Below are 60,948 nucleotides of genomic sequence, written 5' to 3' on the forward strand. Positions count from 1 at the left end.
GGATTGTATTAAAGCTCTCGAGGAACCTTCACCGAAATCGATTTAAATACTTGTAAAAATTTAAAATACCAAAATAAATTCTGACACTATGTATACAATTTAAAGTATAAATTGTATAATAATTTATCTATAATTTTTTTTTTATTTTTTTTTTTTTTTTGTCAACAAATATAGTACCAATCTTAACTATTAAATATAATACCTTTATAAATTGTTCAAAATTAAATTATTTTATATTGTTTGTCAACGATTTATATTACATAGGTACCTACAACTAATGTAGTATATAAATAACAATACGGTAAAGTAGTTAAGTAGTATTATTATTATTTATCGTATTAGATGTCTATTTAATTTATTCAAAATAACATGGCAGTATGGCACAGTTCCAATTCGAAATGAAATGGCTAATCGGTTAGTGTCTCGAGGAAATTAAACAGCTCCAAAGAAGTGCGGCTAAATATCAGTGCAATGAGTATAAATGTATAATGCGCACTATATTATAAACGTTTAAATCATTTAATATTCATGTACAAAGTTATGTATTACTTTAATATACATAAATTTAATTCATTATTATACCTAAATCAGTACACACAATTAATTATATCGAAATACCAGCGATGAAATTGTAAAAGACCACTATTAAACAATAAATTTATAAATTATACTGCTTAAGCGTTTTATAGCCACGAATAACATTATAAATATAATAAGTCTCCGTGGTTGGTTGTGAAATTAAACTATAAAGCATTGCTAATAATAAATAAATCTATAATATTATGTATAAAAATGTAGATATTCAAAAACATCGATTCAACGTCAGTTTCTATTTTTGAGCCTGTGTGAATTGTGAACAATCGAATTAAAATATTAAAGTAGTAACATTATACAATTATTCTACAAACGCTATTAGTCATTATATGCTGTAGTTATTTAAAACATTAATATATTTTCTATTCAGAATGTAATTTTCAAAATATTTTGATCATAATAATTTTCAGCTATTTATATCACAAGCCTAGATTAACACCGCACGGACGGTACTGATTTATATAAATATGTTTATTAACTAAAAATGTAATCAAAAAATATTTGGGTAATTGTGTTTTTAAAAATTATTTGAATAGGTGCCTAATTTTACTTTATTCGAAACAATTAAAAAAAAATTGAATAATTTTATGGTTTTGACAAATTTTGTAAAAATTTCACTTATAAATAGGTACTTATGAAAAAAAATGTTATGAATTAACGAAATTTTATAAAACAACTTTTGTGTGATCTTGTACTACATTTTTAATCTTTTTAATCGAGCATTAAAATCAAAAATAAGTTTACTTAAAGGCAAATAATCGATACAATGTAATAAATATATATGAGTAATATAAAAATAAATAATAAAATTGTATAAACATCCAAAATATTCATTGTTTCTTTACAGAACGATCGCAGCGTGTGTATATTTGATTTACAATATGAGTAATAATGAATTATGAAACCTACGATGAATGGACACGTTCGACATTAGTTTATGATTATGTTCAATATATATATGCAACGTATAATATATTTAATAATAATATGATAGTATAGTATACATTTTATACATATAAAAAGTGATTGTGTTATTTCCAAAGGTTAGTAACCGGCAAAAACATAATCAGCTGGCAGCTCCCCGACCATTGTTTGAACGATTCTCGTGTACCTAATTATTATCTTCAACAACCATTTGAAACATAATATTATACAGTATTATAGTAAATATATATATAGATATAGATGTATTGTAATATGAATAATATCTGAAAAGAAAAGTATATCATAATGGTATTAATAGTACCTATTACTATTATTGTAATTGCATTTGTTATTATTATCTTTATCGACGACAAATCACATACTAGGGGATACACATTAATACATTATCATTGTATTATACACTTACGACCACGGTAAGTTATTATTGTCTGATATACGATCGGGTCCGAGTGTTTTGAAAATCGTTTTGTTTCTACAACAGCGGCGACGGGGTGCACAGCATGAGTGGATCGCGGAAACTTACAAACCGATACCGACACATAGGTACGTCAATATGTACGTCATAATGCAAACAGATTACACACACGCGCGTACCAAAAAAAAAAGGAATGAAGAAATATTATAAGCTACAATAGTGTTTATACATATACAATACGTATATATATATATATGTGTGTGTGTGTGTAAATGTGTAAATGTGTAATGTATAGGTACATAATATTATCATTCTGGAAACTAGTACATCGAGTATTAGAGTGTAAAATAAATAATTATGTACATAGACGTAATTACACGAAGTAAGTATGTATTATAGCATGTTTGGAAAAATGTCAATTACTTACCTTAACATAATATATGTCATTATGTTTATTATTAATATGTAGGTATTTATGTCTAAGCCTTTATAATCCAACAGATATACAATTTTATTTTAAACTGGAACGCATTCAACTTAAATGTTCATTCCCCGTATTATGTTGAATTTTTATTTTCTAAATTAATTATATTTGAAGGTAGGCTTTGGGACTTTTAGCATATGTTCATGTTGTTTTTTAATTAAATAAATAGCCGAGTTAAATATAAATCATGCATAAAATATGTAAGGAATTTTAATTCACAATTTTATTTTACTTAGTTTAAGGTTTTTACTTATTAAGACATACTTAGGTATTATTTAGCTTCTTTTTAACTATTCTGCAAAAAAAAAAAAATGTTGTTTATAAAAGTTTAATTAAAAATTAAAAATGTTTTTATTATATCAACATTGTATAAATATTTTGTGTTTTTTGTACTCGATATTTGATAAGCTTTATGCTCCTCACCGCTGACGACAATCTCCTAACCTTTATCTATATATTGATTTGAGATTTTGTTTTTTGGATCGAATAACCTTGATATGGAAGCAGTATATAAAGAAAGAAAAATTAATATTAGAAATAAATATAAAAATATACTTCAATTTAACATTTTTTGTTTTAGTAGATAGTTTGTATTTTTTTAAAGCGTACTTGATCATTTTTTGATGAATACTTGCATTCTGCATGCTTATATATTGTTCTTTATATGTTTTTGAAAGCAATAAGTTCCTAAGGCTACAGTTATATTTATTTAGTAATTAAAATTACACCCATAGGTTATCTATTCATAAAATCTTCAGAAATGGCACGTAGTATTTTTATATAGGTTTGATCTTTGATTTCAGGTGATATTGATGTCATTATTCGTTTATTTATTCAAACATAAATCACGTAAATAATAATTAAGATTTGAAATATAACTACTCATATATTTCAAAGGTTAATATTTTGTTTACTTCAAATAAGTACCTAATAAGAAACTGATTAGTAAAGGTTAAGATGATACGTCAACAATATGTGCTTAACGATAAAGATATTCTGAAATATTTATTATTTGAATTAGATTTTGATTCATTTCTTTAGACAGAACAAATGAATTAATGGTATTTAAAATTGTCTAATTAAACAATTACTCAATTTTTTCAATCAAGTTAATTTTTCATAATTTTTTTATTTTTCAAAATTGATGCAATGAAAACTTTAAAATATGTAAAACATATATTTGTATTTCAAAATTCATTATAAGGCACTACAGTTTTGAAGTTAAGAAGAAATTGTTTATGTAAAATTTGCCAATAAAATTGTCTTATTAAAATTTTAACTAATCTAGCGTGTGCTAACTGCTAAGGAAACATATTAAGTTTTTTTTATAAATGTTTGTTTTCTTAATTTTTAATGCACTTTATAAAGAAAACTATACTATTGAATCAAATCCAAAGTCATTAATTTGAATTACTTTGTTTTACTTTTATGGCTTTATCGTTGAACACTGTTGATAAATGAATAACATTAATTATTATTTTAAAGATTAATATTTAGTTTACACTTTCATTGCTTGTACAATTGTACATAAACCATTGTTTTAAATGGTAATAATAATTGTTCTGACCTATTTCAAATAATTATCAAAACTTATAAATGTGATTTAATGTTTTTTTTTTTTTTTTATAAGGCCTACTGGTGTTAATTTAATAAAGGGAAAAATTCAGGCAAGTAATTTAATTACATCGACAACATCAGGATTTTTGTATTAGTCGTAAATGGTCATTAGAGTGAGTGCGATTGGATATGTATTGCGTTGCTACGCACGCCTTAAAAGTCTGCATATTATGCCAACGACACCATTAAACAAAAAAAATAAAATGTTTATGATTTTTCACTCAAAACACACTTAACAAAAAAAACTCACATTTCTCAAAGACTGGTCTGATTTAAATGGCTGTTGTATTGTTAGAAATAGAATAAATACAAGGACTAAAATTCTTGGTTAAGTTGCTAAAAACAAAAATGAATAATCTGGTCACATTCAAATACTTATAGGGTTTAGAAATATAATTTTTTAAATCGAAGTCATTTTTAAACTCATTTTACATTAATTATAATTTATAAACATGTTGTCTTGCATAAAAAATTCTTTATGACTGTCGGTTATTTTCCAAGAACTCATAAAACTCATTATCCGTATTTGATCTGGTGCACGTTTACAGACCTCCTTAATAACAATTATTTTAGAGTTAATTACTCTGTAAACCCAACCGTACTTATCCATCTGTTCTCCACCTCCTTATATAGTATATAGATAAATATAATATTAAATATATATACTAAGAATATATCTATCTGTGTAAAATATCAATTTCATAATATTTCATTTGTATTCACTGTATAGTAACATGCTCTTTTTTAGTTAACCAAAACTAAATTCTTTACTTTGATCATTACTGACCACCATAATAGTCTTAATTATTCTATTCGTTCTACATGATACATCCAATTAGTTTTCATAACTTTTGTTGTGTTGTTACAATAAAATATTGTGGCTATTCTTTTTTATTTCCAAACCCAACATTATATTTGTAATCTTTATTTTAACCTTTAGCTGACGTTCAATATTAGACTAACGAACTAAAACACTCTGGATTATCAGAATTCTTCTATCGACGGCTTCATTCCGGCATTTCGTATGATGAAGAGGAATTGTGTATTTATAATAGATTTAATAGAACAACGTTTGACACATTATTATCTCCTACTACCCTCAACATTTCAACGACTTTTTTTTTATAATCAATCACCACGCGTATATTTACCAAATTTTAAGAGTTTTGACTGGACGATTACAGAAAACCTAGCAGTTGAACGCTTGGAAAAATCAATTATACAACATACTACTAACTAATAACATATCTGTATAATAATATAATATGTTGGCGTAAATGGAGATTCGGCAGAGAATTAATTCGCCTAACTGTTATGTGACTCATTATGCTATGATTATGAATAGACGAATTCGTATTGTAATACGTAATGATTAACAATGTACCTAATATTATTGAGCTGTGATCGCCGGCGAGTGTGTTCAGTGTGTGGCGGCGGTGGTGTAATCGATGTGAGAGACGATCGATTAGGCGGTGCAGTGCGCGAGGCTGCGAGTGCATGGATGCGTGTAATGCGCTGCCCCCGTACACTTAACACCTGCTGACGCCGCCAATGAACTATTAATCGTCCGCGCAGACACTGTCGTACTTATTCCGTTTCTATTGCTTGAGTAATTTCATCGAGGGTTTATTTTTTTATCATTATTATTTTGATCATTTCGTTTGTGCTAGGGATTAAAAGGTATATATGTGTTACGTACGTATATTATAGTATACACAATGATGGTACTGTACAGTATACACATTTTATGCAGCGAGAAAATAAAATAAAATAAAAGAAATACACCGCTTACATACACACACACACACACACACACACACACACACACACACATACATAAAGAAACGATCCATTCTCCTACATAATAAGAGTATAAGAATTCTGAAGCCGACACGGTGTGTTGGCCGTTGACAATGCAAAACGGATTGGACTACTTGTGCGTGTCAAGTGTGAGAAAACCCACGACGGCGCCTAAATCATATATTTATTAAGCGACCAACACTGGTATACTGGTAGACGGCAATAAATAATACTTTATACGCATACACAATGTGAACAAGTATGAAAAATAATCACATACAGTTTACTTAAATTTGAATATCTATTTATTGACCTAATAATATTAATTTTATATTATATCATGCACAAAAGATAAAGAAAACATGTATTTTAATTTCAATTCGTTGGTCGTTATCATAAGCAATATCATTATTTTAACCGAATGAATGTAAAATTATCTAATATAATATGTAGGTATATAACACGCATAAAAACAATATATTTTATAGTAACGGGTAGAGTAAGTAATTAACTTTGTAAACAATTTTAGCATTATGATTTACGATATATTAAATAAATTTATATACAAACCTATAATCTTCTGTTAAAATCTTAGAAGATTTTTATTTAATGAGATCAAAAAATACAAAACCAGTTTAGAGCGTATTTTTGTCCCAGTACATATGTACAAATCTGGTACATCCTGAAAATTGATACTAAAAATCGATTATTTGAATACACTTTGTTAATTTACGATATACCTAAATACTTGTTCCGGACATCTAATTCGTGTTATCTAACACGGGACGTGAGTTACCAATTGAATTTATTACTTATACCTGTAAAATGTAATTTTTACAAAGCAAGAAGTCGCAAACTTTGTAAAATACTTGGTAAAATGCTGGTACAGTAATTATAGTATTGTTATTGACTTTATACATATACTTATCGGGAGTGAAACTCTAATATTATGCACGTAGGTATAATGTTTTTACATATAATTTTATATAATGTATGTAAATATTATTTATACACGAGTTAATTATTTTAAGGGCTTTGGATATTAAAATACACAATAAGAAACTAATGCATTTCGTTCAAAAATTTAGCACTAAAGGTCAATTAAATAAAATCAATTATATCACACATCAGATACCAAAATTAAATAATATATGTGTTATAATATTATGTAATATAATGACGCATTTATTATAACGGATATTCCTGTCTCTATTTGTTATCATAGATAATCTAAATTATTTAAATTACAGTATTTACACACATATAAGTTTAGACAGTATAGTCACAAACCTAATACTAGTTCTATAAAGCACTATAATAAACGAACAACAGGTGTACTGTAAGTTGTCGTATACTACTTAACTACTATTATATTTATATATTTATATGTTGTAGGTAATTATATTTGTAAAATATATTATTATTTCAAAGAGACACAAACAAACATATAGTGTGGCGTAATTAGAAAAATCGAATGTGATGAGGTTTTTATTACTTACTAGATATATATAACCGTCGTTCAACTGATAGATCTTTCCATATTAATTTCGGTTATAATATTATATTTTAGATTCTTTTAAAATACCCGCTAAAATAGAATTACAAAAATATTGAACTGAAATCTTGAATTTTTCGTGATTCAATAGATGTTAAATATTATAATTTATTGATAGGTACCTATATTAACAATTATTATAAAATGCAATACGTCCACATGACGAATAAGGATGGTGAACTTTATAAATACGTCCTTTATTCATCGGAAACACACCTGTAAACATTATCATATAATGAGACTATGGTCAATGAGAGAATTTTATAACAATATTGATAATATACACTATATCCACGTCATACTATATGTTACTCAATATTGCAATTACGTCAACACGAACTGTGTATAATAGTTTGATACATATTATATATAAATCGAACTCTCGATTTAGAAAACTTGGGCAACTTAAAAACGTTAATGTATAGGTAAAATGAATAATATAGATTTGAACACAATTGTTTCTTAAGACAATTAAACTTTACGCTGATTTCCAACCCTCGAGTGATATTTTACAGTTTGGTAGCAAAGTAGTTTATAATTTGTACTAATTTATAGCCCCTGCAGGTATCATTAAAGTGACATTAAACTGTAACTAATAGGATTTTGTATATATTACATTTTTTTTTATCTAATTTAGTTTCAACACTAACATATAATTTGAAATAATGAATTTAAATTTTAACTTTAAAATTGAAACTATACACATTTCCAGTTGATCACAATTCACTATTTGATTGAGCGTATAGAGTTGAAGGGTCACATTTTATATTAGTGAACACTAAATACCCATTACTATATTTTTTACATTACATATCATTAAGTAAAACTTTATTTCGGGCGTTAGTTGAAATTCACTTATCTCTAGACACGTAAAATGTACATATAGAAATAAAAAATAATTTTGAAATAATATTATATAAAGGAAACGCCGACAAGGTTAGAATACATTTTGGAAGTTGATAATATGTATTATATTATAGTCCTACTACTTTGTTGTCTACGTAAACAGTGCAATTGTATAATATTATTATATAAGTACATTTAAAACCAATCATTGCATACAACAAACGATTCTCATCAGTACATAAAACTCGTCACTCTATTTACCTTTAATATCTATTACGTCATGACGATACTTTTAAATGACGTCTTCAAATTTTAAACACTTATATAAAGAAAAATTTTGAATAATGACGTTTAAAATAAACAAATAGAATAGTTTCAATGTTTTAATAAAGCTAAATATTAAAATCTTGTGTTGAATTCAACATATTTAAGTATAGATTTTCAGCTGGAATAAGCTTGATGTTAAAAAACTATTATTATAAAGTTAAACTTAGTTTAATATATCCAACTTTTATAGAAGGTAAAACTATCATTTGAATTTAACTTATTATTTTATTAAACATTGCTTTTAAATACACTCAAGTTTTATATTGATTTAACGTCAGTTAAGCCAACACTGAAAATTTGAAATCTTAAAAAAATAAATATCGGAAATAAATGTCAAATCCGCAACATTTTATGCTCCATATTAAATATAATTTATTTATTTAAATAATATTATCATATTATTCTTGTAAAGAATATTTTAATGAATCATTATCAACAACAATTTCAACCCCGTAGAATTAAAGTCACCGCAGTTAAATGCTATAGGTACACATTCAAAGAAAGGCTATTGTAATACCTACACATATTAGATTATATATTATATTATAATGGTTTTTAGGTAAATACTTTAAGTATTGTTGACTACTGTAGTTGCGCACCGAACGTGTAGGACTCGGTATTTTGAAAACTATTTAAAGTGGTAAGGGGCCGGGGACAGAAGGGGAGCCCGATCTGCAGTGAGTTCGTTTCCCATGACCTACAGGTTTTTATAGGTTGTAGGTATATCTGTCTGTCTGTCTGTCTGTCTGTCTGTCCGTCCGTCCGTCTGTCTGTTATACACGTATTATTTCGTCGTCGAAATCGTCCTCGTCCACACATATCACACACAAATGAGACAGCCATTTTGTTTTTCTCATTTTTCCGTGTGCATATGTCCATAGCGACGGTAGCGTAGCACGCGCTCGGAACAAATCGAAATCGTCGGACGTGCCACCGCAGACCGTTTTTTTCATATACCTTGGTATGTATTTATATATAATAAATATATATGTGCCCAGTCACGTCGGAACCACCATAGGTACCTACAATACGTATATATATATATATATGTGTATACGTGCCCACGTCATCGTCTTGTTTTATATCTCGTCGCACGCCGGTCGATAAATTTGTTATTGCTTTTTTTTCCATCCCATTTTCTTCTTCGCCGCCGCCGCCGCCGCTCGCTCGCTCTCGTGATCTAATGATATGCACCATTTCACTGTTGGGTCCGTTGCGCTCAAGCGCGGCCCATCATTCCACCGCTGATGACGATGCTGCTGCCGCCGCGGTGTGTACGGCAGTCGGCGGCAGCGGTCGGATCCGACGGGGTTGAAATAACATAATGGTAATGTAATATTATTATATTGTAAGGAAGAAAAAAAATAAAACGATCACTGTTGGAAATTAAACGGTTAATCGCTATTGTTGTGCACGAAAACAGCTATACCTATTATGGTGTACACATTACGTTACATTATTATATGCGTACATGCGTAGAACGTGAGGTAGAGAGGGAAAGGCTGTGAAACGGGGGGAAAAAAAAAGTACCTCCGACACCGAGAGCCGTACAGTAAACCGCGGTGGCGGCGCTTGGTTGCGGGGCGTGCTCTGCCGCGGCTCGTTCGATTGAAACATACGCGCGCGCGCGCGCGTACCCAACCGGCAGAACTATATTATTATATATTATATATAGCCGAATTGACCGGATGATTTCGAACGATTTCCGTGGGGGATTGAACGTGCCCGGAAATGAATGTGTTTAGAATATAATATGTGTGTTAAACGTTTTACGTATATTCTGTGTTTCTATAACCATAAGTGCTGCATAAATCGTATATTATATATCACAATCGTATACTTGTGCAATACAGCAGAACACGGATAATCGATGCAACCGCGTTATTGAAACAAAACGTCTCGGGACGGATCGACCGTATATATTAGGACAAATAAATCGGATTATTGAAACATCGCATCGGTTATTTGAAACAATTAGCCGAAGGTCGGTTGACATTTACACCGATTATCCGGCGATAACCGCGATGTTCTTTAATTTTATCTTAGCCGTCGTTACGTTTATTTCTACTATACTTTATCGTAAGAACACAGCTCTTTCTGTACGTACCGGTCGTACCGTTTGTATAGTTTAACTTCGGCGTGCGTACGCAAAGGTGATTAGTGTTTTCTTTTTTCAAAAAATCTAAAAATGTCTAAACGCTAAGATTTACGCCGATTTTAGTGCGGCCAATCGTGGTTTGAAATTCATTGGACCGATTTGCTAGCCCAATACTCACCCTCTGATATTTTCAATGCGGATGAGACTGGGCTTTATTTTAGAGCTTTACCTGAACACACATACACACTAAAAATAAGCGACAAAGCCAAAGGGGCAATATTACTCGTATGAAAATATGGTCATGGAGAGTTACTCGACACAAAAAACCAACTTCGATTGATAAATATTTTAAATAATATCGTAAAATATAAACATTTGTACATACTTTTTTTAAGCTATACAATATAGATACCATACATACATGTTTTTTTCGCGTATTATTCATTTTTTTTTCAATCGCTGATTAGAAACAATCGGTTAATTGACATATTTCACCTTGATCTCAAAGTGTTTCTTATGAGCGGCTTTTACTATATTTTAAAATCAAATTTATCCAGTATTTGTGGCCAGTCAAGACGAGTTAAACTATTTAATTATTTAAACTAATTCAACATCATTTTTATGCGATTTAAGCAAATACAATATATTATGCATGTCGGTACTCTGCAGATAGTATAATTTTTTTTCAAGCTTTTTATTGTAGGTACCAACGCATAAAGACAATTTTTGTTTATAGCTTTTATAATCACTATACTTTTAATTTAATGTTCTATACAAGTGTTCCGTTGACGAAAATAAAGGAGAGGGGAACTTCGAAAGATTTTTCTGTCATATCCTCCACTCCTAATAAAGTTGTCATAAGTTATATAAATTATTGGCTCTTCATATTAATCATTAAATTTGTGTCAAATAAATCCCATAAAGTTACATTATATTATGCAAAACTCAAAAAAAAAAAAAAATAACAAAATTCTTAACAACTTTAATCAATTCTAGTTCAATTTATAATTCTTATAGTTTTAAAATTTTCCAATTCTATCAAATCAACTGGTACTTATGAACGGTTATGAATAATTTTATTTTATTAGAGATATTATAATTATTATAATATCTCTAAGCTGATGTAATATTAAAGTTGACACTACTAATGTATTTTTAATTTTAACAATATTTTTTAAGAGTTGATACAACTTTTTACTTTTATTAAAAGAATTTAAAAAATTTACACGATGTGCCCATACTGTAATTATCCGATTCAATCATTATTTTATACAATGTTTTAGTAAGTCATTATAATTCATATTCTTTATATAGATATAATTAACGATATAGGCATTGATATTATTTATTATATTATTTAAAAGAAATAAAATACACTACCGATATTTATTGTGCAGTTCACTCAGTTCACTGAGCGCAAACATTATTTCAATTTCACTCAAGTAAATCGATTTGTTTGATCGCAAAAAACGTCGTCGTCTCGTCGTGTACCTATAGGTACCTAAAGATATTTAAACGTGCGGTCGATCTATGAAAAAAATAAAATAAAAGAGCACCCTCCGTGGCAATAGCTGTCGTTATGGTTTTAATTGTTTTTTTATTATTATTCATTTAAATTACAAAAATCCGTTTTCACGGAAATATCCATTCATTCACCAAATTTTACCAGATCGAATAAATTATATACGCACAGCATATCGCACGTACCCCGGATCGCGGGCGCGTGATGACGATCTTCCGGGCCGGCCGCGCACGTCCGCGGGAGGTAATAGATTTGTCACCGTGTCAGCGGTAGGTACGCGTATAATTACTATGCATTACTGTAATATTGTAATATTAATAATGAATAGGGCCGCGTGAACAAAGACGATAACGACGGCTGCGTCGGCGAAACCGGCTAGTCTCTACGTGTGCGTGCATATATGATTTACCTCGTATATTATAATGTATGTGGTGTAATATTTATGATATTTACAGTGCTGGTGACACGCGTGTTTTTTGCGTGCATTCGGTATAATATTATATTATGATATTATAATATAATATAATAAGACGCGATGCAATAATAGTTTCGATATTATAGTAATAAGTATATAAGTACATATCTTAGCAAATAGGTATAAATAATACCGCGGAGGGTAGTGGTGGTGCCCCGTGGAGGATGTGACCGGTTCCCATGACGCGTAGATACCTATATATATATGTACACCAGAAGCCGAGCTGGCGATAGCTGTAACCTACGTCGTAGGATTTCCGGGCCATTGGATTCATAAGAATAAAATATATAAGGTGAATGAGACAACGCCGGTGACGACTGCAGTACCTATATACACTGATAATACATATATATATATATATATATATATTAGACATTAGTCGTAAAGTCAGTATATTATGTATAGTATTTATATATCTATAGTAAAGGTATTATGTACGTTTAATATATATGATGTTTATTGTTTATAGGTAGTAACGGTGTAGTATGTACACGAACGGTGTGCGGGTGCTATAATGCATGATATAAATGCTATGGGGAGAAGAGGTATGGAGATAGAAGAGTGAGAAAGAGCAAATTAGACCGTTCAACACGCCAATTAGCCTCCATGCTCCCGTGGTCTGTTTTGCTTTGACGGGACCCACCACGACAGCTGTCGATATCTTACGTTACTATATCTATATATATAAGTACGACCCGCGACCAAGTCGAAACCCAAGACCACTGTGTATTACATTATAGCATATTAGAGGGAGTGAGATAAAACAACTATACACAAAACGCCGTCCGACCTGATGAGCTCGTCGTTTCCGCCGCTCAAATGATCCGTTTCCTGTACTTATTGAATTATCAACACGTCACGTCAATTATTCCATCGTTCGTCTAAATAATATAATATTATATTGCTAGGTATATAAATAGGATATAACTGATATAAACCGACGATGCGACATATTTTTTGAACCGTTTCCCAGGCTGTCGTAAGCACAATAAATTTCGAATTGAATTCCCCAATCTCTGTCCGCAAAGACACAAAATCGCCCCCAGAGTTGCGGCAACGGCATTGAATTTGCGAACACCAACGTACACACATTGTACGACATATTCTGTTGTTAAAATAAGGTTAAGGGTAAATAATATTATTTTTCATGTTCATAAAATAATTCAGTTAAAAGTTATATATGACGTGACACACATAATGCAATACCTATATATAGTGAAAAAGATGTATGCAAAATATATTTTTTTTAATTATTCAGGAAATAGATAGTTTTTTTAGTTTTTTTTAATGACACGCCCAATATATTAACTAGTACTCTAATATAATACATAATTTGGGGATGGTGTAAAAATATAAATTGAATAAATGATTTTTTTTTTCACTGTCATTCTGTTTAATTTATAAGTATATATATATATATATATATTGTGTATTATCCACAACTCGCATCTATAAATTGTACGATAATTATGGCTCGTCCGTGGATATTTAAGTATAATATAATTACTAAAGTCTGCCAATAATACTATGTATATGACTCTGTGTAATATATAATAGCCGTTTAAATAATATTTCCTATGGAACGATTAAGTATATATTAACGGTACCTAAAACTATACAATATACATATATAGTATATAGATAATCTATAGGTATATATAATATAAACTGGCGTAGGCACTTGAGTAAAATGTTTAAACGTCAGAGCGGTTCATATAATACGTATAGGTATAATACAACGTTTATATATATAGTAGTTATTAGACCATCGGGTAAGCAAGCGGGCGGACGGTGTATCATATTATATTATTGCGCCTGTGGACCTAAGCTAATAAGGAATTACAACGTCGCGGCGCGCAAGTGAAACCTTTACTGCAAGAAATCCTCAGGCATACATTACATATATATATATGCCGTAAATACGTTATGATGAAATAAATTTTAACGGAATAGACCACAAAACTATTATTATTATTAACATTAATAACACAGTCTCTAAAAGTCAAAAAACACAGAATTTTTAAACTCGTGTCATTATAACCCAGCATTGTACCGACCGAATATATAGATAGATATACACGCATATACCTATTATAATAATATATACAATAATTAGTAATTACCTGTTAATCACACATAGGTATGTATACATAATATATTTGTGTAACAGTTCGATTGAGCTGTATTGCAGACTGTGGGTTTCAAAATAATCGCGTAGTTTTGCTGTAAGACATTTTGGAGTATTATTCTGTGCAAACTTGTATTACACATATCCTGACGTACCACAAACCATTGGCGTAAATAGAAGGACCTGGAATAATATTTCAGAAACTCCCTTATAAAAATACCTCTCAAGTCCTCATCAAGTACCTAGGTTCTTTATTTATAATGTTTGTCTGCAATCTAAAAAATAAAGCAAATAATAATTATTAAAATATAAAAAATATATTTTAAATTATTTATTACATTTTTTGTATGTGGCATCAAATTATAAACACGAAGTTCAGTGTAATGATGAGTTAATGATGTTGGCTATGAGTCACGGACTATAATATTATGTACGATAATATTTAATATATTATAAAATATAACCGTAAACTTTTCTATTAAAACAAATTTAGCAAGTAGTTTAAAGCAGCAAAGGTATTTGATTTATAACTATTTAGAAACCTGAAAACCAGTAAAAGCAACGTATTATCTACTTGATTTTAATTCTGTAAAAAAATGTAAGTTGGTCAACCTATTTTTTTTTTTTTTTTGTATGTATGAATTTATTCTTGACAATTAAATTAAAATTGTACTTTAATCTTATTTTGATTTCTCAAATTTTGAATATTTTCTTTTTAAGAAATTGTTACCGTGATATGTTGTTAAAAATCTAAAGGTTTGTTCACAAACACAAAACGTAGCTAAATCACCATGTCAATCTATTGACCATCCTGCTAAATAACGTCTTAAGCGTCAGAAACCATTTGACTTAATTTAAGAATTCAAATTAAGGGCAGGATGATCCACTTCATTGGAAGTGCATCCTTATCAACTTGTTTTGTATGAAACAAAAATTAAGAAAATAAAACAATAATTCAAAAATTATATAACTTAAACAATAATCTAGAAAAACCTAAAAAAATAAAAAAGCCAATGAGCTCTAGTAGTAATAGAAATACAATATTAATTAAGTAAAGTAAATTACAATTCAATTTCAATTCTATGCATCTACGTGTAAGCGTATTTTTTTAGACTTTTTAATTTTAATTAGTTCCTCGAAAAGACAAATTATTTTATTATATTGAATGAATTAATATATATATATATGCGCGCGATGTTAGTGCCGTAGTGTTGGACACACGCAACTATTATAATTTACTATTATACTCACCTAACAAAAGTATGCGACCACACGCGCAACTGCGTAAGGACAATAATTGCTTATTGAATATTCATTAGAAGAGGCACGCTCCTTGTAGTTACATAGAAATATATAGAAATATAATTCATTTCAACTACTAAGATAAAATAATTTTTATTTCAATTTCATTAATATGTATAGATGTAATTCCCATGTCATCTTTTTATTTTTGGTCAATATTATGGTAGACTATATTCCCCTAAAAAAATTATCGCTATTTTCTAAAATAAATAAAGTGATAAAATTCAACAAATGATCCTTCAAAAATACTAGGAAACTATATATTGCAAGATGGCATGTGCAATCTATACGTATATTAGTATAGAGCACATATAACATATCTGTATATTCATTACGTAAATAAAAATAAAGAAAAACTTGTATAAATTACCAACAAAATAATATTTGCATTCAATTATATAATAATTATATGTACGACATGATGCATTTTCAGATTAACCGACTTGAATTCATTTTAAATGTTGACTCTTACTCTTACTGTAATACAGACTAATACAGATTTAACGATTAATATTTCTAGACTTCTGATGTTTAACAGCGTAAAAAAATTAAAAAACTAACTTTCGGGATCGTTAAGTAGCAATAGTAATAGGTACAATAACTACAATATCTGCACTATTAAACAATATATTAACACTTAACATTACTTTCATGATATAAATCAAAATCATCTACTTTTCATTGGGTTAATGATGAATAAATTGTGCTTATTATTAACTTTAATATTAAAATAATTTAAACATTATATTAATTGTATGTAATGTACTAATGTACCTGTATACTAAGTTGTTTTGAGCGGGCTATTGCAGTATAATAACGAAATTAACCACATATTACAATATTATAAATCCGGTAAAGAAAACATTACAATTTCTAATCAAATTAATCTTGTCTAATGGCTGTGTTATTGTAAAACTTACATTTTATAGATAAGTTTTCAATATTGTTTTGAGTGTGATAAATTATAGGTAGGTACATGCGAAACTGATTGTGGTCTATAAAATTACTTGGGTATATAATTGGCTGTATATAGCAAATTACGATCCTATAAATTATTCGTGGATAAAAAGAGAAATAATAATTAAATAAAAAGTATCTACGTGTATTTTCTGGCCCGAGTTAATTGATTCTTTCGTATATAAATTAATGATATTAATAGTGTTTATCATATAAATATCTATTAAGCTGCAAGATTAAATGTCTATGTTGACTATTTTAGATTGGATTATTTAATTATATAACACTTAATAGTTGTGTTTATTTCAGTACTTATGTCCAATCCAATTATGGAAAGAGTCGGGAGATGATGATCTTCAAAGCTTTTTTTATCATGGTTCATAAATAAGAAAATCGATAAATTGCATATCCTTAAAAAATCCTAATACACGTGTTAAATATTATATGTTATAAATTATAACATAAGGTAGTTTAATATGTTTAGTAGAATCGTTGGTGTATAAATTTCCGTGTACATAATAGTCATAATATATAAAATAAATAATAATAATAAATAATCGAAGACATTACTGATATATGCTATCATATATATATATAACATATTATATAAAAAACAAAAATATATTTACGTAATTTTCAGGATTCCAAAGATGTATTTCAGGAAAAATCATAAACCACTGAAAACTGAGTACCAACGTACGACGATATATAATGCGTAATTTTATTTATTTGTAGTAACTCAGATAGCAGCTGGTAATGAATCCAATTCAGGCTGTATTTTATTTTACTATTACACTCTTCTGTTTTATAGATTGGAATGCCTACAAATACATTGATAAAACATTGGTCATAGAATCATATGAATATGAATTATCACTGATTAAATATCCAACGCTGCGAGAAAAAAAACGCTGAAAAAATCTCTGATCAAAATATTAACATCTAAACGGTCTTTTATATATTATATGCGCACGCGTGCGCTTATATTATATTATCCGCTTACGAATAAGTACGCCCAAGGGCTGAGAGTCGAAGAAAATCGTCTCCAGTCGTATTGAGGCACACGCTTGATATACCCATGATAATAATAAATATATATGAAAAATTATTATTATATATATCTACCGAAATACCAAGTACCTACATAATATTCCGTGTATACGATATATTATATGCACGACGCACGTGTATGTACAAGTTTACATGCACATGAGTACACACACAACATCATTATACGTACATTGTATATATAATGACGTGACGTAAAAAAGTCATTATGTAGATGTATATTACATTGAACACATTTGATCATTTGGCAATGTATATTAATTTTGCATAACTTTTATTTCGTTTTTATATATTATTTTTTTACGCGGGTTTTATAATATACTATACCTGTATAACTCAATTGTCCCAAAAATAAATGAACAGATATTAAATAGCTGAATTCTATATACCGTGGCTGTACTCCCGTCTTGCCGTACATTCATTTACGGGCAAATCGGAGCTCCGTACCTCACTTTGGAATATCCAAACAAAATTAACTCCATTTATATGTGCCGGTTTGTGTTTGTAATCCCGTAGATGGGGTGCTCAATCCCTTCCAAAATTATCCGACTTTCATACTGAGGAACTGCAGGGGACATAGAGCTGCGTGCTGCAAATCGGCGTTTATGTACTGATTTGTGAACTTATTTGATAGAGGTGAGCGATCTGACTGTCTCGGATTTAATCTAGAACTTGTTATATTTTCGAACATGATTCAAGCTATAGACTCTAAACTTTTCTGATATATCGTTGAGAAAAATCTCAATAAAATAAAATAGTTTATGAGTCTTTTTACAAGCTACAATAATATACTGACATTGTCTTGGATCGCGCTTGAGAAATTCTTATTCAATTTTTCTCCAAATACTGTTTACGGTCTTCGTCCGTCTCATTATTGACTCACGACAACCGTGTAGTTGGTTCGCGTTGCGCATACGCTGACCGATACTTCGACGCATCGCTAATGGTATTTTTTCGAAAATTTAGATGGCAAAGTTGTTAATTCAAAGTGAATAGCTTACAAACATTTATGAAGTTTAAACGTAAAACGTATGATATTACACTCAACACTGGATACTTTATTTATATCTTTGTGTCGTGAAACAGTTATTTTTATGCATCCGGACATCTATCGCAAGTATCATTCTAATAAAATATAATATACTGCATAGTAACTTGGTAAAATGCTCGTATGTAAGTGTGATGATATATTTATATTTCTACGGGTATCGAATAAAATATTGCTGCAGAAATATTATTTAATAATTTTAAAATATGAATTTGTTAAAAATATTAAATAATTATGTAAATCTATATATATTATATATTAATAAATATAAAACGTTGTGTTACCAACTATTATACGTACATCATAATTCATAATATTATACAAGTTAGGTACTTGTTATCGACAGGAAAATTAATTTTGTTTGATTACAGTTAGGATTGGTACGAAAAGAAACGATGTGTTCGTGATAAATGGCTACAGCTCAAAACCTAATTCGGCGGGCAATGACTTTGTTGTTGCAAACGCTCACATATTAGAATAGAATTTACGACTACTTACAAACACAAAATTGTGGTATATACACACCACGCAGTTTGTTTTGAATAACTCGGCAGAGGTGGACTGCAGAGACCAACTTCACACACGTATACCTACCCTACCTATATGTGCGAATAATAAGGATGAAATATCGATTAAATCATTTATCACGAATGTACGTACCTATAGTGCCTAACTATAATGCGACGACTACTTAGTATGCAAGACACTATTTATTTTCACAAGACAATTCACGCTCATCCTTTTGTAGACATAAATCAAATTATTTTATAATACGGTCTATACCGCGCCTATTCTTTACTGCACGGTTGTTCAAATTAATATATACGTTTCGCTAAACTATCCGACGTAAAATAAAAAATAGGTAATTTTTAAGGTCGTTTCGGTGTGTAAATAATAGATACGCGCTTCCATCCAGTATATTGTACAGCTGTGACACGAGATTTTTCTTGGTTTCTTTACTATACTGAAAAAAATGTAAAAACAAATAATTGCATTTTGACCTTCACGGTATGCAACTATAATACTATGTATACCTATACCAACCGTTCATAACGTACCTATTTGTTTGAAAGAAATATTTTTTCCTACTTGAATCACACTTTGTATATTTTGTATTTTATACAATATGGTGACTATAGAAAACGTTCGCTATGTTATTAAAACACACATACACATACACAGTGTGTTCGCTATTCATTCAGTGTGTAATCTATGCAAACCGAGAAAAGCGCGTGTTTTTTTTTTGTTTTATTATCGATAATGATGAGAAGTTTTTATACGTTTTATTATACTTTATTTATAAAATTATTTTAGACACTTTAAACATGATTGTATGGTAAACGACGCGACCTTTTCCATTCGATTACAGCGATAACGTGACATTCAGTCGCTGCGATGCAAATATTACGCAGATAATAATATAGCATTCAGTGATTGTATACATCACGCATAATATGATATTATATTATATTATGTTATACATTATACAGCATACACCCATATCACTATGAAAAAACGAAACAACGCCGACGCAATAATAATAATAATATACATTGTAATGTAATTCAATACGCTTAAATAATCGGACCACAAACGACAGTAGTACTATACTATAGTGAACATTTATATAATATAAACATATTTTAATAAATGTAATTTTTAAATGTTTTTTTTTTTTTTTTTTTAATATAATTAAATATTGGAATGGCCACTTAAAAATGTTTCAGCGATTAAATTTCTGTATTTTTCATAACCGTTAATGAAATTAACTATGTCAATATACTTACTCAATGTTTTAGTATTGTTGAATTTCTGAAATTTAATTTGACTCTTTGTAGGTACTTATTTATATATAAACAGCGAAAATGATGTCTACTGCTGATGACGCACGCAACTGCAGCACATAAAACTTAGGTTAGGATATATGTTATATATATAAATTATATGTAGGTACGTAAAATACGCACGAATAGGATAATTTAGTTTATTTTATTTCCGCACAATATTCAAACAGATAATACCGTAATTATAATACCTGAAAAAAGGTATATTGTAAACAAAAAATAAATAAATAAAAGTATAAATATAAAAAAACAACATATTTTTTTTTTTCTACGAAATTGCACATTTATTCGACAAACATTACACTGCACTTGAATATTATACATATAGGTTATATATAATTCAAATTCTACGAATACGGTTTTATTACAATCTCAAATATTATAATACCTTACAATAATAATAATAATAATAAATAATAAATAATTATTCACCTTTTTCCTTCAAACGTTTACACGAGGAATATTGGGGTAACAGTGTTATATAACATATAACTTTATAAGTCATTTATATGAATATAATATAGTATGTATAAAAAAAAAAAAAAAAAAAACTAAAAACAAATGATGATAATAATAATGAGTGTTCGCAATAGGTATATTATGTATCTAATAATTATACCTAGGTACGTGTGTATATCAGAATAAGGTTATAGATTTCACATCGTGGACAGCAAACGAAATCGTATCGATATATATATATTTAATATAATATATTTATAAAAGAATTAATAATTATTACTGCACATTAAAAACTACATCACAGAATAACGAATACTAAAAACTACGATTTAATTTTCTTACACAATAAATATATTGTAATGTATATATAATATATTATATATAATATACATATATAGGTTCAGTACGTCATTATTTTATAACTTTATAGTAGGCATCATCACGTATAAAGTTAAGGCGATTAAAACATATAATATTTATATACGCATATTATGTGTATATCGTACAACGACATGCGACAGTATAACATGCTATTACAATAATAAGTATTTAAATAATGATGGCTAATTTGTACAGACCTTATACAGATAGGGGAAAAAACAAACAAACAAATAAACAAACAAACAAATAGTCATTGATGTATGATCTAAGAACGACGGTTAAAATAATAAATAATAATATGTTATTATTTACACGCCGCATAGGTATATCGCGGGTACGCATAGGTACGCGAGTAATAACGTGCATGCAGCACACGCGTAGTATCTACCTGCAGCCGTGTGTGATATTGTGTGCATAGGAAAATCTATACGTGTTACGATAGGCGTGTATATGTACAAAATATATTATGTCACATTGTCGTGACATTTAATATTAAATATCGTTTTGCTACAGAATAATCGTCGCCGCGAAAGTGTGCGCGCTACACGAGAGATCAGATATTATACCAGCCATATTATTATTATCATCGTCATCGCAGCACGGTCGTCATAATCGCGCCGAGCGCAAACGCTACGCCACGCTCGTCCGCAACACGTCGTATTACAATAATATTATTATACCTGTGTGTGCTGTATGCGAATCCAAAGTGCGGTCGGTCAAAGGTCGGACGACGTTCGACTTATTGCCGAACACGTGACTGCATAACAATATTATTATTGAAATCGTCTACCTATATACACAACATAATCTATACGTGCGCTAAAACAGTGTTAAACGTTGTTGCGCACAGTGACAGGAAACTCGTATACCTTTGCATCGTACGCGCCGCGTAACATTAGTTGTGCAGCGGGAAATAAGACGCCGCGGCGTACCGTAAATATTGCTGTTGCTGCTGTTGGTGGTGGTGGTGCAACTGCTGCAGCTGGCTGTGGTGCATCACGTGGTGTTGGTGATGGTGGTCCTGAAACGCTATCGCCGCGGCGGCCGCGGCCGCGTGGTGCAGATCGTACGGCACCATCAGCGGTGCCCGATAACCGACCGGCGCGATGGACGGGAATCGCCGGAGAATGTCGTCGTCCGCTTCGTCGTTGTCGTCGACGTCGTCGTCGTCGGTGCAGTAATCCGCGGCGGTCAGCGGCGGCTGAGGCGGTGCGGCCGCGGAGGACGACGGGTCGGGTCCGATCAGGCTCTCGATGTCGAACGGTCTCTTGACCGCCGGCTTGGTGGCGCAGGCGGTGATCGCGTCCACGGCCTCGCGGTGTCCCGTCACCGCGGTCGCGGTGTTGCGGCTGCGGCGGCGTCGACGGCCGTCGACGCCGTTGTCGTCGTAACAGTGCAGACGGGGCCCGGCCGCAGACGCGACGTGTCGAGTGGACGGCAGCTGCTGTCGCTGCGACAGCGGCGGAGGCGGCGGCGGACTGCCGGCCGACGACGAACACGGCGACGACGACGACGCGGAAGACGCGCCCGACGACGACAACGACGACGACGGAACGGCCGCCAACGACGAGGCCGCCGACATGGCTGGATGGTTGCGCTGCATGTGCGCCAAATTGTTCGCCAGAGCGATCAGTTCGTTGTCCAATCTGTATATACAAAACACACAAACCAAATGATAACCGTTAAAAATGGATCGACGTGAGCGGAATATACATAATATACCTATCATCGTTATTATTATTGTATACATATTTGGGTGTTTTAGGGCAACGGGCATATACCTCAACGTTCAATCAATACGTTGTATTATGTGGATGTACGCGGGAAAAATTGATCGTAACATACATAAGTATGTACACAGGAAGGGTCAGGGGTACCCACTGACACTCCTCAGAGAATTATTAGTGAGTGATTGGGTGACTGCAGGTTCTGTGTGAATTTATTATATGGTATTTCGATGAATTTTTGTTTGATATTATGCCAAAAATACTAATAACGCTTAAAAATTGACTGGTGAGTATGGGCACCTCGAGGTATTTATTTTCGACACCCTTTGTACATACACCGTCATATATTTTATTTATCGCGAATAAATGTCAAAACGTACACGATATTTTGTGTTGAGTGTGATTGCTATGCATACGTTATCCCGTACCTACCCGTGTATGTATTGTGTGTAATGTGACGATAAACGTTGAGTTAGAGTATAATAATTAATAATATGCCTATCGTATACTTAACGCACCTGTCTTTGTCGGACTTGACCAGCTTGAACCGTTTGCGGCGCCGCAACAGCGAACCGTTCTCGAACATGTCCAGGGCGGCCGGATGCAGAGCCCAGTACGCGCCTTTGCCCGGTCTGTCGGGCATCCGCGGGATTTTCACGAAACAGTCGTTGAACGACAGGTTGTGCCGGAGCGAGTTCTGCCAGCGCTGCGTGTTCCGTCTGTAGTACGGGAACTGGTCGCTGATGAACTTGTAAATGTCGGACAGCGGAAGCATTTTCTCTGGCGAACTCCATATGGCCATGGCCGTCAGCGATATATAACTGTACGGCGGTTTTTGGTCGCCGTACGAGTCGCGACTGGGCCGCGGCATTTTTACGAGACCTTTACGCTCGCGCGGAATTTTATGTAATAAACGTTGTGGATATCCCTAGCTTTAGGTAAACACGCGTTTCAGTGATGAGCACGGCGATACGGTTCAAAAAAACTTTGGCGATAACAACACCGCGCGCGCGCGACAAAATCGGTCGACCGCAGTGCACGATGATGATATTATTATTTAATAATTATACGGAACCGACGAAACGCAAAATTGTAAATTATTATTATTACCGAAAACCACACGAACAATATTATCGTTGTTATTATTATTATTATTATAACTGTTGTTGTTTTGACGATATTATTATCATAACGCGTGCGGCATTACCAAACGACTACGACGGCGTTCGAGTGCGGACTGAACGGACGCGGTGCAGTTGCGGCGGCGGCGTGGCCGACGGACGTCACGGTTAGGTCGGGTGGTCCGCCCAATGGCACGCCGGTGCGGGACTAATGGCTCAGGAGGCGGCCGCGCCGTCTCGGGCGCCGCCTTCCGTTCCCCCCGCCGGACAGTCGGTCAGAGATAAAAGCGACCTGAGCGGTGGGGACGGTCCTTTTCCTCTTCCAGCAGAAATACCTCGTCAAAAAATCGTCTTCTCCTTTCTTCGTCGACCACCACGACGAAACGCCGAGTAGGTACCTATACGTTTTTCCGCGCTCTCCGCCGACCGCTAATAATAATAAATATTTAGGACGATTATCGCGTTGGATGCTCTGCAGCGCTCGCGCGGGTCTCACAGAAACAATAACGCTTCACCGTATACAAAATAATCATGATATTATTATTTTATTGTTATTACTACCTATTATCATTAAGGTTATATGATTTGTATGGATAAATATAACTAATCATCATTGGCGTGCCAGATGTTTACAGTTATTATATTGTAAGTCCTGAAATGTTCCAAAAACAACAATATGATTATTAAATCATAATATACAAGAAACGCCCCACAGACGAGTTAGATACCTACTTCAGGCAAATTAAAACGACAACACAAAGATATATCTAATAGTTATATTTATTTTAGCAATACGCCTATATACATATATGTATATATATATATTATGTGGGTATAACGTAAAAGTACCCACCACTTAAACGTCAACCTTATAATTTTATTGGGGAGAAGAGTCGTGTGAATTTCGAAATTGGAGTTATATATATATGATTACAAGAATTACGTGCTTAATAATCGCAACAAAAAAAATTAATTTTTAAAATCGAAAATGGGGCTGGAGAAACCTGTAGCTGTTATTGCCGGCTGTGTCTGTGTATTTTTATTCAAGTCACATATCATTTTACAAAGATTGTCGACTGTCGTACTAATTTAAAAACTTAGTTTGTATATTTTCACGCGGACAAGAGAATATTTATAAGACTTATGTGCATATTAAGTTATAAGATTTTTTTATTTTAATGCTCTTGACGTCTCATATAATATTTTGATGAAAATATACAGTTAATCATATATTATTATATCATCAGTTTTTTTACTAAGTTTGTATTTTTTAATAAGCTATATGCTGCACTTAATGAAAATTATTACAGTATAAAGTACTATGATATGTTATGGCTATGCATAAATATGTTTAATGTACACCTTACCTCGGGTGAAAATTTCTGTGAGCGTCTTTGTATTTGTATAATAGCTTTTCATTTTAGTCCGTTGCTTAATTTTGTCGTTTAAGGGGCACACCGTGTTGTATATATATGCATGCTATCTACATAAGCGTACGCACGGGGCGAGTCGGTCCGGCCCCTGTTCGACCGGAATCTTTTTAGGGGCATAATATAATTTCAACCAGATACTAATACTAATAATAATGAATCAATATTGCATTCGTGGCAAGATAATATGAAACCAAATAATTCTATAAAATCATTTAAAATTATTTTTCACTGTACAAATTATTCAGTGTAATACCTGCAGTTACAAGTTGTTCCTGCGCGAATGGATATTTTCTAAATTAACAATAGTAAAAATAACTTAAGGAGTACTATACATCGAGGCCGACTTAATAGTTTATTATTAATGTTTACTGAACCAAAACTAACATCTACCTATAGTATTAATATTGACATGGTCATTGACGAATTCAAAAGTATGGGAAATAGGAGAATTCATTTGTAATTCTTTAATTTAAATGATTATACTTAATTAAGTTTATATAATATAATATTATACGCCTATATATAGTTTTTAGAAATTAAACTAAGTTAGTAACCTGCTCAATAATAGCCTGTTGATTGACAATTTTCCATTTTAAATAGTCTATTTGTTAATAGTTGATCATATTTCTTTAATTTTTCTACAAAAATATTTTTTATATACCTATCGTGAAATACATTTTAAAACATCTTTTTTTTTAATTAACAGATCTGCTATTAAGCCGAGTAGTAATAGATAGGTTAGGTATAGGTACAATGTAAAATATATACTAAAATATTTATTTATAATACTATATATCTATATTATTATGATGGAAAACCAGCTCAATTCGTATAATAGTCGTGCAGTATTATTTATGATTCATTTATGTCGTGCTCGTTTCGTTTAGTTCTCTTTGAAATGAAAATTCAAATAATTAATTATGTCCGAAAAATGCAAGGCGAGTTAGTTCTCTTAGGTAATTTTAAATACTGTTTTGTTAGAAAACATAAAGATAGATGTATCAATCGGTTTTTACAGACAAAGATTGCAGTATTGAAAGTATTGTAACAACTACAGATTAGACCTAATATCTCTACATATCGCAGTCAAACGGTTAGCATAACCATTTAGTTAACTAACGACAAAAAATTAAACGACACATATTATGAGATGACTGTAAAAGAAAAGCCGACGATAATATTTCTACCAGGCCATTAAAAATTATACAAAATAAATTAATTATAAAGATAGTCTGACCCTGACAGATATAAGATACAGTGATATATAATCTGTGCGTAAAGCAATATACAATAAGCGACGTAAAATGTATTCTGTTTTTCTCACATCATTCAACGAAGCAATGTCTCTACTGAAATTGGTGGAAAATTTTTTTTGTTTATTTGATAGTGGAGATCAATTTGTTTTTGTTCGAGAAAATGACGAATTTATTTGTATAACTATTATACTAAGAAAAATTGTAATTATATGACAACACAAAATGAGTTTTTGGAGATGGCACATTTGATTATATACCCACCAAAATGTTTTTTACAACTTTATAACACACATATCCTTATACAAATGGTTTTTATGTGCCTTAACTTTGTGTTTTTTTTATGAATAAAACAAAAATAAACTTATTTGAATAAGTAAAAATTTATTTTGGAACTATGTCAACAATTTTTTATTTCAACTTTCAATGTTCAAAACTCATTTGAATTTTGATCTGAAGCTCGTGAAGCTTCAAAATATATATTTCCAAACGTATAATGATTGTAACATGCCGTTTTATTTAGACTTGCAGGTTAAGAAAAGTAATATTTAAAATCTAACCTTATCGTCTATAAATTAGTTTATAAAATAAACTGGACTTTACCCTTTACGACTTAAACTTTAAGTGTTTTTTTTTTTATTAAATAAAAAATCAGTTTTAACCTCCATCCTCTAACATCTAATACACAGAGTGATATATATGTTTTAAAACAAACTCAAGCACAAACTTTGATAATAATATATTCTATTATAAAAACAATTTACCTACATAAACCTATGGCCAAAAAAAGATAAATCTAAAATTGAATCAACATGATAAAATTATAATGACTATAAAATCCACAAGGATTTAATTTTATATTTAAAAAAAAAAAAAACTAGAAATTCCTTACCAAGACAAAAAATTTTAAAAAAAGAAAAAATGTAGAAAAAAACATTTTAAAAACTATTATTTTTTAATTTTATTTTAGTTTGTTACGTAGATATAATGTAACGTGCGTATTATTAATATCGAATAGTTTTTATTTAAAAAAACAAAATGTTTTAATTGAATTCCCGAACAAAATAAAACATATTCAAAAATTATAAATTTGACAACGCAGCCTATAAAAACGTTCAAAATTGTTCGTTTTTCGGCTAAAAAAACAAATTCTTCAATAAGCGACATTCATTCGCAATAACCGCGTTACAAAAAAGGTTAAACGTTCCCAATCGTGTTGCACTCATAAAAAATGGTTCAAAAAATGTTTAATTTTACCTCTTTAACGTATAAAGTACTAGATCCAACTTTCTATTCAAAACTACCCACAAAATTAAAAATCAAAACATTTTATCGACTACTTAAGAACAGTATACCTACATAAAAAAAGAGCACATCATTATAAAGTCAATACATGTTTTACTCCGTTTAGAATTTAAAGTAAGTATAACGTGATATTCTTGATACTATTCGATATTTTTGATACTATATACTAGTCGTATAATATAATCACCGTTCAGAATCGTTTTAAATGTCATACTTACAAAATGGTGTGTAAGTAATAGAATCCATTCCTGGTGAAAACCACTTCCTAATTACAACCAAATACCAGATTAAAACAAAAAATCTAAAGTTTTCGGAAAATGGTAACGCATTAATATTTATATATTATCACTAATTTAACATTGGAAGGAAAATTGAATTTTGTATTTTTAAATACATATATTATGTATAATAAAGTTATAGGCGTGCGCAGAATATTATTTCCGGTAAATTCTGGAACAATTAATGCACTAATACTCGGACAGTGCCCCTATTTTTTTTTTTTTTAACACATTAATATACAGTTTAATTATAATTTAATTAAAAACTGTGTAAATAAAATCAAGTTGTATGTGCTACAGTGTACTTTTGAATTCGTCAGTGACCATGTCAATATTAATATTATAGATGTTAATTTTGGTTCAGCAAACATTAATAATAAACTATTAACTTGGCCTCGATGTATATTGCTCCTTAAGTTATTTTTACTATTGTTAATTTAGAAAATATTCGTTCGCGCAGGAACAACTTGTAACTGCAGGTATTACACTGAATAATTTCGGTACACTAAAAAATCCATTAAATGATTTTATGGAATTATTTAGTTTCATATAATCTAGCCACGAATGCAATATTGATTCATTATTATTAGTATTAGTATCTGGTTGAAATTATATTATGCCCCTAAAAAGATTCCGGTCGAACAGGTGCTCGACCGGCTCGCCCCGTGCACACGCCTATGAATTTATTGATAATAAATATATGTAATTGACACATAATAGTCTTGTCATCATTGAAATCAAATTTAGCACATCCTTTATTCAATATCTACCGTACAGCAGAGCGATATCAATCTTACCTTTACCTATCTGCCTTATTTTTTTTTTCTAATTAAATTACATCTTTTAAAATTAAATAATAACATTTTAAACTTAACATACATACTAACTAACTTATTAACTTGACGAATTAAAAAAATATAGTTATAACTTGCCTAGCTTATAGTTATAATTATTTTTCAGTGATTAATCCGATATATATCTAATAGGTACACCTACACAAAAAATAAAATATCGAGTGCATAAACTGATAAACTCAAAGTTTATAGATTTATATAATCTATATATTAATATTTTTAACTGATAAAAAAAAAATTCTGTTCTTTACATAACATTATTATTACTAATATAATCTACACGTTACAAGTTATCATAATATTATGTAAAGCTGAAAACGGTGTTATATAACATACAGAACGCTAAAAGGTAATGCATTTGCGATTAAATAATCGAAAATGTATAATATTGCGATAACCTTTTATTAAATTCCTGAATTTTAATATATTTAAACATCGTCAATGTGTCGATGATACTCATATGATTGTGAGAAAAAAATTACACTATTTAATTAAACGACCGCAACTACTTAGCATTCAATATAAATTACATTAGTAAGATCAAATACACGTAACGGAATGATCGATGGATCACAAATGAACGGTTGACGTATAATAGCAAAAGGTATGTACATACGAAAAATCGTTGTTCGTGGTATTTTATGATTAAATAATAATAATTAATTAATTTGAATTCCGGTTTTTGAAATTTTGAACGAAGACCAAATTTTCAAACACATACATTTTGTTAGAATTTATTTAAAATTTCGGCCTTACTGTGATTTTTTTGGGGTTTTTTTATTCTGTAAATAATAATTTAAATCGAAATTCAAATAAATAATTTCTCAATTATATGTAGCAATATGCCGAGGAATGAGGACAATATGAGGAAAAAAAATATATTAAATATTAAACGTCTATTAAATATTTTAGCATACATTTAATGAATAGATATATCTATAGCTACTCGTATTTAGAATATATTTATAGTTATGATAGTATTAAACATAAGTAAAATAGACATTTATCACTTGGCATGCTACAAAACAGTGTAATTAAAAATGTTTAACGAGGGTTTAGATCATTTTCCTAACATGGCCTATCGATGAATCACTTAAATTTATTACAACACATAAAAACAAAACTTTAGCATAATTTTAAGGTACAAAACTTTGTATTTTTATAACATACAAATATTTTGTATTAATTCAAAATTGTAGTAAATATAGGTACCAATAAACATTAGTTTATAAACGAAAATTATTAAGTAAGCTAAAATTGTTTTCGTATAATTATGAATAGTGATAATAATATATTATCATTAATTCTTCTCGAGGACGATATTCCGTCACTCCATTTTTTCAATTTCTTTATTATCTATATATATATACTCTATTACTTGTTCATTGTACCTACCTATTTAACTATCATGAATGTAGATAAATATTATTTAATAGAAGTAAAATTCGGAAAAATGTAGTAAAACAGTATTTTTTGCAAAGCTCTGCAATAAATTTCTAAAAAATCTTTAAATTTTTGGAAAGTTAAAAAAATTATATTCAAATAAACTTATTTGTTAAAAATTATAATTTATGTTTAAGTTCTTCGCTCGTGTCTATTTATAATCTACAATTTAATTCAACTCTGCAATAGTGTATATTATTCTCAGACCTCAATGCCTGCCCTATACTCCGAAGCATATTACAGGACTGCAGTCATCAAACACCGTTAAATAAAACGTACGGTGATCACGTGTTTGAAAATAATATGTGTATTGGACGTAGATATTATGCGTGTCTTAAAATTCTAAAATTTCAGAATTCGTCCCGCAGTATATTCGTAAACTATACTAATATATTAGTGTACAAGTTTTTTCCGTATACGTTGTATAAGCAGTAATAGTAGGTATATTATATACCTACATAATATGATAAAATCGACAACTACAGTTTTATAAGTGACGGTACTTACCTTTAATATGTAGATATCCAAGTATATTACACACATAATTGCCAATCGGTGAAATGGAATGCGCACGAATACGATTATCGTCGTTCTCGGCGGTTTTGGTGATGGTCACGACGACGGCCCTACTCCTGGACGGTATCAAAGCCACCTTGATAGACCTAGGTCACAGTTACCGGTTCGGGACGACAACGTGCTGGGACCCAACACAGCGGTTCAACGTATTCGACGTGCAAACGGGATCGGGGCCGAACGGAGTGTACATTACGGAGAGCTTCTCGACGCCTGAACACTGCGGCACTCATATGGACGCCCCGTTTCACTTTAATCCGGCCGGTTGGAAGCTGCAAGAAATCCCGCTACACCGGACGGTGGTTGAAGGTAACTGCTGTTTTCGTGCGAGCTAAAGAGGCAAAAAGGATATCATATTAAATCGTACCTTTATACACGTGTAGATATATATATGATATCAACAATAAGCATCACAATAAATTGGTATACCTTTTGGTTAGTTTATAGGTTAGTATACCAGTGTAGTGGGCGTAATTAGAACTTCTAATAGCCGTGACAAAATAATCTAAAAGGACCTTAGTCTTACAAACTCGAGGAAAGGAGCTCCTAGGACATACCTAGGTATGTGGACGACATTTGAAATGATTACGTTCTCTCGTGGACGGCATTAGACAGTACTGCACCTATAGTATTGAAAGGCTTGAATGTGTACAGTTTTCACTGTAAATTTTTTATCTAGATAAGATAATTAAATGAATAATTTTATCTAGATAATTCCCAACACTGATTATTATTTAGTTATATCACCAACGTCGACGAACTAACAAATAATATAATCTATAAATATAAATATAATCGTGGTCAGTCATTAAATTTATTCCATCATAAAGCAGTTTAATTTTACAAGAATATATAGGTACATTTTTTCCAAAGATAATTGTGATTTTAAATTTTTGTTTATATGGTGATTTGTTTTTGGATTCGCGACATTTCTTTATATGCCCTCCCTCTAGAGTCACAGGTCCATAGCACATTGCCCGTCATGCAACCCCATCAGTGACGGATCCAGGGAGGGCCTAGGGGCCCAGGTCCCCTAAACATATTATTTCTCAATTTTTTCATAATTCTACAGATCCTGATATTATTATATTTCAAATCACATATACGTCTGATAATTTATTATATTATGGAAAGTGAACATATATATATCGGAAAAAGCGAAAATGTAAATAGAAAATAGACATTTAGATTTTATTATTATTTAATTTATAAATATTATATTATATTAAACAATCATTAATTTATTTATTACATTGATTATCTATATATACTATTATGATAAAAATTTTAAATTATGAATTAAGTACCTATAAAAAAATTGTTTGGGCTCCCCCCATATCTTTACTCTGGATCCTTGTCTGAACCCTATCGATACGCCACTGAGTACCAGTATAGCCTAGTATAAGGCAGTGGTTCCCAATAATTTATTAGTGTGGTTCTAAAATTTACTTTAGATTCTTAGCGGAGCGATAAATGTATTGTTTTTAAAATAAAATATTTCTTTTGGCAAGTAAAAATTTGAGTAAAAAAATAGAGCCGAGTTGCGCGTAGGAATAATTTTTAAAATTGCCACAAAAGAAAGTCAATTCAGCCTCATTTATTTATTTATAGATTTACACAATGTTAACTAGATATAAATTGTCCACAGGCCATAGGCGTATTAAAATCTTCTAACGTTATCCAGTCGACGAAGCGTCGGTGATTATTGATTATTAATATTATTATTATAAAAACATATCCTCGGAAAATCTTTTTCCCGTTTCTTTTTTTTCCATGAAATATAATAGTTTTTGAAAATTCATAATGTGTGAGGTGAATAATCTTAGAGTTTATTTATTTATTAATAACTAATAATAACAATATCGCAATATATATATATATATATATATATATATATAAACTACGTAATAACGTTGTACTTATAAAATACATAGGCGTACACGTGAACGTAAGTAACAAAGTCAATGGAAACGGCGACTTTTTACTGACCGTCGATCATTTGAAAGCGTGGGAACAAGACAACGGCCCGCTGCCGGATCGATCAGTGATATTGGTAAACTTCGGTTGGGCTCACAAATTTGGCGATCGTCAATCGTACTACAATGGATTACATGAGCCTTACAGGTATATATTTATCTTTTCCTACCAGCTATTTAGGTATCTAAATGGTTTCGAAGAAATAACAAATTTTTAAATTTTACCACTGAAAACGTAGGTAACTACCAACAGTACCAACACGTGTCTGGCGCAACTAAAACATTACACAGTATATTTAGACAATAACAATAAAATATTTCTTTTCGAAAAAACTTACCTTTGACATGAATACCAGCAGAGTTGGGCGTTATTTGAATGAAATTTTATCTAGATGATTAGATAACATTTTATTCGGATAAATTATTATTCGAATGATTTTTTTTACAATTATTCGAATAAAAAATTATTCGACTAAATTTCAAACATAGAAATTTGAATAATTTTCGTTTATATTAAATTTACTTTAGCATTAAAAAATACTTTAGTGATATAGAAAATGACTTTTAATATTATGTGTAATTGGTGTCGGCGAGTTCGCCATGTTTGTCGTGTCTATCGAACTGACTAGGTACCTATCTAATACATGATATACGTTGACGATAGGACTTACAATTATGCGTGTGTGTTAAATGTTAATATTATTGTATTGATCAGCAGTTGACCGTAATATAAATTTTATATTTAATATTAGGTGTCATGTAACATACTTATAGTATTGTTACAGTATGATATATTATATACGACAATAGCTACATCTAAAAAAATGATTATAAACTATGTTTATCAAATAAAATAACCAACAATTATTCGTATAACTGTTTTTGAAATTTAGTCGAATAATCATCATAGTTGAAAATCATTCAAATAATCATTATCCAAATAAAATTTTGCCTAACTCTGAATACCCGCTATTTTTTAAAACTTGTATCGCTGCTCTTATTTTTCCACCCTACACGCGCCCAACACTCGTCAGCAAAACCTGCACTCCATTACGTTAAATATATTAGGTATTGTATCGCATAAATCATATAATACGCCTATTGCCTATAAGGTTTTGGAGCTAACCATTACAGCTGCAGTGACCGACTGCACCGCGACCGACGTAACATCGGAGCTTTTATTCCAACGGGCAGCGGGTTGTTGTACGAACATTTCGAAACGTTACAGCGGCTTTAAGCAGTATTTCATTTTTAAAATCAATATTACACATTCCGTTTTTATCAAGCGCGCGTCATACGAATATTATTTTCTTTAGTAAAATTATTTATTTTCGAAGGAAACAACACAAAGTTCTCATAAAACTTTGAAACAAGCGTGCACAAACGCACAGTATACCCTACTAAGAGAATGCACACTAAGCGTGTCCAGCAGAGTAGGGCGTTATTCCAACGAAATTTTATTTAGATAACATTTTATCCGAATAAATTATTATTCAGATAATTTTTTCACAACTATTCGAATAATTTTCTAGATAAAATTTTGCACAACTCTGTACTAGGCATGATGCCACAATAATAACGTTTTCGACATTTATACATGTAATTACTACAATACTATTGAGGTACATTGTATATTTGTACATACTGCATACGTATGTAGACTTACTACTTAATAGAGGAATTAAAATCATTCTATAATTCATATTTTATATTAGTATATTATTATGTTTGATTTTTAATCAAATAATTGTCTAGATAAAATTTTAGCTCTTGCACAACTCTAACGTCCAAGACGAAACCTAGTTCGAATAAAACGACTTTTTCCGTGGGCGAATTGTTTTCACAAGCGTTTATTGTTCACAGGTTTCCTGGTCTGTCCGGGAACGCGGCCCAGTGGATCGTCGATTCCGGAAAAGTGTACGGCGTCGGGGTAGACGGGCCAAGCGTGGACCCCGGCCGGTCGATGTCGTTCGATGTGCACGGAATACTGTCCAAAGCCAATTTGTACAACCTGGAAAACGTGGCATTGAACGGTACGACGCTGCCGGCGAGGGGGTTCAAGCTGATCGTGCAACCGATCAAGATCTTCGGCGGAACCGGCGGTCCAGTTAGGATATTGGCTTTCACGAACGACACGTTCGAATGACGCGACCACAAGCCCATACGGTGCGGTTGTCGATTTTTCATTTCTCGCTCTCCCCCCTCCTCACACACAGACCCATCAAAACAATCTCCTCCCCCTGAGACTGTACGCTACAGTTCACATGACACACATCACGGGAAATATGTATAGGTAAACACTTAAGTTTAAATCGCTTATAAATTTGTACGATTTATTAAAGATTTTGTTCGTTCATCCATTTATTTATCGATTGTTATATAAACTTCTTTAAATAGAGTAAAATGTAAATTAAATGTTTATATTTATATGTGTTTTAAATTTTAGAATAAACCCTACTTTTTTCATGTTGGAACGATACATTAATAAGGTTTTTTTACCAATGTAATTTTTTTGTAAAGGTACAAAATTTGTGTATAAAAGTATACACAAATTATATATGTATGCATGGGCGGATTTAGGTGGTGGCGAAGGGGGCAATCTCATACCAAACAATAAAAGACGAGAGACCACTTATTAAATTGTATTTTTTAATAATATTTGTCTTAAAAACTAAAAGACCATCTGATAAATAAAAAATATTCTAAAATATAGTTTGATTAGTTATTATAGTTTATTAAATGAAGATTAATAAAAATATATTTGTTAATAACGTTATTTTTGATAATTATATAGACAGACAAGTATTAAATGTGGTGTCAGTCAAATCATTCATGATTCTTAATACTTATAGAATTATAATTTGATTGATTTTAGACTTTAAAGAAACTAATGTATACATAAATTCTAGACATACGAGTATAACATATTTATTGAAATTATTAATATCTAAATTTGTTAAAATACTTAAAAATATATTTTAAAGAAATCAATACCAGTAATACCGGAATTAACTGTCAAAGTCCCATACATCTTAGACGCTTATGGATGAAATTTTTTAAGTAAAATCATCTATGAAATATTTGTTAGCTTGTAGAAATATATCTGAAGATATAACAAGGAGTGCGTGTATGTGGAGAGGAGATTCTTCAACAATTGTATTTGGTACTCGTATATATTAAATAGAGTTGCATTATTTTGAATAACTCTATTTTTTTTTTCAAGTGAAACACTGCTGTTAACCATTTTATGAATAATATCTATAAAAAACTTTAAATGAATATCACATTTTATGTATTTTAGTCTTACAATAAATTATATTTTTTTTAATGTCTAAGTCTGACTCATCTTCCATCCATGTCAGAGTACAACTTACTTATATAGTATAAAACACCTGCTAATAATTTATTCTTCAGCAATGTTACACACTATAATAACGCTTAATGGATGCATTTCTCAAAAACTTTAATGCCTAACTTGTCTTAGACCATTAAAAAAAAAAAAACAGAAACACAGACTGAGATTAACAATAAATGAAAATTAATTTTTAATAAATTAGTTATGTATATTTTTATACAATTACAGTAGAAAAAAATAAATAACAAGCTGAAACTAGACTTTCAAGTGTTTTAAAATATACTTACATACTAAGGAAATTCTTTGAACTTTGTACAATAAAAACTTGACGTACCCGTTCCTTTAACATACTTTTTGAATCATAACAGTTAAAAATTGATCTCAACAATCAACAGAAAAAAAAAATAATAATTAAATAAATACAAGTTGTTGTGATAAGTAAAAAAATAAAAATAATGCATAGCATACACAACTAAAAAAATACTGCTTGTGAACTAACATAACTTAAAAATAAGATTTTACCTGTTGCAAATGCACTTTTTTTTTGGTATAAAATAGATTTTTCATAGATATTGTATATTAAAGTTTTTATCTTAATATAACAAATCTGGTAACATTTTTTTCTTCTTTATCATATGTTTACATAAAAGTATATCATGTTATGATGGTAAATAATAAAATTTTAACCATAATAATTAATATAAAAAAAAGTTAATAATAAAAATAATAATAACAAGAGATTATCTGTGCATAGACCCGTTTAGAGGTTGTAAATACGAGCCATTGTATGCTGAAGTCGGATACACACTATTCTGATGATGTGGATCTTGTGTATGCGTCGTGTACTGTAATTGTCCAGTTGTCTGGTTCATATAACTGGCAGATGGTGGTGGAGTGGATTGTGATGCTACCCTGTAACCGTTAAAAGGAGGCGGCGGCGCACCATACTGCATTGTCATAAGACCAACATTTGGTGACGCCGGAGAACCGCGCGTTTGATGACCATATTGCCTTGACTGATTAGTCTGACCTGCCTGTTGGTACAATTTATGATAAGCAACTGCAGACTGCTGCAGCAAATGTGCAGCAGCTGCCGACGCAGCGGGTGGTGGTGGAGTCATGTTGGCAGGAGAAGAGGCTGGTGATGATGCAGGCGAAGAAATATGCCTACGGTGGTGGTCCAATCCATTTGTCATTTGTTGAAGTTTGGTAAGGTTGCATGATGCGATCTGTGCAGCTGCAGCAGCTGCATGTTGGTTAGGGTGTGACAAGTAAAAGTCAGCAGATGAACATGAACCTCCTTGTTGGCCCATTCGGTGTTGGATCACTGAATGATGATAGGGACTAGAGGGAGATGGTTGTGGCATCATGTAGGTAGCTGTTTGGTGGTGATGGTGATATGATTGTGTGTGGCTAGGTATTGGTGATGGGGCTGATTGTTGAGTAGATAGTGCAACAGGTGTTTGATTTTGTTGAGCTAATCTTCTTTGTTCGCTTTTTTTATTTCGAGATTTAGTCTGATGAACTGGAGGTGGCACCTGAGCCGGTACAGGTGGACTATGATGGTATTGAGATGAATGAGCCAAATGGTGATGGAGTGATAAGTGCATCATAGACTGGTCAGTGTATGGCGATTGTTGCATAACAGACGAATACAAGAGACTGTTGTCCATAGTCTTGGGCAAATTCATTACTTCTTTGTCTTTAGGCAAGTTTATGTTGACAGCATCAGGTTTTTTTTCTGAATACATATCTTTGGTTGTTTTAGGGATGTCTGGATGGGCCATAGCTATAGAATTATTAATCTTTTGATAATTGAGAAACCCCATAGGAGGCAAGTAATCATGTAATCGAGATTTATCTACTTGTGGCACTTCAGCAGGCAATCGATATGGCACAGTTTTTGGTGAGGGAGTAGTTCTTTTAGATTGCTTCTCCTGTTTGACATTGTCGTATTTAGGCACAGTTATTGAATGATCAGCCACAATTGAATGAGAATAATTTTTTTCAAGAGCCTTAGACTTTAATTGCTCCACAACCTTGAACACTTCTGGTGAACTGTTAATAGGTGCTGAAAGTACTTGAGAATTTTTCATATATTCAACAGAATCTTCTTTATTGTACATTTGCTTGTTTATTTCTGGCTGAAGAATATCCAATTTTCTATATTCGTTCATTAGAGTCTCACCATATTGTTTAGAATTTGGAAGTACTACAGTGCCTGTTTTACTGTATTCATTTGGCAATGATTCACCACTGTACTGTTTAACATTTGACAACAGTGATGAATCTGATGATGGCTTACAATAATCATTTGTAATCATTGAACAATTACTGTACTGTTTATCAGTGACAGAAGACATTGGAGGCTGTACAGTAATATCTGTTTTGGAAAAATTATTACATGGTACTGGATTATTAAATATTCGTACATCAGTCTCGACAGAATCTCCTTTAAATTTACTTGATAAAACTACTTGATCATTATATTGCTTTGTTTCAGTTTGAATAAGATTCGTCTCTTCATAATTATTTGGCACATTTTCATTTTGCTTTGAATCCAGAGATGGAGTATTATTGCAAGGCTGTACTTTAGGTTTTTGTAATACATCATCCACATTAGATTTTTCAGACTTCTCCAAGTCGCATGTAAATTCTACAGCATTGTCAGAAGATTCTATTTCAGATTCTGATGGTTTACTTTTAGGAACATCATTACACATATCAACTACATTAAAAGACTCTCTATCATTTGGATGTTTAAGATCGTCATTGTCACTAATTACTTCTACAGTATTGACTGTATTGACTTTACTATCTAATTGATTTGTAATTTGCTTAAATTCTTCCTCCTTGGAATTAATAATATTATCACCATTAGTTCTAGAACAAATTATATTTTCAACGATAATCTTGTCAGCTTTTAAATCTGTATTCTTCTTTGAACATTCATCAATAGAATTTGTTGACTTTCCTATCAATACATCTGTATCAATTTTGTCTATCTTATCTTCTACAACTTTTTCTTCTTCCAAATTTATATTTTTATCTTCTTTCTCTTCGGTTAGGTTATCTGGACTCCTATCGTCATTTCCATGAAGGTTTTCTTTTTCGCCTTCATTGTCAGATTTTTTTTGATATTTCTTTTTCTCCTTCATCATCAGATGTTTTGGATATTTCTTTTTCTCTTTCATCATCAGATGTTTTAGATGTTTCTTTTTCTCCTTCATCATCAGATGTTTTGGATATTTCTTTTTCTCCTTCATCGTCAGATGTTTTAGATATTTCTTTTTCTCCTTCATTATCAGATGTTTTAGACATTTCTTTATGTTCTTCATCATCAGATATTTTAGATATTTTATTTTCTACTTCAATTTCCTCAACATCTTTACTGTTTAGCCTTTTGACATCATCTAGTTTGTCAGTGTTCTCATTTTTCACCTGATAATAATAATAAAAATAAACAATTAAATTTGATTTGCATTAATAAAAAATGTAAATAAAAAAATACTTGCACTGCAATATCTACTCACAGACTGTAGTTCAATATCTTTATCAATAGTTTCATCAATTTCAAATGACTCTGATTCAATCTTTCGAGCCTTTTTAACTTTAGGTTCACTATTGTCTTTTTGAGTTTTGGATCTTTGTCTTTTACGTGATCTACCTCGAGACAATTTTCTATTTTTCTTTTGAGGAACAACATTAACTTTAGTACCTGGATTTTCGCGTTTGAGGAAATTTGAGATTAAGCTAAAACAAATTTATATAAATATAATATAAATTAAAAAGCACTATAAAAATAAACATATCATGAATATTTTATTACCTTTGTTTAGTTTTTGTTTGGGATTTAGGATTTGATATTTCTACTTTGATATCTTCAATGCTCTCTTCAATAATTTTGTTTTTGGTAGATTTTTCAGCAGATTTCAATTTTGACTCGGACTTTTCATCAGTTGAATGGTCTTCAACAACTTTTTCTTCTATTTTCGAATTGACTATACGTTCGTTTTTATTTTTTTTTGGAGGTGGCTCTTTTTCTACTAAACTTATGTTTTCATCAACAGGTTGAGTAGAATTGGGTATCTTCTCAGCACTATATAAACACCTACGCTTCTTCTTATCCATCTTCCTACGTTTCTTTATCATTGGCATTCTTCTAGCAATACGTTTCTTTTTGATTGGACTTTTAATTATTTCTATTTTAATTGGAAGAGGTTCTTCAAGATCTTGGTTATCCTAGAACAAATAGTATTGATTAAAAATTATTATTTACAATACATTTTTTGTTTTTTTTTTTTAATATGAAAAACTAACTTTTTCGTCTGGAGAAACTAATAAATTGGATGCTGGCATTAAAGGTGTCCATCTTAAACATTCTGGTTCAATAGGAATTTGTTTAGATGATTTTTTTATCTTTAAATGAGCATCAACCATGTCCCAGTCAACACAAATTGTCAATTTATCACAAATTTCTACAACCATGTTGAGAGATTGTAACGTATAAGTAATATCATGTCTCATTAAACCTGAATTAAATTTATAATCATTGTAAATATCTCAAAATTTAAAATTAAAAAATTTTAAATGAAATGTTTTTATATTACCAGTTTTTCTGCTAATGTCATTAATACAAATAGAATCATTATCTCTGTGTTTATCTAAATACTCTAGTATAACAGCTTTCCAATATGCATGATATGACACTTGACCTAAATCAGAAAGAGGTTTTTCTGGAGTTCCTGGTTGCCCTTCAATTTTGGATAAGAGATAACCTAAAAAGATAAATTAAACGTTATATTTGTAAAACAACTAGATGCATATAGTTTACTTACTAAATTCAATAAGAAATCGTCCAAATCCTTGTCTTTGATACTGAGGCATGGTCAAGATACAAGATACATTGTATTTTTGTTGACAATGTTTTTCTTTTGAAAAGTAACCCACTAAATGACAGCCCTGAAAATTGATTAAAACATTAGAATCATAGACAACTATAAAAAAATTCAATGTAAAATGTAGTTAAAATAAATACACTTACAAAACTGTCATTTTTAGTCAGAACGTAAAATAGGAAAGGTTCAACATCATAATATAGAGTCTTATGATCCAAAAATAATTTTGCTAATAGACATAATGTTTGGCAATAAATTTTGTTGGCATTTCCATCAACCTGTATATATAATCATTTAATAATAATCTGCATTTTATGAATTAATTAATAAACAAGTAAATTACTTCAAAAACACTGAGATTTCCACGCCGATAGATTTCAGTAGCTGGCGGGTGTCTCCAGTTACAGTTATGCATATGTCTTTCCAAGACTGATTTGCTCTTAGTATATTTTAAACAAAACTCACAAAGAAATAATTTTGGAAGTCTAGCATACTCTTGAGGAAAAGGAGATGAAAACCATGTCTCTACTTCGTATTTACCAAATTGAATTGCAGCAGGACATCTTACTGGATGATTAGATGTAATAAACTCTGGAGCTTGTATTGTACTCTAAACAGCAAATTATCAATTAAAAATATAAAACATAGATTAAAATAAAATAATCTATTTTAACTTCCATTCAACTCACATTCATTGCCCTTGTTCTTGTCTCTTTATAAATTTCAACATCTTCATGTAAAACACCAGGTGGTAAGTCTGATGCAACAAGGCGGCTCATGTTTTCCAGAACTGAAAATAGCATTTAATATTTGTTACCAAGACTGGTTAGTAAGCTAAAAAAAATGAGTGCAGCATTAAACTACTATTAACTATTATAGAGCGTAGCAGAACATATATCAGCTGTTTAAAAATATAGTATAACTCATTAATATACTCATTTTTAAATGCATTGATGAATTTTTTATTTAAACTCATCTTCTTAAATGGATTTTACTTAATTAAGTAAAAAAAAAAAATAGGATAAAAATGTTTAACTTATATAACAGGTAATTTAAATAATTATCAAAAAAAATGTTTAAAGTATAAAATAGAATATTTTTTTTTATTTCTAAATCATTGTATTAATTATTATGAAAATTAAAATTAAAATTAAATAAATTATATTATAAATAGTTAATTTATCTAAAACTATCTGATATGCTCTTAACAAATATGCAATATGTGGTATAATATATTATTTGGCGTCTACATATTATGTTCGCTTGATTGACTCAAAGAACAGAAATAAAAACCTATAGCATGCAATGGATTAAAATTTATAAAAGCCCTTATGAAATATGGTAGTATTTTATGCAGCTGGCGAATACTAGCAGGATTGATTTTGTAAGGAACTTGCTTACCGGAACGGGTGACTGGACGTATCGTCGGCACGGACAGATGGTCACGGAAGGCGGAAGGAGAATTGTCTAAGGATTTATCATTATTTTGCATTTTATTACCCCCAATTTCTGCTACTTCTCTAGTTTCCATCAATTTAGATGATACAGCTGATTTAACCAAAAAACTAGGAGATTGTTGTTTGTCTGGTATTTTAAACTTTTTATCAGCACAAGTGGATTTTGAATCAGTTTTACTAGATGATTTCACATCTTTTTCATTTCTAGGTCGAGTACGAGATTGTAATGGTGTTGAATAGAAATGACTTAACCCATCAAATAAACCCTTCAATTGAATAAACCCAGCAATAGGTTTATCTTTTTTATTACAGACTTCAGGTTTTGTATGTTCAATAATAGGAGCTTTGGCAGCCAAAGCAGCAAACCCCCATGGTTTGTCTGAATTATCTGTCAATAACTGTTTAAATAAAGAAATGGGTGAATCTGAATTATCTGATTTGGAATTTGAAAGTGGAAAAATTTTAGGTTGTGAACAATTAACTTTAGCAATTAATTTTGGTGCTCTTAGTAATACTTTAGGGGTTACTTTAGATTGATCATTTATTTTATCAATTTTTTTTATTTCACTAGGATTATTTGACTTATCATTTATTTTTAAACGATGACCATTTTTTTTAGAGGATTGAACAGATACAGTTGTTGAACAACTCTTAGAGGACATATTTGAAGGACTTTTGTTAAAATCGGCATTCCTTGCGGCGAGACATTTCGGGAGAGGAAATATGGGCCGACTTGGACGCACAGAAAGAGAACAAGCATGCGCACTGCTGCTACTACTGCTGCTAGAGCTGTTACTACTATCGCTAGAGCTACTGCTCGTGCTACTTGAACTGCTGCTGCGACTATGACTGCTCGAGCTTGAACTCGAGCTGCTAGAGCTATCGCTACTGCTAGAGCTAAGGCGCATGTTTAGGGGGGTATTGACTTTCGGCACACCAGATCCTCTCCCGTTCACACCTCGCGCATTAAACGCAGCACTTTGCCTAAAGAATTTTGCTTTCTCCTTGGAGATAGCAGTGTCCCGCCGCACACTGCCAGTAATCGGAACGGGAGAGGGGGGAGCCGAGGAGTCAGGAGAGGAGACATTACCGTCTTCCGTGACATCACGTTGATTCATCGAACTGGAAGTGGATGGTGTTCCAAGTTTAAGATCTTGAGCCTTTATATGTTGACTTCGACGACTTGATCTAAAAGTTTAACATCAATAATTTTAAAAAAAGCAAAAACTACTAGATTTTATTAATTAAACCATTGTTTTAATATTATTTTTAGTTTAAATGTTTTCAAAGGATTTTATAATATATTATTTGTAAGTTTTTACAAGATTTTAAAAATTACACGTTATTATAATATTATGATAAATATTAAAGCTAATTAAGATTTTAAGCAGTGAGCGGAGCAATTAATTTATTGATTGATTTACAAAAATTCGGTTTTTCTCTTGTATGTATCAAAAGAAAATTTTTATAGTCAATAAAATGATTTATGTTTAACTTTGAAGGAATTTGGTATTTTGTCTAGTATATACTAGAAGGAAATTTTCAATATTAAAAAAAAAAGGGTATAATTAAACAAATTCTGATTGAAGTAATTATGAAAGATCTATTAACATTTGATATTTTCACCAAATACTAATATCAGGATTTTTTAAATACGATAAATTAATATAAGTATTTAAATTTTTTTAGGTAATTATAGACATCTTAAATTTTCAATTTTTTAGTTTTTATTAGACGTATGTATGATACAATTTTTACTCACAAGTAAAATAGCTTGAGTCTTTTATACAACAATTAAAAAACATTAAAAAAATTATTTACATTTTAATTGTATAAACACTTGTTTTTCATTGCACATAATATTTAAGGTACACTTAAATGGAAGTGTACACTCAACATTTACTACAATTTCTTAAATTCTTTTTTTTTAATTATTAAAATAATTTATAAAATAACTTGAGTTGAAACAGAATGATTTATAGTTAAGTTTAATATACAAAAATGTTCTAATATTATAAATGTAAATCATCCAAATTTTATCTACTAGTATTCAAGTTAATGCATTGAATTATACACAATGTTAACTAACATCATGGTTGGTTTAAACAATATTTTTATTAAATTACATAAGTTTAATTGTATAAAAAATAATATAAACATTAATAGTATGATAGCATGATAAATAATAATTTTTAAAAAACAGCATACCACAAAAATTAAATCCATATTTTTTTTAAAAACAATCAAATTAGAAATAACTGACAGAGTATAAGTATCAATATATAATTTAACATACTTTTTATTCTTGAGACTAGACTTTTTCCTACCCCTCCGTTCTTCATATGGTTCTGTTACCATAAAAATGGAGGTTTCGTGATGATCTAAGCAAAATGTACATCGCCATGCTGATTTTGGTTTATCTGCAACTGGAGGTTGTAGACATTGCATATGATAACCTCGATCGCACGTATCACAGTTTAATAAAAACATCTATACATAAAACAAAGTTATTATCAGCCTACGATTTTTAATTTCAATTGAATTGTACTTACATGTTCAGTCACAGAACACGGCGGTATTGCTGAGCATGTTCTACAGTCCTGACAAAACCATCGAGAACCACGAGCTAACAAAGCAGTCAAAGGGCCACTACATTTAAGAGCTAAGCAAGAAGGGTGCAATGAAACACCACAACCACCTCGGCATTGTTTTAACGATTCTGCTACACCACATTGGTTTTTGGCTGATGTACCTAAACATTCAGCACAGATATTCGCGGAAGCCTGTTAAGATTACAATACATTAGTAAATATTGAAAGAAATAATATTAGACTTTTAATACTTTATTTAATTCTTTGTCACTGGCCTCATTATCTGTAAGTGAACTAGTATCACAAATAGATACTTTTTTCCTTTTTCTTCCAGCTCTACGAAGTGAAAGAGGGGTTGTTTCAATTTCATTTGAATCTACTTTAAGTAATCGTGCTTTCCTTCCAGAACTATATTTTAAGACTGGAGTTCCAATCAATGATGTTGTGGAATCTGGACTAACAGGTAACCTATATAATTTTCCATCCAACACCAATAAGCCCTTATCAACTGCTTTGGTTAATGTTGACTTAAGTAATGAAGTTAAGTCACATCCGTCATGTTTAAGTTCTATAGAATAGGCATGTTGAATGTAACGATCTATGTTTTTATATGATGAACCTTCTTCATCTAATTGGCCAACTACTTTTACTAAAATTTTAGTTAAATCAGTGTCTGCATTAATAACCAATTTACGATTTGCAGTGCCACCCGGGTTCATGTAAGTATTTTGGCCTTTGTTGAAGACTTTTAACACTGCACCACTTTCTACACATCGTTCAATTTGTGTTTCAATATCCCCTACAGGGTAACGGTGATGCTGACGTATTGCATTTACAATACGTTCCAAAGATGGCCGCTGCTTTTGGCCACGGATTTTATTTACTGCATCCAAAACCCACGTTTGCCATTGGGAGAAACTTACACTAGTGTTCTCCTTTTCCTTCATTTTTCCTAAAAAATAGAAACAATTATTAAACATTTAAAAATCATATCAATAATTAAAAACTTATTAATAAGTTACTAAGTATTTATTAGCAACTTAAAACATAGTTACATTCTGTGTTGAATCAGTTTACTTAACAAATTTAGAAAAATTCTTATATAATAATAAAATTAAATCAAAATAGTTTTCTAATAATTTTAGTAACAAATTATGATTTAGTACCTAAATGAAAAAAATGAAATAATAACAACATAAAAATGTGCAATTTAAGATTTAATTTATCTAAATTTTTACAATGACAATTTTATAAATTATACCTAAATTAAAATATCTATTTGTTTGTCTTTAATCTTTTGAGATTATGTATAAGTATAACCTTTATGGTTAATGAATGTTAAAATATAGGTAGGTTTCATTTGAATAAAATTGAAAGTATAAATTACAATTAAAAATGAACAACCAACAATAGATAAGTACTTATAAATCACTAAATTAATCAGCAAATAAAAGGAAATAACTAAGGAATAATATTACGTGATAAGAACCTAATATAATTATTTAATAAATTGTGGCATAACAAACAAGTGCCACAAGCAAGGATTGAAAAATACTTATTCAAGACAACATTAAAATGATTCAAGACATTTAACAACAAAATAATCAGCACAACATAACATTGAAAAAACTTAATATTATCTTCCTACTATCGTATTGATATTATGCGATGGTAGGTAATAAACTATTGCTGTCTGGTAATAGCTTAAGGATACATATGTAGTATTTATGAAACAATACTTATGAAAACATTGTCATATTTCAAGATGTTAATCATTATAATACCTACCAATATCAGTTCTTAAAGAGTTTTTAGTGCGAGAATAACATAAAAAATGTTGATAAATGTAGAAAATAAAAATTTAACTCACAAGTAAAACGTTTTGACGATGACAGGCAAATGTTCATTACGAAATCGGCTGACGAGATGATCTAAGATTAACCAGAAAAAATGGGTAAAATAAGACTGAATTTGAGGTATATTTTTATATAATTATACATGTATTGTCGTGTGTACAATGTATGAGACAGACGAAAAGAGAAAGACCGATACTACAACGGCGTATCACAAAGAAATCGTATTATTATTATTATTATTATTATTACTACTAAATATACAGAATCGTACGCTGCTATCACGGTCGCGATGTGATAATCGCATTCGTTGTTAAGAGAAAGGAGGTGGTAACCAGGGAATATCGACGCGGGAGAATATTATATATATTTTTTTGTCAATCACACGAAATAATTTAAAAACCAAAACAACTATAGTATTCTATTTATTATCAAAGAAAAATGAGACAAAAACGAAATTGAAAATCCAAAGCGATGAGTGAAACCAGCGAATAGCTAGTGACACAGGCGGCAGTCTGTCAAGTCAGAAGATATGGTTGCGGCCATTTTGGCAAGGATTGAGGATGTGGTGGGTGCGGGGAGGGGGAACAAAACAAAACACCCCTTCACCCCGCCAAAACGACAGACGAAGACCGCTCCCTCCAAATATTTGACCCATATAATGCACATTGTACATGAACATTATTAATATTATTATTATTAAACAGTTAAATACGCGAGTATAAGCACATGCCACACACGACACACGGCCAATGGTCATTGCTATCCAAAGGTAAGCTAAGAACGTACCTCATTACGAAGCGGGGGAACGGAGTATAGTGAAAAAAATACCAGCGATGATGACAAATTAAGACGTATGAACGACAACACTCACCTATTATTCGACGATGAGTACCGCAACTGCGCAATAACTATAATCGGTCTGGTCTGCTAAAACACCGCCGACCGTCCGCGTAGTTGAAGTCGCAGCGGCTTTATTGCACATAATATTAAATATTATAATTATTATTATTGTCGCTTGCACGCACGCACGCGCGAAATATGACGCCGGCACATTCGTTAGTCGTTCGAAACGTAACGCTAGGCAGCGGCGACGAACCGGAAGGACTGTTCACAGTCGTCGTCGTCGTCATCCGCCGCAAAAGCGGCGGCGTCCGTCGCTCTATCGCCTGACAAAAAAAGACGTAAACTTTGACCCTAAGGTAAAATTATCAATGAGCGCGCCCGAAAACCGTTACACAACGCAGTGCCAATGATTTTTCGCGCGCTCGACAAAGAACAAGACAACGGTGAATCGAAACGAAATTCTCTAATCACTTAAGAGCCGTTTTTACCGTGTTTAGCGCACTTACAGCACACGTCGGAGCTGGAAAAAATAATTATAAAATCGTACAATCGTCTGGAGCGCGTTGGGTATACCGTAAGTATTCCTCGTTTGTAGGATACCTGTACACACACGTAAGAATAAGCGCACGCTCGCTCGCTATTACTGAAGCTACGGTTCAACGGAGTATAGGCACTAGGCAGTACAGCCAGTAAGGGGTTTTCGATGTTTCCGTTTGTACGCCAGCGGCGGCGGGTACGGGTACGGGTACGGCATACGAGTATACGACGCTAGTGGCGCGCAGTCGCGTTTTGCCGAAGATGGCCGTAGTGGTGTTGACGATTCCGGACATGGTTAAAAGTGGTTACTCGTCAGGTTGACCAACGTTATCGCAACCAGCCGGCTCCGATGTCGTCGCAGTCGCAGACCGCATTACCGCAGTGTACTGTACTCAGTGTAGTGTAAGGCGTTAGCGTAACCACGGTCCACAACTGTTTGTTGACGTACATGTCGTTACTCGTTAGCATTTTAAACAATTCAAACGTACCCTATGGCCTATTCTTATTGTTTTTGTTTTAAAATATTGTTGCAATTTATTTGCCGCACGACGTTTAATGGATAACATATTTTTATTAAGCAATTTGGCGTAATGTGTGGTATTATCGCACTCGACCGTTCCGCGTAAAATACTTCATCGTTTTCACTACCATGTTGTGCCGTCGAACAGTTGCAGTAATTTTTAAATATCTTGTCAAAAATTTTAAAATTTTATTATGCGTTATCAACCTTATTAGTTATTTAATATTTATACGTTTGTAAACAATAACGACATTTCGAAAACGATCGGTGAAAGACTTAAGACTATGAACAGTATGAACCCTAAACACTGCGAATGTATATACTATTTATAAAATCAAATCACTGATAACTGTAATAAACTACATGTTACAGTATAAGCACAGAATAATTAATAATTTTATTCTGTGGTATAAGTAGTGTAATCGTATGAATATATATTTGTTATAAATAATGTAAAATAGGAATTCATTGATAAAGCATTGCAAACAAAAAACGGTTTGTTAGCCCAATTAATTTATTGTACTTTAAAAAATAGGCGCGGTAAGTTAAATAAGTTTTTGTTATATTTTTTGTAAAAAAAAAACTTATTATTTTAAGAATCCCAAATACCCACGAATTCGTGAATAATGTTTCATAATAACTGTTTGAACGCGGTACACCTTTTGCCGCCATTGAGCTTGCGCGGGACCCCGCGAACGCGATAAATATATAAACTCCCAGCAAGCTCCCCCTCCGCCATCCGACGGAGTTCGCCGTCCGGTGGTCAAGCGATCAGCCACCTAATAAATAATTTTGTCTTTTTCCAACGGTCGAGTCAAATGCATCGTTGCGTTCGCTCACCAATTCTTCACCTTGCAATTTTACTCAAACCTCGTGTGGTTCACGATGTGTGAATTGAACATTGTTCCGGTGGATCCTGTTTGCTGTTGCCACCAGGTCATATTATAATCTTATTATTTTATACCTCTGTGTACAGTAGCCACCAATTATTTTTATATACATATATTTGTGATTCCGTTGTGTTGCGGCCTTTTTCTTAAAACTACAATTAATTATTATTATTATTATTATACATTATAAGTATTATTAGTATATTCTAGGGCGCCCGCATTGTTATTTCTATATTATTATAATATATGTTTGGTAGCCTATAATTTGTAATATAGTTAAAATTGTAAAACTACTTAAAATAACCCCCCTCCCGCGTCCGTCCACATCACAAGTCGCGAGTCGTTGCCGATAACCACACTATTCGTAGGATCGGCTTCGACGGCAACATTTGGTAGCAGAGCGTGGTTTTTTTTTCTCCTGCATGGGTGTTTAAGTGATATTTTAGGTTTTTCGAAGATAGGTAGGATTTGTCGCATGCATTACATGCATAACGACGTTCTTTGTCACCATGCTTTTCTCGGATATGAATTTCTAAAGTTCCCATGTGCTTGAAAACACGTTCGCACTTACTGCATTTATACGGTTTATACTTGATGTGTGTTATCATATGTCTTAAATATTGAGATTTGTATTTGTATTTTATACAATTAATTAGCTATTATACGAATCATGAGTTCACTGTTTTTTATATTATATAAAATTTTTTATTTTTTCTCGGATTATATTCGCCATTATTTAACGGAACTCTTAAAAAAAAAATAATGTAAGCTACTGACACTACATGGGTAGAGACATAAGTCACGCAATAGCCGGCCCAGCTTCGAACTCCATCTGATGTCAAGGATATTGTTCCGGTTCTCAAGTCAATTTCAACGTGAAATGATTCTCAGGCGGGGAAGATGTTTGAACGCAGAACACCTTTTGCCGCCATTGAGCTTGCGCGGGACCCCACGAACGCGACAAATATACAAGCTCGCCGTCCGGTGGTCAAGCGATCAGCCGCCTAATAATTTTGTCTTTCGAATCGAATCGGATGCATCGTTGCGTTCGCTCACCAATTTTTCACCTTGTAATTTTACTCAAACCTCGTGTGATTCACGAGGTGTGAATTGAACATTATTCCGGTGGATCCTGTTTGCTGTTGCCAATTATTTTTATATACATATATTTGTGATTCCGTTGTGTTGCGGCCTTTTTTCTTAAAACTACTATTAATTATTATTATTATACATATATTTATTATATATATATGTATAATAATAAATATATATCCACTGTATATTCTAGGGCGCCTGATTGTTATTTCTATATTATTATAATATATGTTGTTTGATAGCCTATAATTTGTAATATAATTGAAATTATAAAAGTACTTTTTTTTTTTTTATTTAAACTTTGTATATACAATTAGTTTCAACAAGATAAAAAAAAAAAAAAAGTACTTAAAATAACCGCACTATTCGTAAGATCGGCTTCGGCGGCAACTATAACTAAGTTTGTTATACCTATACTTCATTTAAATGTCTATAAAAAAATTGTACTTATATATTTATTTAAGTCAGCCCCTAAAATTGTGTTTGTACTACACTGTGCTACAAAAAGTGAAGTGTTCGGTACAAAATTTAAAATTGTGTTTTGAACAATATTTATTTTTGTAAAATATTACATTTTTATAGTAAGTACTATTTTAAAATCATAGATTTATTTATAAGACACCTTACTTCACTTCACATCCCCGACAATCCTCGACGAAGACTCAAATAAAAATGGATCAGAAACCTTCTCCATTAAAAAAAAAACTATTTTTTGCTAAGAAAAAAAAAATTCCCTTATGTAGGTACTAGGTAGCTCCATTGGGAGCTCTCCTTCGCGCCTCTTTCTTTCATGATATGTAAACCACCTACATCATTAATACTTGTTGTAAAATTTTGTATAGTCGTATATTTCTTTTACGTAATAATAATATATATATATTTACATAAATAAAATAAAAGGTTATAATATGTAGTACAATATGTTAATAATATATTAATTAATTAATAACAATCTAATGTTGTTCACAGTTATAAAATAATATACTTATACGAGTACATATTGATTTTATGTTACTTAATTTATATTTTTTGTCTTTGATTAAAAAAAATCCATAAGCATTGGTACTAGTTTTTAGAGCATTGATTTTTTATTTAGATTTTGCCAATTCGGAACTATTTGTAGTACGAAGATTTGGGTATTTTAGGGGCTGAATTAAGATGTTTGGTTAAGAACTTCTCATGAAGAACCATGAATAAATTCTATCGAGTTAACAAACCTTAACCGTAAAAATTGAATAATTTGTGTATTTTTGAGAGTAGTTCTAAGTATTTTTGTTTACCTTATTTTTTGGCTAACCCTCTTCCTCCATTTTAAAATCTTGGCTATACCACTGGGCACTGATCATAATAATTTATGAGGAAACTACTAAATTCTTAAGGTTCTTGACCAAGTAAAAATTTTTTATCGACATTTGTAGAATAAAAACTGAAAAATCAAAAATGTCGAATGGTGAAAAAAAAATATGATGAAATGAGAATTTGGATATACTTACTAATAGATTAAATGATATATCTATAACTAAAAATAATACTAACAATACTCACCGGGAAGCAATATTATTGTAATTAATATCATTAACTTCGAAACGAAATCCCTATGGTTTAATAAACCATTGTTCTTAACTCAATAAAATATAGAAGTTCCAACAATTGTTTTTAAATTTCTTGTGGGACTTGGTAAGTAAGCTAATAAGTATAGACTATAGACTGAAATGACAAGATATTGAAACATTTTTAACGGAATTTAGTAGTTTAGATATTGACGATAAGTAATGAGTATTTTTTTTTTCTTTTTATGAACTTCCCTAAGGCATCTTTATTTAAACGACCAAAAGTTTTCTTACATAAAAGGTATATACATAATATTCAACAAATAAATAGTATAACATAACCGTTAGGTATACAACTACACAGACTATTATTGAACTCCCTACAACACCACAAGTTTGCTAACAAGAAATAAGTATCAACATTTATACTTGTAAAATAGGTATATATTAAACGTTTTGTTATTAAATAAAACTATACAAATAAATTAATAAAATTAGTTTAATGATTTTAATTTAATTTCTTTATAAAATACATATAATCATATAATAAAATGAATTAGTAGCATTTAAGTAAATATAATATGCAATCACATTTTGTCACTTACAAATATTGAGTATTCAACCATTTACCTCATATACAACTGTACAACTATTACTAATCAAATTTATTTTTCAACATTTTGAGGTTGTTTCCTAATTCTAATACTTGGAAATTTTTATTTACAACTATAATAAGTCAAGACTCCGAATTATAAGCTTGTTTAAGTTTAAAAATTAATGAATTTAGTTTTTTATTGATTACATATTATATTTTATAGTTATACCTAACCGTTATCTGCAAAGACGATGTGTAAATGGTAACTGATGCGGTTTGCCAAAAGAACGATAAAATAAAAAAGTTTTATTCCAATGAACAAAGGAATTGGTATTAGCTTTACATACTTATTAGTTATTATTAGGGTTCGGAACTCGATGATCTAAAAATCTTTGAAAAATGCACACAAAAAAAATATTTAAATGACTTATAATTTATAAATATTAAAAAATGATTTAAAAAATACCAACAAATAACACAACATTTTCAAAACTTACATTTTTTTTAATAAATCATCATTTTTAAATTAATATTTTTCATTCACTTATTTAGGTATTTTTTTATTCGTCTGAATTTAAACAATGCTAATATTTATGTACATTAAATATGTATTTTTAACAAACTACAAGGCCTAAATTAAACTTAAAACAGAGATAAAAAATAATGTCAGTAATACAAAATTATTACAAAAAATAAATTGGCATTTTTAGAGAAAAAAAATGAAGGATTGAACTGTATTATATGTAAGTTTTATCAAAATAATATAAAAGAAAAATGTAAAAACTGCAAAATAAAAAAAAAACCATTGAATTTTACATAACATCAGTCACATTTCTGTAAAGACAAGCTTCGTATATTATAATTATAAATGCATTAGAAAAAAAGATGATGGCCTGGTGTAACGTGGTGGTTAGTCACTAAATAAATGTGTTCTGAGATTCTAGCATCGGCCGGCGTCGCTAGCTCTCGAATGGGTTCATCCGAGTTCTTTGTGATGAATTCATAGCACACACACATACACACACGTGCTTCAACCCTACTAAACAAACCTTACACAAAAACCTACTGTTTCTTTGCACAACTAATGACCAGGCTTAAATAAGATCAATAAAAAAAAAAGATGTAAATGCATCAAGTTTCGGACCCTAGTTATTATTTTCTAAATCTTCTATACCCGGCATGATTTTTAAATATGAAAATTGTTTTATAAAAATTAAATGTAAAATATTCACTTATATTTTCTATACTGACTTGTAGTTTTACTTGCATATTTCTAAATTTAACCACTGAGAAAATGCATGTGTTATCTGAGAATATTTGAAAAACTTTTTAATTAGTATTACTAACGGAGATTTATCATGCCCCCCAATTTTTTCTCAAATAATAAATTTATTTTAAAATTTTCAAATTAAATAATAGTTAACAAGTTTATTTGTTCGAGTTTTTAACAATATTTACAATTCTAAGCGTAGTCTACAACGTAGATAGTAAAATATTTAATATTTTATAATATTATTTCCAATTATTTTGAAAAGTACTGAAAATTCTTTTACTTTTGACTTTTTAAGTATAAATTAATTCCAATTTACTAACAGAAACCACCTTTAAAGGTAAAAGTCTATGTATTTTTTTCTACTTTAAAGTGTCTTCAAACACAACAAAAATAAAGCAAAATATACACATCGTTGTAAAATTAATACATTGGCCATCTTAAATAATTAATAATATATATATAATTTATAAGTAATATTATATAAAATGCATACTCACTTATCTACTAATAGAATTATGCCATGTGCAATAAAACAATTATTATTATAATTTTACGTAGGTACCTATACATTTTAATTGAAACCGAAAGTTTCTAGCTTCATCCCTCATAACTTAATTCAAATCTCAAAACAACGTTTATTAGGTCTATTATAGAGAAAGCCAATTACATAAATTGAACTATATAGATACGAATGAATAATCTTAAATAAATATAAGTTATAACATTGTAACGCGTCAATCATACATTTTTTTAATAATTATTATTAATTAAAAGTGTTATTCTTGTAGATTAAATAATTCGTAATTATCTATATTTGGATAAAATATTGCACATTTTATTATTTCTATAAATTCGTGAACGTGATGTGATTGCATTTTGGTATATGACATGCAACAAATAGCTGAAATAGAAAACCAAATTACATATGATCACAGAGTTCTAGCAAAAGAACCATATATTATAAGTCTATGAATTTATAACATGTTATAATATTCATATTTATTGTTTAATTTTCAGATTATTTTAATAAAATATCTCAATACTTTCAGTTCAAAGCGCGATGACGATGGATGATTTTTTTCATATTTTTCATTAAAAAAACCTTTCTAATTTTTATCAATATCTTTTCACTTGGGTAGGGTAGAATATACTTAGCACTCTGCTATCCCTTTCTCTGAGAAGAGAATTTTCACATATGTGAACGTCACTTTCGGAGGAGTAGATTCGGCGAGGGAGAAATTATAAAGTAGTATTTTTTTTTTTTTGCACCATATTCAAACCAATGACCGCGCGCGTCATGACCAGCTATGTGAGTTCAGAGGCGGATAGGCAAAAAAAAATTTACCGGGAAAATATTAATGAGGCCGCATAAATTATACCTATAGTCAGAGACACCAAAATCCCTTTTTCTAATGAAACCTAAAAACACTAAAAACCCAATTACATAGATATTAAATATAGATGAAAGATAAATAATATAAAATAATTCAAATTAATAATGCAATAACCAAGTTTTTGAAAAAATTATTTTGATTGTACATGTTATATGTATTTCATACAGAATATAACTTGAAAAATTACATTTTTTAAAAATGGTTTCACATGAAGCTTAACATTAAGAAATAGCATAATATTATTAACTGTATTTAAATAAAAAATTACATATCTAGACAAAAATATATAAATATTAATATTATTAAACATAGTTTTTAATTTATTTACAAAGAAGGAAAATTATTAAAATTAAAATGTAATGTAATTTTTAAAAATTAAAAAAGTTACATTTTTTGAAGCAAAATACTTTTTGTTGCAATAACATTAATAATATCCTCATTATCGAGATTTGATAAAATATCTTTTTCTAAGGCCATAAGCATGAAACATTCTAAATGCTCTTATGTTAATGAATTCCTTAAAGCATTTAATATTTTTAATTTTGAGAATGAACATTCACAAGATACTTACGTAACTGACAGAGTTAAAATTAATTTGTAACATAAAGGATACGCTCCGCTAAAAAAATTATAATGAACTATTAACTTGTAACAACAATTAATACAACTGCTTTCATATGATTGTTACTACTTAATTCACATTTTTCATATTGATATTCATCACTGCTATCAGAATTGTCTTTTATTTAATTTGTTAACTCAGAATAATATGTTTGAATACTTTTGTTTAAATTTTTCCATTTAGAACGAAAATCTTTTAACTCAACTTAAAGATCATTTAATGTTAATGTAGACAAAAACGGTGAAATTAATTCAAATACCTGTTTAAAAACAGTTGGCTATACTTTTTTTGAATGGTCTTAGACATTTTTAAGGTCAGGACATGAGAAGTCTGCACATAATGTTATGTGTTCTGCATACCTTTTTTCAAAACTGTTGGTAATTGGTATCCATTATTATATTGAACAAATTTATTTCATAAGACATTAAAGGGTCAGTCACAGGATTGCCTTCTGCCTCATAGGAAAATAATCTTTTTTTTTTTTTAATCCGTATGGATAGTAAATTTTTACTAATAGATAAATTTGTGTCATAATTAAGAGATAATTTTTGATTACTCCAAATTACAAAATTTTGCGATGCCTTTTGAATTTCTTTAAAATCTCTGAAAAATGTTTTCAAACGATTAAATGTTTCTTATACCATTGCATATGCTTTAAGAAAATAAATTTCTTTGGTTTGCAAGTATAGTGATAAGGGAGTAATCTTTTCAAAAATTCATAAAAATATTTGAGTAGCAATTATAATTTCATACTTGCAAAGTCCTTCGAGTATTTAACCTTAAACCTTGCTTCTGGTCTTAACCGAACATTTGCAATAACTTATTTAAAAATAATTATTAAATCTATGTATAATAAACCATCAGGATTATTAAAACGTCCAAATATTTTACACATGGCTTTATCTTTGGACCACCATATAGCCTCTCCTATTAAGTTTAATTTTTTTTGAGAAACTTTTTCATTTCACTTGTTCATTCTTTTATGCGAGTCTTTGAAAAACACTGCACATTCATGGATAAGTTCAAATAATGACATTAATGAAGTAGAAATATTGGTTGTATCACAAATCACTGTGCATAACACCAAATATACACCTGTTCTTTAGTTTGTTTTTTTTTTTTATTATTATTACTTAATTTATATTTCCATAATCTGTTACATACATTTTGAACAATAAGTGAAATTGATGAATTAGATAACTATGGCGTGAAGGACAGATTAAAGATACCTTCCACTTTCCAGTGAAGGCACTTTTACAGTTAAAGATGTAAAAAAAAAAAAGAAAGTTAAACAATGTTAGTAAATATTATAAGGAAAAATAAGTAGAAATAACAAAGGTAGATATGGAAAGAAAAACAAAAGGAGTTAGATTGGTCTAAACTAATAGGTCCCTACACCACAACCTTTTCAACCTTTTTAGTGGGTTGCCGGGTATATTTAAAGACGCAAGTTCTTTGACTAAAGGAATTTTGTTGTTTTGTAGGTTAAAGTTAAAACCGTCTATAGAAGGTCTTAGCTACATCGTTGACAGAAGAGATGACTAGGTCATTATATAATGTATGATTTGATACGTAGAAGGATGCTTTGGTTATAGCACGGAGGACTTTGGATTGAAAATGCTGGATATGGTTGACATTTTTAGGTTTTGCGAAGCCCCATAATTGGATTCCATACGTCCAAATTGGTTTTAAGAAGAGTTGTATATTAATAATTTTATATGATGAGAAGTAAGGAGAGAACGGAGAAGACGAAAACAATCGTTTCCTGTTCTTTAGTAGCTTTACTTAATTTTTTGGTGAACCCATTATATTTTCCTTGCATGTTAGAAGCACCAGTATAACAGTGATTTTCGACAAAAAAGTAATATTTCCTCCCCCTTGCTTCAACCCATGGTCATGACTTTTCTGACTGTTATTAATAACTGTATCAAGATGACTTTTTGTAGTCATATTTTCCTAATAATGTAATTATTTCCAAAAAATTACCATAGTCCAAGTTTTTATCTTTTAATGTATATGCAGCTTCATTTGATTTACCTTGATAACTCAAACCCCTCTTTCCAATTAATTTCACAACGTCTATTATCCGGTTCAATATTTGTCGATGATTAATAATTTGACTTTTTCTCAAATCCCTTTGGCTATATGTAAGAAGATGGTCAACAGAACCATGTTTTTTTCTAAGTATGTGAGCATCTACACTGTTTCTATGACATTTTGAATATTCATATTCTTCAATACAGTTGTATAAATGCTTCTAATCCGTTATGCCATGTATAAATGTATTATTATCAGTATACTTAGCATACAAAATACATAAAATACAAAATATAGCAGGGTTTTCTGATATGAAAGTTACCCACATACAATTTCCTCCATCTTTTCTGGTATACGCTTTGGCTGCAGAAAATGGTATATTTGTTTGTGGTTGATGTGGATGATATTGTAAGTATGCAGCAAGAAAGTTTTCATTAGGCCGAATAAAATAATTATGGTATGGATCAGGTTCATTCCTTTTTTCTACCTCCATACCTTTCTTTGCACCACTTTCAACATGAACATCATTAAAAACATCTACAGAATTTCCTTTAAAAATATTAAATAAAACCTATTAGACATTTTAATTTAAAAAAAAAAAATAGATTCCTATAACAAATTTAAATATAAACTGTCAAAATTACATTTAGTATGAATATATAGTAAAATTTGCTAGAATTATTAACTATGTATCAATACCTTCTCTATGTGTGTCATTCTGTACTTCATTATGAAGAGTAGAGTTAATAACTTCAACTTCCCCTGCTGAATGCTCTTGTGCACCTACTATACTTGTTTGACCTATAAGAAATTATATAAATTATTATTTGAAAATCAAAATCAAATTAAATATTATTTTGTGATCAATACTTTTAAAATATTTTATATTAATAAAGTATTATTAAATCATTAGGTAGATAGGAAAAAACGCACAAAATAACTATATAAAATAAAAAAAAAAAACTACAGTCTACAGTACTTGTTTTTTACATCGACAAAATTTAGTTTTGTAAAAAAAAAAAACTAGCTGATAATAATTTAATATAATTAATTTAATGAGTTAAGTAATAAATAAAAATATCCCTTTGATAATGCTGGTATATATAAAATTAAATGTAATTGCAATACATTTTAAATTGTTAAAACTAAAGAGGTCTTAGAACTACGTACAAAGAATACACTATCATGTAAAATTAAAACACGTTTAGTACAAAATAAATGTCTAGTATTAACTTACCGCACTTAATAAACATGTCTGTTGATTTCAAACATTTCTTTCCATCTTCTTACAGTTCCTTTTTTTGTTTTGCTAAACGGTATGCAAAACCGGACAATTTTGGTTTTTTTTGTTTTATTCATATTTTTCCATATTAAACTTTAATACGTTTAATACATGATAATTTTTACAAATTAATAATTATGTATAATTTCATTCTTCTTACCATTAATATTTTAGTCTTTGTAACTTTGCCAGTATCTGATCAATGATCATACGATTACAAAATATAAATGAGAATATTGAGAACTGATAGTATTTTAAATTTTTGTTGTTTCATGATATTCATATTATTTGTTTAATTGTTTCACATTTATTCCGATAAGCCAAA

The 60,948-nt window shown here is 30.5% G+C and overlaps 4 protein-coding genes across 4 annotated transcripts; 1 reads left to right on the top strand and 3 right to left on the bottom strand.

Annotated features, from left to right (window-relative positions):
* Window positions 1-21,570: 21,570 nt before the first annotated feature.
* On the bottom strand, window positions 21,571-25,020 carry LOC112597833 (fork head domain-containing protein FD4-like). Its single transcript, XM_025344059.1, has 2 exons — window positions 24,111-25,020; window positions 21,571-23,511 (listed from the first exon to the last, which is right to left on the bottom strand). The coding sequence occupies exons 1-2, from the start codon at window positions 24,461-24,463 to the stop codon at window positions 22,761-22,763; spliced, it is 1,104 nt and encodes a 367-aa protein (XP_025199844.1). The 5' UTR covers window positions 24,464-25,020; the 3' UTR covers window positions 21,571-22,760.
* A 5,253-nt stretch (window positions 25,021-30,273) lies between these two features.
* Window positions 30,274-36,255, top strand: LOC112597702 (kynurenine formamidase-like). The gene is made up of 4 exons (XM_025343871.1): window positions 30,274-30,440; window positions 31,800-32,161; window positions 33,787-33,976; window positions 35,692-36,255. The coding sequence occupies exons 2-4, from the start codon at window positions 31,840-31,842 to the stop codon at window positions 35,972-35,974; spliced, it is 795 nt and encodes a 264-aa protein (XP_025199656.1). The 5' UTR covers window positions 30,274-30,440; window positions 31,800-31,839; the 3' UTR covers window positions 35,975-36,255.
* Window positions 36,256-37,769: 1,514 nt separating this feature from the next.
* Window positions 37,770-52,125, bottom strand: LOC112597691 (histone acetyltransferase KAT6B). Its single transcript, XM_025343856.1, has 15 exons — window positions 48,857-52,125; window positions 46,381-47,081; window positions 46,091-46,321; window positions 45,835-46,028; window positions 43,483-44,726; window positions 42,771-42,871; window positions 42,425-42,691; window positions 42,228-42,359; window positions 42,022-42,145; window positions 41,794-41,961; window positions 41,504-41,715; window positions 41,013-41,425; window positions 40,717-40,936; window positions 40,568-40,624; window positions 37,770-40,335 (listed from the first exon to the last, which is right to left on the bottom strand). Exons 2-15 carry the CDS (start codon window positions 47,074-47,076, stop codon window positions 37,924-37,926), a joined length of 6,471 nt encoding a protein of 2,156 aa, XP_025199641.1. The 5' UTR covers window positions 47,077-47,081; window positions 48,857-52,125; the 3' UTR covers window positions 37,770-37,923.
* Window positions 52,126-59,513: 7,388 nt separating this feature from the next.
* On the bottom strand, window positions 59,514-60,641 carry LOC112597860. The gene is made up of 3 exons (XM_025344094.1): window positions 60,579-60,641; window positions 60,041-60,142; window positions 59,514-59,890 (listed from the first exon to the last, which is right to left on the bottom strand). Exons 1-3 carry the CDS (start codon window positions 60,592-60,594, stop codon window positions 59,562-59,564), a joined length of 447 nt encoding a protein of 148 aa, XP_025199879.1. The 5' UTR covers window positions 60,595-60,641; the 3' UTR covers window positions 59,514-59,561.
* Window positions 60,642-60,948: the final 307 nt, after the last annotated feature.

The sequence above is a fragment of the Melanaphis sacchari genome, unplaced genomic scaffold (genome assembly GCF_002803265.2).
Source record: "Melanaphis sacchari strain LSU unplaced genomic scaffold, SCAv2.0 Contig43_pilon_pilon, whole genome shotgun sequence".
Taxonomy (NCBI): Eukaryota; Metazoa; Arthropoda; class Insecta; order Hemiptera; family Aphididae; genus Melanaphis; species Melanaphis sacchari.

Bases quoted from the DNA above. Each gene is read 5' to 3' on its own strand.
- LOC112597833 (XM_025344059.1), bottom strand. From the start codon at position 24,463: ATGCCGCGGCCCAGTCGCGACTCGTACGGCGACCAAAAACCGCCGTAC. The intron at 23,512-24,110 runs GTGCGTTAAGTA...TTGTATATACAG, and splicing joins GTCAAGTCCGACAAAGACAG to ATTGGACAACGAACTGATCG.
- LOC112597702 (XM_025343871.1), top strand. From the start codon at position 31,840: ATGGAATGCGCACGAATACGATTATCGTCGTTCTCGGCGGTTTTGGTG. The intron at 32,162-33,786 runs GTAACTGCTGTT...TAAAATACATAG, and splicing joins ACACCGGACGGTGGTTGAAG to GCGTACACGTGAACGTAAGT. The intron at 33,977-35,691 runs GTATATATTTAT...TATTGTTCACAG, and splicing joins GGATTACATGAGCCTTACAG to GTTTCCTGGTCTGTCCGGGA.
- LOC112597691 (XM_025343856.1), bottom strand. From the start codon at position 47,076: ATGAAGGAAAAGGAGAACACTAGTGTAAGTTTCTCCCAATGGCAAACG. The intron at 41,962-42,021 runs GTAAGTAAACTA...TTATCTTTTTAG, and splicing joins ACGATTTCTTATTGAATTTA to GTTATCTCTTATCCAAAATT. The intron at 40,336-40,567 runs GTTGAGGAAATT...CTGATGATGAAG, and splicing joins AAAGGCTAAACAGTAAAGAT to GAGAAAAAGAAATATCAAAA.
- LOC112597860 (XM_025344094.1), bottom strand. The intron at 59,891-60,040 runs GTATTGATACAT...ATATTTTTAAAG, and splicing joins GAATGACACACATAGAGAAG to GAAATTCTGTAGATGTTTTT.